This window comes from Mercenaria mercenaria, chromosome 6 (genome assembly GCF_021730395.1).
Source record: "Mercenaria mercenaria strain notata chromosome 6, MADL_Memer_1, whole genome shotgun sequence".
In the NCBI taxonomy this organism is placed as follows: Eukaryota; Metazoa; Mollusca; class Bivalvia; order Venerida; family Veneridae; genus Mercenaria; species Mercenaria mercenaria.
Window position 1 is genome coordinate 89625596 of NC_069366.1, and position 72089 is coordinate 89697684.

The 72089-nt window shown below is 36.1% G+C and overlaps 2 protein-coding genes across 2 annotated transcripts; both read left to right on the plus strand.

The window, feature by feature from the left end:
• Positions 1-26705: 26705 nt before the first annotated feature.
• On the plus strand, positions 26706-28243 carry LOC123563026 (uncharacterized). The gene is made up of 3 exons (XM_053547022.1): positions 26706-26963; positions 27352-27600; positions 28145-28243. Exons 1-3 carry the CDS (start codon positions 26859-26861, stop codon positions 28241-28243), a joined length of 453 nt encoding a protein of 150 aa, XP_053402997.1. The 5' UTR covers positions 26706-26858.
• Positions 28244-28522: 279 nt separating this feature from the next.
• LOC128558112 (uncharacterized) lies at positions 28523-34048 on the plus strand. Its single transcript, XM_053546958.1, has 8 exons — positions 28523-28606; positions 30024-30116; positions 30436-30492; positions 31359-31421; positions 31810-31935; positions 32485-32586; positions 32899-33034; positions 33355-34048. Exons 1-8 carry the CDS (start codon positions 28523-28525, stop codon positions 33429-33431), a joined length of 738 nt encoding a protein of 245 aa, XP_053402933.1. The 3' UTR covers positions 33432-34048.
• Positions 34049-72089: the final 38041 nt, after the last annotated feature.

Sequence of the window (72089 nt, forward strand, 5' to 3'; positions counted from 1 at the left end):
ACCTGCATGTTTTAAAATAACAAAATTATAGCATTTTTTGTACAATAACTCCACATCGCAAACTTGCATTTTTTGTTTAATAATAATGACAAATACTAAAATCATTTACTTTTATCATATATTTTAATTTCATATTTTGCCATCAATATCAAAAGTATATAACATGATTAGCACAGTTGATAATGGCTTCTTGCTATAAATATGCTATTTTATATTAAAAAAAAATTGTCACAATTTATGTTTCCATAGCAACAAAATACAAGAATTGCTTTAAATGTCAATTTAACAGACATTTTAGCCTACATTTGATACAAAAAATGTATATTTATAAAATATATATTAGTTCTCTAGAAGAACTAGAATTTGTGATTTTTTCTGATTTATATTCATCTCAAAAATAGCTAAAAGCAATTCCATAAATATCTTAGAATAATATTTGTAATGTGTCATTCAACTTCAAATTTACTTAAGATGCATTGCTCAATGACAGTGTAAAGTGAAAATTAAAAGTATCAGAGATGATTATATAACATTACATTGTTTACATAATTATAATTAAAAGTCATATTACTCTGGTATGAAAGCAGATGAACTTAATACTCAAGTTCTGTTTCCATGGTAACAACATTTTTTTGTAAAATAAAGAATTCATTTTAACATCTATTTTCTACATTTTTCACATAAATTTTCAATTAAAAGTATCATTTCAAAATATTCTTCCTGGAGTGTAGCTTTTTTCAACTTATATAGTTGCATAAAATATATCTTCACTAAAATATTTAATATTCAGGTAATTACTTCAAATGTAGAGAGTCATCAACAAATATATTTAACTTTGCTTAACGTATACATCAACTGTGTATGTAGAGCTACATTCATGATTTTATGTCATGCAGTACTAAACAGTAGACTGTTGAAAAATCTTCCAGTGTTTTTAAAGGATTTTCACATTTATACTGTGTTCAGCCTTACATACATACAGTGTGTCTATATTTAACCATAGTATGTGTACAGTACTTGTTGAGCATAGTCAAAACTGCATTCCTACATTTATATCTCATACTGCTGGAGGTTGTCCTGAAAAATATGAACAAAGATTTTTTTCATTTATTTAGTAGCCTACCAGTATGCTGTCTGCCAGTACTGACAGTAGTACGAATGAACAAATGTAGTTTTTTTTGAAAATTGCATGTAGATTTTTTTTTTTGAAATTTTCAGGAGGTCTATTTTAGTTGCTATTACAACAAAAAGTGACAATTTAAAACACCACTTTTCCTGTGTTATTGTACTTTTCCTTTCCAATTGTCATAGATTCTACTATTTGTGCATAATGACCATGTAATTATTCACCAGTTTACATCTGTGGCAGTTAAAAATGTAGGATCTACAATATTCCTGTTTATTTACAATTTCTAGATAGCCAGAAATGTATACGGTAGCGGATAGCCAAAAGGAATGTCCGTAAATTTCATACAGAATGTACTTAATATAGTAGATGCCTGACTGTCTTGGCTACAAGTATATTCTGCCATCATGAAAATTTACAATATACAGAAAAACTATTAAAAGTACTTGACAGCAGACAGTCAAATCGAAATGCCAACACGGCCATTTTTCGCTTGGCGAGGATGTTTCTTTGATACATCAACAAAAGAAGCGGTCTGTTCATTCTTTTTTTTTCCTTAAGTTACAAATAAATTTATGATGAAAATAAACACTTACCATAACAACCAATAAATCCGCCATGAACTTTAAATATCCGCGTATATTCAGAGCAATAACTGCATGTTTCCTTTGACCCAGTTTCACACATGTATACACCGTTAAGGCATACAGACACTAAATAGCCTGAGCACCTATGAAAAAGTGGTAGTCGCATAATGGCGGATTCAAATAGTTTTCAGTTTTTTTTGCTGTAAGAAGGATTTTCCTTGAAATCATTGCTATATATTGGTTGAAATCATATTGCATGCCTATACTTGACATACTGGTAGCATTTGCATGTTGAAAAAAGACTCCAAACTGATTTAACATGTGAAATTTATTCATACACCCCTACCCTAAATTGTGATTGTCATTTCAGTGTAAAAATTACGGTGTGTCCGTTTGACCAGAAATATTTTTCTTGCATCAAACATGACCCCTACCTTTCTTTGGATATTTTTACAGTATTAATGTTGATCTACAAGAAAATGTAAGCTAAAGAAATTTAAAATGGGTCTAGGTGTGTATTGCAGCATTGTGAAAACTTGTCATTTTATATAGAATATATAGTGGTGGCTATTTAGTGTGTTATAACCTATAAGAATTGTCACCCGGTAGAATTACTAAAATTTTCTGTCGTCTGCAAATAAAAAAAAAAATTGTAAACATTGCACATCAACCCAGACAATTGATTTTTGAAAGAATTAAGCAAAAAATAAATGATAATTCTATACCGGTGGGGGAAAAAGGGTGTCAGAAATGGCTTGGTTGTACGACAGTAAATAAAAATCCTAGCTATGGAAAAATAACCACAAAACTGCCTGGAGAAACTGTCAGAAAACTATATTATGTGCACAGACTTATGTGTCAGGCCACTAGAAATATTTTAAAAATACCCGAAGGCCTACACGTGTCGCATATATGCCATTTTTCTCTGAGTGTGAACCCGGAACATTTGAGCAGAAATGTGGGGACCAATGCTCAGGCCATAAGTTTAGGGAGTTTTCTTTCAAGGACTGTATTCTATGGTATACAGTAGTTTACTATTTTTGTATAATATTTTTGATAAATATAGCACTATTATATACACAACTTATACAAGGCTTATTTACATTTGTGCGGTTAATATAACTTGTTATATGTGTGCAGTGCCGGCTCAGCTGGCCACAAGGCAGCACAATAATTTTACTTATAACCATCTTTATTTCATCCTAATATCACACTCTATGCATAAGCATGATCTTTTAGGTGTGGGGTGCTAGAAAAGTCAGGCTTGGGGTCAGTGAGACCCTTTGAATAGTGTAAATCTGTATGTAATTTGTACCTATACTGGCGTGATGCAAAACGACTGCGTCTTGCTCGCGATATGTTCTAGTAGTTTTACGCAACTTGTCGTAGTACTCTGTTCTTAAAAGGTGTCTGATAACAGAAGAGCCATGTGACAGTTTTACACCATTTACCCTAGCTTTAAGGATAACAGTGTCAGCAAGCCCATGATTTAGTCTTAGAATCTGGCCATGGATACGGCCATGGCAGTTGCGGAGAAATGTAACATTTTTGGGCAAGCATGCATTATAGGATCTGTTCACTGCTTCACATTTCTGTGTAGATGTTAAAAATTTAGTTTTTTCTATGCTTTCTGGACCAAGGAGAATTTCAATACATTTCCTGAGTAAAGTCTCATCATCATCAGTCATTTTAAGCCTGACATTGTCTAGCATATAGTTTTTTGCTTTTCTGTAATTGCCAGAACAAACCAAGCTGTATTTAGAACATGAGGTACCACAGTAACCTTTGAAACATAGTACTATTTCTGAAATTATATTAGGCATTTTGTGTTTTATTACTTTCAAATTGCTTTTGTACTTCTTATGTGCACTTGATAGCTCTGAAACACACCTAGATTTAATAGATAGAGCAAATCTGTTTTTAGATTAGACTTCTGTTTACCACGGAACATTTTGTCACTAAATGGTGCCCGGTTAATTGGCCTTTTTAGAGAATTTGCTAGGTGCCTCACATCTTTCAAGTGCACAGTTTTAGTTCCTTGACCTTTGTCTACATCAGAATGACCTTTAGAATCTCCATCACCTGTGTGGTGTGAAATCTGAAGATCTTTAGTAATATCCTTAGATACCATTTCATTCCATTTGAGCAGAGACCAGGTGTGCAGTATCAACACCTTTTTAGTTACATTTTGACATGAATAGTTGGAGAGAACTTGAATACCATGGCCATGAGATATGACTTTAGCTATAGAATGCAAAAAATATGCAGTATTGTTGCATTTGAGATGAAAAAAAAGACAATTTTCCCATTTTTTACTGAAAAATAAGCTTTTTTTTAACAAAAAAAAATTCACTAAACACTAATTTTGTTCTATATTTTATCACAGTTGCATAATTATAAGTTTTTTTCAGTGTGGTTGTCTATTCCGCACTTGTTGGTGGTATATTTGATGTAATATCTTACGGGTTTTTTGAAAAAACAGCGTTTAATGACTATATGTGATTCAGCCAAATTTAACGGCTTAAACCGCAGTCTTTGGACAAAATGATGGCTGTACAAAAATAGTGATTTTGAGAAAACTACTGGTTTGTTTGGGCTGAAACTTGTTTTATAAGCTGAATATAGATGAAACTTCACATAGAGAGCAAAAAAGCTGAAAAAAAAATAATTCATATTTCCTTATAGGCATACAGACACTAAATAGCCTGAGCACCTATGAAAAAATGGTAGTCGCATAATGGCGGATTCAAATAGTTCTCAGTTTTTTTCGCTGTAAGAAGGATTTTCCTTGAAATCATTGCTATATATTGGTTGAAATCATATTGCATGCCTATACTTGACATACTGGTAGCATTTGCATGTTGAAAAAAGACTCCAAACTGATTTAACATGTGAAATTTATTCATACACCCCTACCCTAAATTGTGATTGTCATTTCAGTGTAAAAATTACGGTGTATCCGTTTGACCAGAAATATTTTTCTTGCATCAAACATGACCCCTACTTTTCTTTGGATATTTTTACAGTATTAATGTTGATCTACAAGAAAATGTAAGCTAAAGAAATTTAAAATGGGTCTAGGTGTGTATTGCAGCATTGTGAAAACTTGTCATTTTATATAGAATATATAGTGGTGGCTATTTAGTGTGTTATAACCTTAATGGCGTGTAGATTTCAAAGGGAAACAATTCGCTAATTCAATCATTATTTGTGATATTTCACTAAGTACTAGAATCTAGTGCGATAACTAAATCTTGAAACGTTTTTAAAAACTTATCGTCCGATATTATTGATTTTAACACTAATGGCTGTTGCTTTAAAAACAAATTAATGAAAACAATTATCTAATTAAGTGACGTCAACTTCAACGTCATTTTACCGATATCGAGGCTTGTGTCATTTGGGATAAAAATGTCATGGCGGGACACAAATGCGTGATGTTGTACACGAACACTTGTTGGTGTAGACAAATGCGTGTTTTTGTACACGAACACTGGTTGGTGTAGACGAATGCGTGTTTTTGTACACGAACACTGGTTGGTGTAGACGAATGCGTGATGTTGTACACGAACATTTGTTAGTGTAGACAAATGCGTCATGTTGTACACGAACACTGGTTGGTGTAGACGAATGCGTGATGTTGTACACGAACACTAGTTAATGTAGACGAATGCGTGATATGGTACACGAACACTTGTTGGTGTAGACAAATGCGTGATGTTGTACACGAACACTTGTTGGTGTAGACAAATGCGTGTTTTTGTACACGAACACTGGTTGGTGTAGACGAATGCGTGTTTTTGTACACGAACACTGGTTGGTGTAGACGAATGCGTGATGTTGTACACGAACATTTGTTAGTGTAGACAAATGCGTGATGTTGTACACGAACACTGGTTGGTGTAGACGAATGCGTGATGTTGTACACGAACACTGGTTGGTGTAGACGAATGCGTGATGTTGTACACGAACACTGGTTGGTGTAGACGAATGCGTGATGTTGTACACGAACATTTGTTAGTGTAGACAAATGCGTGTTTTTGTACACGAACACTGGTTGGTGTAGACGAATGCGTGTTTTTGTACACGAACACTGGTTGGTGTAGACGAATGCGTGATGTTGTACACGAACATTTGTTAGTGTAGACAAATGCATGATGTTGTACACGAACACTGGTTGGTGTAGACGAATGCGTGATGTTGTACACGAACGCTGGTTGGTGTAGACGAATGCGTGATGTTGTACACGAACACTGGTTGGTGTAGACGAATGCGTGATGTTGTACACGAACACTGGTTGGTGTAGACGAATGCGTGTTGTTGTACACGAACACTGGTTGGTGTAGACGAATGCGTGATGTTGTACACGAACATTTGTTAGTGTAGACAAATGCATGATGTTGTACACAAACACTGGTTGGTGTAGACGAATGTGTGATGTTGTACACGGACACTGGTTGGTGTAGACAAATGCGTGATGTTGTACATGAACACTGGTTGGTGTAGACGAATGCGTGTTGTTGTACATGAACACTGGTTGGTGTAGACGAATGCGTGATGCTGTACACGAACACTAGTACAGTTTAAGGTAAAAATGATAAAATATAGCAAGGAAAAGTGGTCATAAGGTATGCCCCGTGCTAGCAGTCGCTACTGAAAAAAAAAAAAAAAAAAAAAAAAAAAACCCAAAAAAAACAAAAACGTAAAAGCATCATTCCAGTTTTTGTTTTAGAAAATCAGTTTTCAAGCTTTTACGTTTTTGTGTTTTTTTTAATTTTTTTTTATGTTTTTTTTTTCAGTAGCGACTGCTAGCACGCGGCATACCTTATATATATAACGTAAAAGCTTGAAAACTGATTTTCTAAAACTAAAACTGGAATGTTTTCATGCATCTAGGTTACAGCTACAATTAAATTGCAAATAACACTTTTATAATACAGAAAACCTTTCTTAAATGATCTCCTTGATCTCAGTGACGCTCTGTGCACGTGCTGGAAGTACACATTTCTTAATTCGACATCATCTATCTCATACGGTATATCGCATTTTACCGTAGAGGGATCGATCCCGATTTTCTTCGCTTCCCGAATATGTGCCAAAACATAATTGTAAGAATACTATTCTATTTAACAGAAGAAGGAAGACGTCAAAAATGGATGATGAGACGTTAAGGTTTTATACGTTAGAAGAGGTCACATATACAACGAAAAGAACAGAAAACTGATAGAGGGTTTGTTCAACTCTATACCATTACACGTTTTCTTTTAAATTAGCAGTTAAAGCAACTTAAAGCAAACTGAACAATTCCCGCCTTTGACTTAAATTTTATCCACGTAGTCAGACTGACGGTCGACAATGAATTGACTTTACCCTCTTTAATTTTTGGACTCAGTTAGCTTCAATATTTACTAAATTAATCGTCGTTGGGGTTGATATGCGTTAAAGAGCCCATCCACTGTGCCGCCTATGCATTTGATCGCTCGAGCTATTTAATAACGTCATAAATTGTATGACATAATTCGAATTTAGCGTATGAAAAGTTTATTGTGTCATGGCGAGCTTGTTAAATGTGTAGAAGGCTGTATTCTAAGAAGCCGAAGCAGCTGACGACTTTGTATCGTACAGGTTCTTCCTGGATTATGCATTTAAAAAATACTGTGATTAATGATATTGTTTCAAATGCATCGTTCAGTTATTTGCCTGAAATTCTTTGAAACACCGCTGCAGATTGACAGGATCAGTTTTCGGATGATGGATTTTCTGTGTAAAACTTCTGACTTTGAACATTTTGCATTGAACTGGACATCGATTGAAAGGATTTAAGGGTAAATGGAATTATGATTAAAGGAATTTATAACTGAATACTTAATGGCAGGATTCTTTCGTGCAAAGTAAGTTCTTTTTCTATTATTCATTTTTACATTTTTTTAAAATATCGTTTGTACGCGGAAAGCCGAACGAGGGCTTGGAGCGCTTTTAGATAACATGTATGACGTATGTGAAATTTATGAAACAATAATGAAAACAAATGAGAAAAATATTTCCTATACCATGCAAATAGAATTTCGTCTCCAGCTGTCATGGGGCCGCCATTTTGAAGTCTTGATTATTTAGGCGCTTATTGGTCAAAGTTAGACGCAATCGCTCATTGATTAAGACCGGAAAAGTTAATTTTTGGAAAATTTAATTACGACAATATTGTAGTGAATAGTAGCCTGTGATCAGCGATGGAAGGGGTCGCCGACCTGCAGAAGTGACGTCACCGAAGCAGCACGCGGGGATTCCAGCCAACCAGCGTCAGTTGAGTCCCAGCATTCATATTGATCACACGTATTTCTGCATTGTTCTTCATCAGTCTGCTGCAGCCTCGAGAATATCGGTTGTAAGTAGTTGTTTCTGTGTATGTACTGTCCATCCTTGTCGTCTGTTAAGCTAAGCAGCCAGATAACATTGTATTTCTTGTAATTCGGCTCCTGTATAGTGAAAAATCACTATATTAGTGTCAGAGTTGTTTTCGGGCCCACGTCAGTCAAGTCTAAAGTTTTTGGGAGGGAGTAGGGGGATAGCGGCTTGAAAAACATCGCCGCTAATTATCCGAAAGTGCCCAATTCCCAAGGAATTGTCGTGTCTGTGAGTTTTTGACCACTCGTAGGTTATGCCCCCGGACCTTACGGGCCCGGGGCACTAAGCAGCTATAAACTTATAGCGTACCTGGAGGCTAACCCGACGTGGGGAATTCCATAGGGGAGATCTAAATAAGATTTTAATATATTTTGGATTTATTATTTCTGGCCTATTTTGATAATTAGTGAATAAATTTCTGCGAGGGAACCGCTGCGCAAAACTGCTGCGCGCAGGCAGCGGCGTGGTTCCAACTTCCGTTTGCCTTTGTGCAGATATACTGCGCAGACACAGTGCGCAAGAACACTCTTGCGTAAATTTATTTTACATGTTATTTTATCATTCTGAAATAATATTATTGTTACTTGTATAATAAAGTAGGTCCTTTAAGTTGTATTTAGTATGGACCCTAAAAATAATAACCAGGATATCCCCGACCCGATCTTCATAAATTTCATTGAAATATTTGATATGCGGTCAGTAATCCCGGGTCTATCCCGGGAGGGGGCAAAGGCAATCGCCGTGCACAGAAAAATGTATGGCAACATAGAGTATGGTATGTTCATGCAGTTGCCTAACATTAGTACTGGGGAGGATATTATCAAGAGGATAAATGTTCACTGACAATTATGATTTGGGTGGTTCATTTGAGTGGGAAGATGAGGAATTTGATATTGAGGGGGAAGAGGAAAGGTTACAGATTTTAGACAGTGGTGAAGACACTACAATCAAAGACAAACACTTACAAAACTCTGCCCTTGTAATTAGGGCTACACCCTTCCCCAGGGAGCAAACAAATAAGAACGCCCCTTGTAAAACGCCATGGGAGGTGAAGGCTCAATGTCCTCTTGTCAAGATTAAGTGTTCCAATCATGAAAATCCCTGTCCACCTGGGTATACTCAAAGGGTTTATGGTGCTGAAGCGTCCAATCCCCAGGGGCTACGTCCAACCACTGTTGGCCAGGATGTCCTTCCTACATATGAGGAGGACATTGGCACTTGCCAACCCTTGTTTACTAGACCTGGTACCTACCCAGGTACCTCGGGACACAGCGGTCATGTCCTGTCTGGAGCACCAGTATATAAATTGGTGGGTACAACACCCACTACACCCCCACCTTGGATGCCCCAGACCGGGTACCGCCCACGGTGTCAACTGAAACTACTGCACCAGGGTACCCACCATCTATGGCACCGCCCGTTTCCGTATCTAAGTTCAATGCCATCAGTTGGCGGTCCATTTAGGACTACTCAAAATGCATGGTGTTTATCTCCAGTGACAGCCGTGCATGGAGGCTTACCCTCTGGTACTGCTCCTCCTTGGCACCCTCCAACTGCAGCACAAACTGTGGAGGACGCTCCCCACACTACCCACGCACACTGGTATCCTTTACCTTTGAATCAGGCTAGTGGGGATCCACCCCAGGTAATCCAATCCAGTGTGGGACAACCCCCGGGATGTCGGGGGTAACCGCCCATGTAGATAACCAATACCACCCAAGCCCTCATACACCATGTCAATTAGGTCCTGTTTGGGATCCTACCAGGTGGTATATGCCACTTGTGTGTGGGGACTACCCCCATAAACAGCGTCACTTCGATTCTTCTGGGGTTCCTCACACAGGGACTCTGTCCCCGAGGTCCGAGGGCAGCTCCAATACAACAAACCATTTAGGCCCAGATGGGAACAGTTTAATGTGGACTATGTCACCCGGAAATGGGGACAACGCCAATTCACACAGTTACGTAGTCCAAGATCAGAATCCTAGCATCTGTGATGTTTCAGAGCAGAGTGGGGAAAACCCCCATTTGCAAAGTAACTCTGATTCATATATACCCCAGGCCGTTGATACCTCATGGTCTAATTCGTCACAGCTTTTGCAGGACAGTGACTGGGTCTGGGAACTAATTTTAGATCAGGGGGCAGTAGCTGATTTTGGAGACCCCAATCCATCTCATAGTTTGTATGATCCCAAGCAACCAATGTCACCATCCCAACATCAGCCTTCCCTTGAGAAATGCTATTCCCAGCAACAAACAGTTACCTATAATCAGTCATGCCCTATGACCTCAACCCCTAAAAAAACGGCGACAATCAGTCCATTAAGCAAGGCGGCCAAACTATTAAGCTCTGTAAAACAGAGCAAAAGATTGTGTAAGAAAGATTATGATAATTTACACAAGGTACTTATCGAACCTGGTCAGCATGCTGTACCGAGGCCTATTAAAAATCAGTCCCAAGATAAATCTGAAGATTCCTTATTGGAAGCCTTGGTAGAAAGTGCGTTATATACTGAATGTCAAACCCAAAAGGTAGAGGCCGAGAGCAACTACCCTCGTACCCGAGTCGAGGGAATTATTGCTCAACAGTCCCTCTATACTGAGGTAAGGTGTCAGACCAGTAACGCAGAGTCCCTTGACCCGTTTCCTAATGCTGAAGTTGAAGGTCAAACCCCTTGTACCGAGGTAAAGGGTCAGACCATACATAACCAGGCTAAGGGTCAGTCCCCAAATACAGAGGTCGAGGGTCAGCCTTGTACTGAGGTAGAGGATCAGAGTGCCTTTACTGAGGCAGAGGGTCAGCCCTATTGCTGTAATGAGTTTCAGTTCACTAACTGTGAGGGCGAGCCCTTGTATAACAGCAAGGGCCAGAACATTAAAAGTGAGGTTGATCCCTCGTATACTGTTGAAAGTCAGTACATTAAAACTGAGGTGGAGCCCTTGTATCACATGGAGGGTCAGTATGATAAAACTGAGGTTGAACCCTTTTATAATGTTGAGGGTCGGTCCATTATTACTGAGGCTGAGGGCCAGTCTAATAAAACTGTGGTCAGTGGTCAGTCCCCGATAAGATTGGTCATAGATCTATCCCGAGAGACTGAGGGCGAAGAGGAACAGTGTCAAGATAGGAATGGTTACCGGCTGGATAAACCTATTCTTTCGAATGATGACCTAGAACAGTTTTCTCAGTATCTGGATGATAAACATCTGGACCTCTCACAAGAGGCTAATAATGCATCACCCAAATGTTCACCCTGTGGAACTAAGACCCACAGGGAGGAAAATACCCTGCATGTAATGGGGGTTACCGGCTGGATAAACCTATTCTTTCGAATGATGACCTAGAACAGTTTTTTCAGTACCTGGATGATAAACATCTGGAACTCTCACAAGAGGCTAATAATGCATCACCCAGATGTTCACCCTGTGGAACTGTGACCCACAGGGAGGAAAATACCTTGCATGTAATGGGGGGTGGAGTAAGTCCCCAACTTAATTTACCGCAGGGTACCGGGCCTACCACCTACTCCGAAAGCACGAGGTGCTCAGATATTCAGTACAATCAAGGTGGAGAAAGTTTTGTAAATTAGGTAAGGGAGAGGATAGTGCTGTTAAATGGCCGGATTGTCAAGGTGACATTGCCTTATTTGACTCATTTCTTGTGACAGGATCACACTACGAATCTGTGACCAATAGGGAGGGGGTATTCTGCTGACAGAATCACCCTGTGGAACTGTGACCCACAGGGTGGGGAATATTATATTGACAGAATCTCACTGTGAAACATTGACCAATAGGGAGGGGGATATTCTGCTGACAGAATCACCCTGCGGAACTGTGACCCACAGGGTGGGGCATATTCTATTGACAGAATCACACTGTGAAACTGTGACCAATAGGGAGGGGGAGTTTCTATTGACAGAATCACCCTGCAGAACTGTGACCCACAGGGAGTGGAATGCCCCATTGACCGAATCACCCTGAATAACAGTTACCCGCAGGGAGAGATATGGTCTGGCCATTTCCTCAGCAGTCGTTCTGGGGACTCTAACAGCACCTTGTGGTACTGTGACCCACAGGGAGAGGAATGTCCCATTGACAGAATCACCCTGTGGAACTGTGACCCACAGGGAGGGGAATATTCTTTTGAAAGAATCACCCTGTGAATCAATGACACACAGGGAGGGGAAGGCCCTATTGACAGAATCACCCTGTGGAACTGTGACACACAGGGAGGAGAATGCCCTACTGACAGAATCACCCTGTGTAACTGTGACACACAGGGCGGGGAATGCCCTAATGACAGAATCGTCCTGTATGAGAGTGACCTGCAGGGAGGGAAATGTTATCACCATTTCTTTAGCAGATGTTATGGAAACACTAACATCATGGGCAGTACTTCTGGCAGGGAGTACAGGGGCAATACCCCCAGCGGATGTAGCAGAGTCCCCTTTAGAACTGCCCTGTGGAAGTGTGACCCACAGGGCGGGGAGTATTTCAGCCATTTCCTTAGAAAAGGTTATGGGGATACCATTAGCCTCTGGAATAGTGGCTGACGGAGGAGGAAACATACCTGCAACACCTTTGGCAGAGGTAGTGGGGCCATATGTGGATTCACTCTGTGGAACTGTGACCCAGAGGGAGGGGAATATATTGACAATACCTCTGGCAGCTTTGGTGGAATCTGGGGAATCATCCTTCAAAGCTATCCAGGCCAGGCCAGTTTCCCAAGCGGATCATGGTCATGTGGACACGCCTAGGGCTGTTGTGGGGAGTAAGGTGAGGGAGACCTGTGACACTGAAAGCCAAGTGGTACGACAGCGCTCGTATCAAGTAGTTGTGGGTCATTTTCCCTTATGTTCAAATCCAGGTTCCTACCAGGGTTTTGTTGGCCGGGATGATCTACCTGGTTACAAGGAAACCTCACTTGTCTCACCCATGCCCGAATATCATGTAGGGCCAAACCTACGGTTGTCTAGGTTAGTGGCCTTTCACAGCTGGAGGCCTCCAGCTGTTGAGGCTATATAGGAGTGTTCTGTAGGACTGGAGCCTAGTACAACGCTAGATGGGCAGAACCGGGTACCAGAACCTGCAAACCAGTCCCGGTTGTCTTGTAAGTAGGGCTGGGTTGGTACCAGCGATTTGGGTGGGGGGAAGTCAGGGATCACCCTGATATATATAAGATGGTTACTCTGGTTGTCGGGGATCACCCCCGATATAATGTATGTGGACAAATGGACATACTATATGCATTCTGTTTAATAGGTAAATCAGGGATCACCCTGATACATATATATAAAATGGTTACACTTGGTATCTGGGATCATCCTGATATAAATCAGGGATCACCCTGGTACATATAAAATGGTTACTCTGGTTGTCCCAATGTATTATATATAAAATATATATGCAGTCTATCTAAAAGAGGTACTCCAGCCAGTGTAGAATGTTACAGCTGGATTTGCAAGTCGTTAGAGTAATTAAGTACGGTGTCAAAGCCAAATATTTCTTACTCTGGTATAGACGTACAAGGATGTACTTTAAGATTGAAGTTGAAATCTTTCCATAATTATGAGGAAGGGTCAGTAGAACCCAGTTTTGACCAAGGTTAGTAATTTGCCCTGTAGAACACTGGGACTTCATCTCCGTTGGAAGAGTAGGTCTCAGACTTTGGCCAGTTTATTTGGGCTAATGGTTTTCCCTTTAACCCAATGTCAGACCTTGGCCCCATGCATTCTCCAATGATGCAGTGTAGATTGCTACCGACAGCTCGCCAGGATTAATAAATTCCAGTCGAGGTTTGGATGGTACCCTCCTAGGGAATTTGGGTCCTGTATGCCCGGGGTGCCCCCCCCCCCCCCCCCCCGGGACAAGTTACATATGAAATGCAGCTTAAGATTACTGGCAATATGCTAGAGAGCTAGTATTTCTCATATCATAAATATATATCTGTCTGCACTACTTTCAGGGACCCACTGATCTCGTTAGCCATGCAGCGGCTGCATGCTTACCCACACCACTCTTTTAGCGTAAACAATGAGGCAGGAAATTACGACACCGACCAGTTAGACTGGTTAGTCTATAGAGTATTCCACGGGTCGTTACTGTGTGAATCAAACCTTTCACATTTGCCCTTCGTGGAATACTTGTTTAATGTCTCATCCCTTTGGCATCATTGTTGTTGATGCCACACCTCCCAGGGTTCCCCCCAGGATCCCTAATGACCAAAAGTTGTGAAAATGCTAACAGGCTGTTTTCCCGAAATGAAACAAACAAAGTCAGATCATGGTGCTATACCTTTAAGTTATTTAATTATTATGTCACCCGTTTTATTTATGTTGTTCAAGAAGTCATTACACTTCTTGGGGGTTGCTTTATCTTATTCTCGTATGCAGGCTGGGCCAAACACTTTAAATATGCAGGAATTGTGACTACTCTAGAAACCTAACACCGTTGGATTGATAAAGATTAATTACAGAGTTGTCTCCGTTGTTTTAATTGATTTCTACCCATGTTTTCTTTGGGACGCTGGTTACTTTATGTAGACCCTTCTTTTTTCCACCAGGGCAATAGATACCCCTGGGGGTTAATCTTAATGAGGCAGTTAATACATTCTCGCCTGGAGGCCAAACTTGACTTGAATTTTTGGTTAGCTAGGCTCTTGCCTTCATTTAGGTTAGCAGGTCACAGTGCTTCACTAGACCAAACTTATAAGCCAGGGTTAGTCCCTGACATCAGCCTTACCCCCGGGGAGTCACTAATATTCTACCCCGGGAACCTGGTTTATAAGAAAGGGAGGGGTGTAGTGAATAGTGGCCTGTGATCAGCGATGGAAGGGGTCGCCGACCTGCAGAAGTGACGTCACCGAAGCAGCACGCGGGGATTCCAGCCAACCAGCGTCAGTTGAGTCCCAGCATTCATATTGATCACACGTATTTCTGCATTGTTCTTCATCAGTCTGCTGCAGTCTCGAGAATATCGGTTGTAAGTAGTTGGTTCTGTGTATGTACTGTCCATCCTTGTTGTCTGTTAAGCTAAGCAGCCAGATAACATTGTATTTCTTGTAATTCGGCTCCTGTATAGTGAAAAATCACTATAATATTTACGACAAATTAAATGTGTGTATATTTATTTTTAAGGACAACTTTATCAATCTGTCACCGGTCTGATTTTATATGGTGAAATTTTACTTGAAAAATGAGCGAACTACGACGTGAACGCTACAAAACAAATTTACCGCTATATGACGTCATCGGCGTCAAACAGGCTCCGGATTTAGTTTGCAAATCCGGAATTTTCGCAAACTCAGCTACCTTTTCCCCTCGAGTTTTTGATTAATTTATTAATTCATACAATACTTCGGACCGACTAGAGCAATTATTGGTTATTTATCTGTAAAAATCTCAAAAAACGAGCACATGAGAGATGATCAAAGTTGGGTCTCCCATGGGTTTTTTTTTTCCTCCAGTGGGGTTTTAGCCCTCCCGCGGGAGGTCCAGTGGGTTTTTTCTCCAGCTTTGTCGATTGTGGGAGTAACATCCAGTCGGTTTTTCAAAAAATATTATATTTCGTTTTTTTGCAGCGATTTATCTCTATAATGTTTCATACTTCATGTTACGTCCCTTTAGAAATGGTTTTGACGAAATTTGTTTTTCTCCCACGGGTGAATATCTCCCACTTTAGATACTGGCGGATTCTCCCACAGGTGAATTATTCTGTGGGATATTTTCGTCCATTTTCAAAACGGGAGTTTTCTCCCAGAAACAAAATGGGTTTAAACACCAGTTTTGGATTAAGTAATCTTAATTTCATTGTAAACGAGATGGCAACTCATGGACTGCACCTCAAACATTAACCCGTCTCATTTAGAATCATTTTGAAGTTTTTTCTTGACTTCTTATTTTCTTTACTTTGTGTTCTTTTTAATGATACCCTAGAAAAATATACGTTTAATTAAAATAATTATTTTTGAAAATGGCTAGTTATTAATAGCTAGAACCTGAAATAACATCTTATACTTAGAACTACAACCTCCCGTTAGAGAAGAACCCCGCTCTTGAAACGGGCGATTTTTTTCAATGGGGGAATCCTCCCATTTTAAAAACGGGAGAAAATATTTTTATTACGTTATTTTATATATGTGTGATGACGACGATGATATACATTCGCAAATGTTTAAAACAACAACAACAACAAAAGACATTACGCGTTTCGGACGAGGCAGATCATTTTCTTTGTAACATATATAGTAAGCGATGCATAGTAAGCGATGCAGCTTATAGTTTTACTACAGTAATCTGTGATATGTCGAGCTAAATGTCTTTCCCTCGATATACCATGTCATTCTTATGCAACAGAAATGGAAGTGGCTATGAGTCCGGTAACCGGACCTGTGACTGTGTAGACCCGGAGACTACAGATCCGGTAATTAATATACATGTAGTATATGTACTGTGTTTCCAGTGTATGAGGCATAATTGTGGGTAAAGTTATGATAATTTGTCATTACGTTGCTGTTATTACGTCTTTTTGTAAATAGGCACTGGCTAGGTAGCCCGTTCCGGTATCTATTATTATATAAAGGATTATAAGGATCATTATATTAGTTAAATAAATTACATTTCTTGTAACTTATTATTTGTGTTTTACAAGTAGTAAATAATAAGTCACAAAAAAATGTAATTTATTTAACTAATATAATGATCCTTTATAACAAAGTTTATCAAAGCCGGCTACCTTGACTTACGTGTTCATGTATGATACGTATATATATATAGAGCCGGTTACCTAGACCTTTAGTCTAGGTAGCCGGAACCGGCAAAGTAGACCTTTGGTCTAGGTAGCCGGAACCTAGCCACTTCCTTGTAAATATGTTATTCATAATTAGCTTTCACTCAGGTGCGGGGCATATTGAATAATGAAAAAAATATAAGACATTTAAAAGGCCAATTTAAACAGCGATATCCGATAGTCACTGTAATTTATTTACATGTTGTTTTATCTACCAACAAGAAATAAATACTGACTTAACTTGACTATTTACTCAAGCAGTTAACCGAATTCAAGAAATGAGTATATAATCCATAGTATAAATACTAAAGAAAACATTAAGTTTATTATTTATTAGTCCAGAGAAAAAAAAAAATCTGAATACTGCGTACAAATTGCTCTTTATCAGAATTTGTATCGAATTTGTATTTTTCCTGGGAAACAGAATTATGAATACTTCTGTAGCCTGTCACTTAAAACATATTTAAAACGACAAGAAATAATGCGAAATCGATCTTTTGAAATCATATCCTCTTTGTAAATACTTTGCAGTATTCATATTAATTACCGGACCTCTAGCCTGTGCTGTACCGGTTGTCAATAGGTCCGCAAGCATCATGATCATCTTGAAATTGTTAGGTGAAGTTAATGTTTAATTCATTTATAACGCGTTCGCTTAGCCCCAAGTCATTTTGTGTAATTTCATAGAATTGACATTATATGTGTGCATTTGCTAGGGGTCCAGTAACCAGATCGACTTAAAGACACGGTGTCTACAGGTCCGGTTACCACATTAACACAACACTGTACAACTGGGTTGTCTGGATATCAGTACTGAAAAAAGTATTTTTATCAGAAATCTACGAAAGCCCGGTGGTTACTTCCCGCTTCATACTTCTCAGTTCATACTTCAAATTTCACACTTCATAGCTCACAGTTTACACTTCACTGTTCAGACTTCATAGTTCACCCTTCATAGTTCACAGTTCATACTTCACAGTACACACTTCAGAGTTCATACTTCACACTTCAGAGTTCGCATTTATAGTTCATACTTCACAGTTTATACTTCTTAGTTCATACTTCACAATTCATAGTTCATTCTTCACGGCTCATACTTCAGTTCATATTTAACAGAAGTTCGGTGTGAAATATGAACTATAAAGTATGAAGTGCGAACTGAGAAGTATGAACCATGAAGTGTGATGTTTGAATTGTGAAGTCTGAATTGTAAAATGTGAACTGTGAACTGAAGTGTGAGGTGTAAACTATGAAGTGTGAACTATGAAATGTGAACTGAAAACTGATGTTTCTATATAATGTATATATAGCATTATGTGTGAAGTATGAACTACAAAGTCCCCGCAGCTTTCGTAGAAATCACCGATGAAATTTCATGTTCAATTTGTCTCTGGCTGTTTATATCTATGCTGTAATGGCAACTTTATAACATAAAATGATAGCTTTTCTCTGGCATTTATCATATACACTAGTAACACAGTGCTTAACAGTACAAATATATTGAACACAGGTCCATTAGACTCTGGTTCTACTGGACCCATAGCCTATTCCTGATTTATTACCTGTCAAAGCTTAAAAGTAAAACATTTTTCTGTAGTGTATGGCCGTTAAATTGACTGATGCCAGACTTTTTTGTAAAATGGTATCTATGTATAAATCAAACAAAAAATGCTGATTGCCACTGTAAAGAAATAGACTTCTAAGTATACCTCAGCAGACAGTATGGAACGAAACACTAATGGCTTTCAGTTTGTTAATTGACCTTGTCATAGGTGGCCATTTGTCCAACTGGTAGCCTTGCTAGCATTTCTTCATTTTTTGTCACCACTGAATTCACATTTTAAAGATGGAAATGGAGACAGAGTGACTGGGCATTTGTTTTGAGCCAAGAGTTGTTTTCGGCTGTTATTTATTTAGCCTGAACATTTTTTTGGTTTGTACCTGAATGCTCAATTTGCACCATGGAGTAGGAACACAGACTGATATTAAGACCATATTTAAGGTAAGTTTATTTTAAATAATTGTTTAACAGAAAAATTGGGGGCAGGGAAATACATGTATGTAGATGTTACTTTACTTGGACCAGCTTGCCAGTTATGAAAGAGGTGAAGTTAACCTTCTACTTCTGGCCCATATCAAGCATGCCTGTTATAAAATGGATACCAAAAGACAGTAACCTGTTACTATTCTTTCACTATATGTAAATGTACAGTCTCTGGCATAAAAGGACAATAATTTGAGCAATTATGGTAGTCAAACCCTGATATCACATGCCAAATACCAAGGCTCTAGCTATAATTACGGATTCAGATAATATATTTGAAGTTTATTTTGTATTAGGTCATAGTATATGCTTGCTTGGCCAACTTTCACCCTGTGGTAATAATTTGAACAATTATGGTAGACAGTCAAACCCTGATATTACAAGCCAAAAGGCAAGGCTCTTTAAAGAAGAAAGTATTAAGTATCTTTTGTATAAGGCTGTATTATATGCATGTGTGGCCAATTTTGAACCTACAGCAATATTTTGAGCAAGTTTTGTACTAGACAGTCATGCCAAAAATCAAGGTTCTAGCTAATATGGATTCTGAGAAGAAAATATATAAATTATTCTTTATATCAGGCTATATAGTATGCATGCATGGCCATATTTGAACCTAGGGCAACAGTTACGGTAGAGAGCCATGGTAAAACTATAACATGCATAAAATTATAACTCTGATGTCACAAGCCACATGTCAAGGCTGGAGCTATTATTGCATCAGATAAGATTATTAAAAACCTTTTCTAAACCATTGAACCTCATGTTCAATGAAATAAAATTAATGGAACAACTTTGAAAGAGGGCCAGCATATGTGGGAATCTTTAGTAAATAAAACAAGAGGGTCAGGATGACCCTGGAGCGTTTACCTGAGTAATATGAGCTACATGTTTCAAATGTCAAACTGATGATTTTTAGAAATTTTTTTGGAAGATTTCCAATGTACAATCAAGTAACACCTAGGGCGTGGCCAATTTTACCCCGGGGTCATGATTTGAACAAAGTTTGTAGAAGTCTACTAGGCAATATTACATATCAAATATCTAAGATCTAGGCCTTCTGATTTATTTTTAGCAAATTTATGAAGATTTCTCTGTGTACATTCAAGTAACCCCTGGGCTGGGTCAATTTGACCCTGGGGGGTCAAGATTTGAACAAATTTTGTAGAGGTCCACTAGGCAATGCTACATGTCAAATATATAAGCTCTAGGCCTTCTGGTTTATTTTTAGAAAATTCTGAAGATTTTTCTATGTACAATCAAGTAACCCCATGGATGGGGTCAATTTGACCCCGGGGGTCATGATTTGAAAAAATTTTTGTAGAAGTCCACTAGGCAATGCTACATGTCAAATATCTAAGATCTAGACTTTCTGGTTTATTTTTTGAAGATTTTCCTATGTAAAATCAAGTGACCCCTGGGGCGGGGTCAAATTGACCCCGGGTCATGATTTGAACAGCTTTAGTAGAGGTCCACTAGGCAATGCTACATGTCAAATATCTAAGCTCTAGGGTTTCTGGTTTTATGAGAAGAAGATATTTTAAGATTTTCCTATGTAAAATCAAGTGACCCCTGGAGCGGGGTCAATTTTGACCCCGGGGATCATGACTTGAACAAATTTTGTAGAGGTCCACTAGGCAATGCTACATGTGAAATATCTAAGCTCTAGGCCTTCTGGTTTATTTTAAGAAAATTTTTGAAGATTTTCCTATGTAAAATTAAGTGACCTCTGGGGCGGGGTCAATTTTGACCCCGGGATCATGATTTGAACAAACTTGGTAGAGGTCCACTAGGCAATGCTTCACACCAAATATCTAAGCTCTAGGGCTTCTGGTTTTTGAGAAGACGATTTTTTTAAAGATTTTCCCCTGTAAAATCAAGTGACCCCTGGGGTCTTGATTTGAACAAACTTGGTAGAGGTCCACTAGGCAGTGCTTCACACCAAATATCTAAGCTCTAGGGCTTCTGGTTTTTGAGAAGATTTTTAAAGTTTTTCCTTTCAGTTGCCATGGCAACCAGAGTTCTGCATGGAATTCAATTATTTGAACAATTTTGAAAGGGGGCTACCCAAGGATCATTCCTGTGAAGTTTGGTGTAATTCTGCCTAGTGGTTTTCAAGAAGAAGATTTTTTTTACAAATTGTTGACGCACGACGGACATCAAGCAGTCACAATAGCTCACCTTGTCACTTGGTGACAGGTGAGCTAAAAAGTTCACAGAAAGTTTTTTTCTCCTTTGGAACCTGAGAGCAAATTATACTATATACAAACCTCCTTTCCCCAATGCTGTAAAGAGCTTTCCAACCACTTTCACACATTTCTCTGCCAAGAATTAGCATCTTATGACTTCCGGCATCTCTGAGGCATGAGAACAGGTACAGTCTCTGTTGCTGCATTGTTTTTGACCAGTAGTCGATCCTGCATTGTTGGATCTCTTCATATGTAAACTGTCTGCAGCACTCAGCTTCACAGCATCTTTTGATAAATACATCTTTTACTGCATCAAATGTTGTCTTCTTATTAAACCTTGTTCCATTCCCTGAAACCAAGAAAATAACAGCACTTGATCAAACTTGATTTTCATTAATTATATACACAAAAGATCAAAATAACATTGCTTTATTTTAAAATAATTTTCTAATCATGCAGCAATAGTCCATTTCGTGATCTGAGTCATGCGACGTGATCAAAAGACCACACTATGCACCCGGATAATCCTAACTCTGTTCAGCGACCCTAACTCAGTGCCAACATGGCGGATGTAAAGCCGATACAACTTTGTTTTCTGTGTAATTACGATGTATAAAGGAATGTTTCGGTTGTTATATCTATCTCCATTGATCAAGTGTATATTTATTTCAAAATGTATCATGTTAAATATATCAACCCTTGTGTTTTTAGGTGGAAAAACAACGGACAAGGCAAATTTTTCAATGAAAACTTACAAAAAATCTTTAAAAATACATAAATTTGCTTTTGATGCCTTGACTATTTTGTTGTTTGAAAGCAAAAATATACTGCTTTATAGGCCCGTTTACGCTATGTTGTTAACCCACTACATGTTGACACAATACATGTTAAAATGTGAGAAAAAGGATAAAAACCTAACTTTGAGTTGGTAAAAACCGAACTCAGTTTACATGAGGAATGGATAAAAATCTAACTTACACGATAAAGGATAAACATCTAACTGACTAGTAAAAAAAATATTCTATAAAAATGAATGAGTTGACACGTACATGGTCCGATTATTGTAAACATTACTTTATAAGCGGTATTGTCTTCAAACTTTGTCATTAATTTTACAAGATGTTATATGTATGCCCACTACAGTCAAATATTTTTTCATAATTTTAATATTATGCAAATAGCAATGTTTGCAAAAATCTGGATAAACCCTCGAAAATTAACTCAGTATAAAAGTCAAAATTATTATACAATTGTATAAGAAATTATTTAATACCGCCGATGTTCAAAGTTCTGTAACCCACAACCCTCTCTCCCTCCATCTCTCTCACACACACACTGTTTCAGAAGAATTGTGTTTGTTTTAAATCTTGTATTTTGTATAGTGTAAGAGATTCTAATATAGAGGTGCTAATGGAATATTTTTGATATTGTTCAAATGGGATTAGATTTATGATTAATTATTAAATATGATATTTTTCAAACGGTAAATAGGGAAGAAAAGTGTGTGTGTGTGTGTGTGTGTGGTGGTTGTGGGTGGGGGGAGTGATGCATGGACTGACAGGACAGGGGAGTGGGTATCCTTACATTTTTCACTTGTCCACGGACACTTAAAAATCCACTTGTCCATAGTCAAATTTCACTTGCTCTGATTTGTAATATTAAACCTTCATGAAACTGCAAATAGACTGGAGATCGAGTTCTTTATTTAGGATAATGAAAAGAAAAGCATATCACAGTAAGTGTGGTAAAAATAAGCTGTTAAAATATTTGCCTTTTAATGTTTATAAAAGTCTGAAATTGCGTAAGCAGGGTTCGGGATCTTTTGATGTCATGCCCGAAACACTGCCCACGCAATGGTGCAAAGCCAGATGAATTCAGAGAAAGACTCTTATAACGTTCCATCTTGTTTTTAGTCTTACTTGCGATCTCTGTGTGCTTTTGATTTTAATTTGGCTGACTGTTAGGTAGCTAGACCTAACTAAAACCAATTTAACTTTTGTTCAATATACATGATATGTGTCAATGAAACATAAAATAGTTATTGTCCGATTAAAATGGTTTATGAGACAAAAGACAATCGCAAAGAACTGAGATTACATAGTTCCAGTTTCAGTGCATGTTGCGAACTTCTGCAATAGTCCTAATTTGTATGCTACGGTGATTCTCACAAGTGAAACATTTACCAATGATTTATCACAAAATATACTCCAACTACTTTGAAACGACCCTAGGAAATATTGAGATATTATTCTTATACCTTCACTAGCGTCAAACACTTGAAAGACCAAAATAGTGGAGGAAATTTCTGATGAATTCGGCCTTATTTGGGTTTAAAAGCTGACTTTGTTGCTATTGCTTATATCTTACTGTTACTTGACATAAATATTGTCCAGCGTACAAACAAAGTATGTGCAAGGACTTGGCCCATAATACTTTTTTTTTTTTTTTTTTTTTTTTTTTTTTTTTTTTTTTTTTTTTTTTTTTTTTTTTTTTTTTTTTTTTTTTTTTTTTTTTTTTTTTTTTTTTTGGTCAAGGGCACATAGGTGTTATATTTCAGGTTATTTTTAATGTTTAATTTTTTGGGCTAGTTGTGTTTTTTGTCATAGTCCTTGTTACTATTGCTTATATCTTATTGTAACAGTCCAGCATACAAAATAAGTGCAGGGTGTGGGCTCTATAGCCAAGGACAAGTTACCAATCTTCACGTTCGGATATTACTTTAGTACAATATAAGATAATGACTTGAAACTTAAAATGTATCTTTATCATGATCATCTGCTATAATAATGATAATAAAATAAATGAATTAAATATAAATTAGATAAATTTAAAGAAAAGTTACCAACTGACCTACCCTGATGTTTTTTTGCATTGTTACTCGAAAGAAGATGTTTTAGGCCTAAATACTGGTAAACTCAATTGTGGCATGTTATCTTTTACTCTCCAGAAGTGTTAAAAAGTTGTTTTCTGTAAATATTATAAACGAGTCCATTTGATCAATGTCTACAGTCTCCTAGTCCTATATTGTAGATGATGTCGAAGTCAAAGTGTAGTATCGTTTTTTTAGGTAATTTCTTTATTACACATGCAACGTCAAACTTTTTCTCATTTAAGTGCATGCAGCCTAATTTGTAATATTTCAGGTCTCCAAGTTCTGCAGAAGCTGCCAGGGTTGTGTCAGTTATTCCAGAGGACAATGACAAGATTATTGTCACAGTTGTAAATGAGGTATTCATTTAAAGTAACTTCATAACCTTGTCATGATAATTGGATTACATAGTTTCTGTTAATCTACTGCATTTAGTTTCTTTAAAACTTTAGAAAATATTTCAGTCCCAAAAGGCAACTGGTGAGGTCATTGAATCTAGAGAGTTTGTTATCCACTGACAAAGGCAGGCGGTTATAAATCTGCTGTTTCCGGTCGATATCGTGTCATCTTTCACCTGTCCAGAACCAGGTGTAAGGACACAGTTTGAAGGGTTTTAATAAAGACTTAGTACCATAAGTAGAATGAGTGCTTGAGGAAGAGCCCCATCTTTAAAGTTTGCTATTTTGTGAAGAGTGCATTTTGGCAGCTTCCAATGGCTTTTAGTTTTATGTTACAAATCAGTTAAAAGCAGTTGTCAAATAGCGAATGCAAATAATTAAATTAATCTTGAAGAAGGTATTATAAATACTGAAACAGGTAGTTGAATTAAATTTCTGTCTTAAACTTGTCTTGGTGTTCAGGCATGTTATTCTCAACATCCATTGTTAACTTTGTTAGATAATGAAAAAGTGGTTAAAGAAAAACATCTTTTCAAAATATAACAATTCGCTTTTGAAGATGAGCAATAAAGTAGGAATCAGATGAGTCAGGGTCTAATGGTTAGTATTTTAAACTGATTGATAAATAGTTTAGAATAACATTATTAAAAAAGAAATTAACAAGAAAATAATTAATATTATGTCAGAACAAAGGTTATATTAATACGCAACTTGTACACTGTCAGAATGTTGTACACTGGCAAATAGGTTTTCAGTTTAGTTGTTCATTTCAAATCTATTTTGAGGCTAACTAGACATATCTATTTTCAGAATGAAGAATGTGGCCAGGAAGTCGTGAGTATTCGTGACTTTGTTGGAGTCGAGTTGACGTTTCAAGTGTTAGAGGATGCTGTGGACAGCGTAGCATTTTGCAGGACTTTAGTTGCGATCATGAGGGGAAAGGGCTTTGACTTCTTTGTACAAGGTTTGTATATATATGTTAATCCTATATAATACCATATTGTTAACGAAAATGTGTGTTTATGGTTAACAGTTTGTACCAGCAGTTTTGTCAGGTAAGTAAATTGCAATCAGCTCTTGAATTCCTTGCAGCTTAGTCCTTGGTGGATATGGTGGATAGTAAATGGAGCATAGTAGCTATTATATATAAAATATTGTTCTGCATTAGACAAAATGTTTTTGCAAACCGGACAGGCATCTCCCGTGATTTTACCAATGCTGGCAAAAAACAACTGACACCCTCGAGTCAGATGACTTTGGTGCTGTTAATGACAATTAACTATTCATGTCATTATATTACAGGTGATTAAATAAGTTTATACTTTAAAAACTCATTTCTTTCCATTTACCAAATCATTTGTTGCTTTCATTGTGTGCCTTGTAAAAAATGAAGGTGGTGAATATTAGTCCATACAAAGCTAAGTATGAAATTAAGTGAGTAGTGTCAGATCAGAATTTTCAGTTAACTGTCCATATTGATTTACTAAATACTTGTGAATGTCATATCATTGATAAAAGTTGGACTCAACTTTGGCGTATTCTGCATGAACTTATTTCAAGACTTAAAAAAGAACTTTTTTGCTTCAATTGCAAAACCTGGTAGTTGAAAAGGCAGTTCTCTAACATAGCTGTAATCAGCTAAATTTTAGAGCTAAATGTCTGGTGATTATTTATATCAGGTCAGGTACATTTTCTGAATTAATTTTATAAGTCGACATGAGTTGCACATTTTAGGAATACACAAACCTATAAACTTTAGTGCATATTAATTGATTGTTAAAATTTGTTAACAGGACAGCACTCTTGCGATCCTATTGCTCACCTCGATTGCAGTGGAGGAATATGAATACAAGTTGTCCTTACCCCCCCCTTTCCGGGGCAATTTGTAGGTAACATTTATATTATTTTAAATAACAGTTTAGTCATGCTATCAGTCCATTATAGTTTTGCTTAGGGTATAATTTTCATTTGTTTTGATTAGCTAAAAGAATAGGTAGAGCTAATAGATTGTCAGTGCCTGCGTCCGAATTCAGTTTAGCTTTTGTTTCTATTAATATAAGCTGGTTTCTTAATTTTCACTAATGGGACTGCATTGAAACTCCAGACACTTGTCCACTGTGATAAACTGACATGCATATGTATATGTTCCGTAGACAAATGTTGTAATTTTACAAAATTACACCCCTTTAATCGCCTTTTGTTTTCAGTATTTGACAAGGCTTTGAATAATTGAGCATTGCTTTCATTTGACAGTTCTCGTTTGTTCTGACAAGTGTCTTCTGAAATTAACAACATACATTAACTTGTCACAGAGGACATTTTACTATTATAGTGAATAGACTATGATGATAGAAACAAAAATGCAATGATTTTTTGAGAAAGCAGAAATAAATTTTATAAGTATATAAAAGAGATTGTTGAAAGAGGGAAATTCTTTTTTTTTTTTTTTTCAGATAATGCGGCACCTCCACCCGTTTTGTCAGTCAGCAGGGGACAGTGAGTTGTTAGACTCAAGAAATAGGGTATGGCGACTGGCAGCTAAGAAGGCAATGCATTTCAAGGTTTGTTTTGATAATAAATGAATAATTTTATATGTAGCTAAGCTGCCTTGCTGGCAAGAAATGTTTTGGATAAAAGCAAAAGATTTTTTAGCAGCTAGGAGGCAAAGCAAGTGTTTCATATGATATTGTTCATATTGTTCACCTGTTGGCTGAGGTAGCAATATGCCTTATTGTCATATATTGTCAACAGATTATGAATAGCAAACAGAATCAGTGATTTCTGTTGAGTACTTATATTACACTTATTTGGATAAAAAAAAAACAGTAGTTACGAGATTGAAGTCAATAATACTCATTTGGATAGAGGCAAAAAAAAATAACAATGTTACACTATACTTAAAAATGATTCCTGATGTATGCCTTGAGAGATTGTATCATTAATTTTTAGGGTACTGCTTCCTCGTGGGGTGGCCACTTCAAAGAGGCCATTGTGGTTAGCTGTTTGTCAAGAAGGTGTTACACACTGGTAAGATCCATCATCACAACAAGAAGAACTATGTTTATGAAAGTCACTGGTTTTCTGTTTCGTGGGTTTTGTGGTTGCAAAGACGAAGGTCTGATGTATGCCCTCTTGAAGAGATGGGACCAGGGGGATATCAGTTCAAATGATGTTAATGAACGCCTTAAGGAAGAAAAGGTTTGATTTTTTTTGTAAACATTCTTCAAAAGTATATGCACAAATATTGATAACATGAACTAATAGCATTAGTTTTCAGTAAAACTTGGTTATGAGAAACTTGGGGTCACAAAAAGTATTTGTTACACCAGTGGAACTATATATATACATACAGCGAACAAAGTTTGCTTTAAATGTAATGTGTAATGGGTACATACTTGTTCTGCTTAATATAGAAAATAGAATTAAGCCTAGAGTAATCTCTTGAATGTTGACTTTCATTTTGAAAGTTTATGCAGAATAGATGGTCATTAATGTGACTCCTAAAAATGCGTCTTATAAGCGAATATGGACAGTAGTAACAGATGATGAAGATGAAGAAGATGGAAAACTGTACCATAATTTGACAAATTCTAAGAAGCAAAAAACAATGTATATTACTGAGGCTTAACATATGATTTTTTCACTGGTAATAGGCCTCTTGAAGGTTAAACCACTAATTTAAAATACATTATATTTAGCTTTTTATCCCTTATAAGTGATTTTGAAATGAACATCTTTACAGGCTTCAAGTCGGCCAGTAACGGAAGTGGAGACATTAAAAACAGAAAACGCCCGCTTGGAGGCCATGGTTTCGCAACTGCAAGCCGAAGTACGTACTTGAAAACGCAGCTGGTTAGTCCTTTTCTTTTTGATTTATTTCATATTGTAAATTTATTCCACAAGGGTGAGTCCAGATCTGGGGTTGTGAGCTATGAGTCAGATGACTGCGGAATCTCGTTGACATTGCATTTGATTTTCGTCTTTATAGAATTATTATCTGATACTGTCCTGTTGTGTGCCTCACTTACACCAGATAGAGGTTTTGCTTCTGGGAAAGGTTAGCACACTCACATAGTCACATCCTACAATCATTTTAAGAGCTAACAGATTTTATAAAAGGATGAATGTGGAGAGTACAACAAGAAATGAATTGTTACTAATATTGAGCAAAACGTGTAACAGTTCACCAATTCACATTACCATTGTAAAGTTAAGACTCATCGCAATAGATTAAATTTTCTAAAGTTTCGGATGTTTTGGATTTAAGATAAGTATATTTGGACAGGCAGAAATGACTGCACATAAATTTATATGTTTCTTGCATTTCCAGTTGAGCTAGAAAGGCCTGCAGCAACTACAACAACAGCACACACTATTACACAGCAAGCCACTTCCAAATCCCAGATCAGTTGTGCCAAGTTGTAAGATCCGTCCCCAGTCTTGTTTGTACTTTATTTTTTGGAATTCGTGTTAAATTCATTATATAGAAAAAAAAGAGATGGAATATGCCCAGTCTGCATCATAACTCCAGCACTACTATATCAACTCATTGCAGCATATAGCTTTTACACAGAGGATATTACACGAGTGGCCCTCTGTCAACTTCATTAAAGTTTAATAAATTCAGTGAGGCAAGTCAATGTAATATTCTTTATATAACATGTTAACTTTTCCTGCAGAAACTTCAAAAATTCTACTTTCTTTTACTGTATAAACAAGTCAATTTTACCAATGTCTCCTATAGCATGAACGACATTGACGTCAAAGCTTTATTGCACTAGTGTATTATCATTTTTATGCAATGACTTTATTACACTCCCATGACGTCAAACATGTGATTATAAGTCGTTTTTAATTTATTAGGACAATTTTCAGCTTTGTGAATTACAAATGTGTACTGATTACTTGTATTGAAAATTAGTTGTGCAGCGACATTTCCAGAAATTTTACACCTTTCATACTTTTTTCTGTGAATGTGGGAAGCTTAAACTTTAGCAAGCAATTTATTAAGCTTGCTGTAATGTTCTTTCACAAAGATGATCCAAGAAATTTTACTTTTTGCTTGATGTTCCCTTGAACAGACAGGATTCAAAGATATTGAATGTACAAGTATGGATGATATATTTCAATGATATATTTTATCACTTTGTCACTATAACTTCAATAAATATAGTCTATTCTAACACGATCTGATTCATTTTCTTATTAAACAAAGAAGGCAGAAAAACAGTGAAAATTATAATACAACAAATCACTGTTCTGAAGGGTCACAGTTAATCTACGTCATGGGCGTCAAAACGCATTTACGGGCCACTAGAAAAGAACACGAGTGAAAACGGGGCAATATTTAAATGAATGTCGTCATGGAGGTACCTTAAAAATCCCTGTTAACGTGTTAGAATCGAAATAATAATTCCATTCCAGTGATTTGCTCTTGAATAATCATTGTTTGTCATTCAGATGCGTATTTATTTTATCACTCGGGCTGCCACAACTTACCCCACACGCCTCGTGATATAATTCCTTGCATGCTGAACTCCAAAAACAAGATTTATTCAAACGTCAAAAATCACTGGATAGTTTATATTATTCTTATTTAGAATTATCTTTTTCAATTTTAGACGACAGCTTCAGGGGTTAAACAAATAATTTACTTTATTTTACAGTCTGCCAGTCAGGTCTATACATTCGATGAGTTGGATGCAGAAGAAGAGGTATGTATAAAGAATATTTAATTTTAGTGAAAAAGAAATTGTAGTCTAATACTGTTGGCATGAATGTCAGCGAGAGACAGAGTTTGTTTGAATATTAATGATTAAATGCTGACCCCCATTTTGCAGATGCTATATGTGTAAGAAAAATATATGTTTAATGAGAGAAAAGATATGGTCTATTGTAAAGGTTCATTCTATCATGCTTCATTTAAACAAAAAGAAAAACATATAATTGTGCTGTGAAGAAACCAGTTGGCATTTTATTCAGTTCATTCATTTCTGTCTTAACATTTTAGTGTTTCATTGTTATTTATTTCAGTCTGTATTGCCTGTGGAACCAGTAATGAAGAGGCCTAGATATACAGTATGTTACAAGGTATGTTATAAAATCTGTAAGATCCTCCAGAAACATAGAGTGCAACCAAGCAAAATAATAGCCAAGTTGAATCGGTTTGAGTCAGTTCTTGAGAGGTAATGGAAAGTGCACCCAATAAGCACAAAGCACCTGCTTAAGTAGAACTCGTATCAAATGTATTGAATGCAATCCATGATCCCAAAGGACCTGAAAATATAACACTGAATCCAGCATAGCTTATGGCATACCAGTTGAACTTGTTCTTTTTCTTCGTGGAATAGTTTTGACTATCTGCTGGCAAGCCATTCAGTTATTGTTTTTCTTCAGTTTTAAATAAGTCCTGTAAAATAGCTTCAGTGTTGAAATATAGACAAGCACACTGTGTATGGAGCAACAGTTTATTTAAATAGTCACCTGATAATACACACAAATTAAATGGTCTTGAACTTGTGCTGAGAGTATGTTTTAAATAAAATTTAAAATGAACCAGTCAATTAATTAAAAAAAATGATTTTACAAGTAACATCATCATAGAAGAATGCTTAAACCAAAAGTTTTATTCTTAAGTAAGCATACTGTAAAGATAATCGATGACCGTTGTTGGCTAAAATATTTATCTTTCTATGTATTCAAACATAGCTGAAAATCCTCATCAAATACATTTAACTTTACTAAGACATTAATTGTCTGGCAGTTACAGTTATTAGTTAAAAGACTTTCAGGTTACTTGTGGCTGTGCATATGTACAGTATGAACTATTCTAAACCTAATGTTATACACTTCAAGTTGTAAACTCAATGTTACATCAACGTTATAACATGAAGTAGCAGTTCAGATAATTTTGGGAATTATGTACCTTAAATTGCTTATTTACTATATTTTTACAGCCGAGTAGTGAGAGTGACCTTGATTTAGATGACAGTAGAGAAGATCCAGACTGGAAAGAGGAGGTAATAAATTCCTACTGTATTCATTATCATATATGAAATGGCATATTTATATCATTTCAAAAATGATATAGGGCTATAAGTGAATGTCTGCTTGGCATTATTGACATTACATCATGAGGAGTGAAATAACTAAAAATGTAAAGTTGGTGTTATTCAATTTATTCTAAATGAATTTGTTTAAGTATTTAATTTACAATAGTTCCAATATAAATTTAGTTTCAAATTGGTGAATTTTAAGTGTTCACTGGGAGATGTGCCCATTTATTTACTGATCAAGTAATTATATACAATAGACATTTAATTTACTTGTTAATCAGTTTCATCTAGTTCAAAAATCCTAGGTTTGACTTGTTATTGAATTTTGTTCATGAAAAACTTTGTTCTTCAGAAAGAGGAGGTAACAGATGATGAAGATGAAGCCGATGGTGATGACAACGAATTAAACCAGGCGTTCATTTCTGTGAAGGATTGGAACCCGATGAATGTTCAACTTAAGATTGAAATTCCAGAAAAGGTACATTAATTGACATAAATATACTGATTAATATATTATTTAAATTGATAATGACGTTCAATAAAAGCCGGTATTCTTCACTTTTGTGTGTCAGTAACTAATAGTTTTAATTCAATGTCCAACCTAAATCAATTATCATTAGTTCTAATTCAATGTCCAACCAAAGCCAAAACTATTTCAAGGGCACATGCTAAAACAAAAGATATGAAAATTGAAGTATTTCACTTAAATGGCTTAATGTTCAGTTATATTTTCCCTCTATCTTTGATATAAGTGAACACATTAATATTCATGTCCAATAATCTAGTCAACATGCTGCAGTGATAGCTCTAGCTTCCTCACATATGACCTATTACACTATCGGGCTTCGAAATAGCTAAAGGTTGCTATCTCCTGTTTAAAGTTCTTGTGATATTACTGTTGAATGTCAATAAGCTTGATCAAGTGAAAATGGATTATTTAAAACTTAAATGAAGCTGCAACACACAGGTTCTGTTTTTCTTAATTCTCATGCACTATTATTTAATAAAGTAGTATCTTTTGTTTTAGCTTCAGGGTAATGACCAGCCCCCTGCAGAGAGTTTCATGGAAAGTGAACATCAAGAGAGAGAACTTGAGAGTGTAGAAGAGAATCAATCCGAGATCAATAAGGTATGTTCGCACTTTAAATACAAACTTAAAGGAGACATTTTTAATGCTCACCAAGAGTTTTCAAGTCAACCCAAAACAAGTTTTTTTAACGAATGTCCATTGGAAAATCAGAAGTGTTTTTAGGTTAAGGGCGTTGTTTAATTACAAGTTTACGTGCATTGTGAATCAGTAATTTGTAGAAAAGAACTCTGTTAGCATCAGAAGAATGACATATAGTAAATTAAGGCCATGCTTAGTGTAAAAATATATAAAAAAATCATACATTGCTATCAGCATGGTAAAGTAATTCCACAATTTTTATTCTTATTATAGAGTAGACCGAGAAGAAGTGCTTCAGCCAAAACAGATCTCATGCCAGGAAGTGAAGTGATTGGACTGTTTAGGAATGGAGGAAGAAACAAATGGGAGGAATGGTGCGAGTGTAAGGTTGTGGATGTATTGATGAATGGTATGTTTTAGATGTAAAACTTTATCATTTATTTATGAAATGGAAAGAAATAATCATTACAGACGGACTCATATGCTTGTTTTAAACAGCTAAATTATGAAAGTAGAATTTCTCTTGTCAAGCAGCTATTAAAGCTGATGTCCTTTACACTTATTTAGTTAATATTCATTACTGGCACAGTCATATGATTATTAAATTAACATACTGCTATTAACATGTGTGCCGTAATAATTAACTTCTGGGTTGCTGTTCATTTAGTCTCGTATTTTATATCTATTACTAATGGCATATCGAACTATGAATGCTGATTTTTTTTTCAGGAGAGCTATACAATGTTGTCTTTACTGACGGAGCGAAACGATTCCTGAAGAAAACACAGATAAAGAAGAAAGACTAGTTTGTAACTTTGCTCGTGTTGAAAGTACATGTTCATATTGACAATTTAATGTACCAATACTATTGTTTCAGTGACTGGATGAGTAACAGATGTATTTAATGCAATCTATAGTTTTAAATCCTGGAATCTCACTTTGTATGACTTGTGTAAATTCATAAACTAGAAAAAGTTTTAGATCCCCTAAATATTCAAATGCATATTGTCTGAAACATGTTTTTTGATTTAAGATAGTTCTGCACCGATCTTCACCAAACTTGAACAAAATGTGTTTGCTCCAAGTTAAATAACTTATCGGCCGAAGCACTTGAGAATTATGGTCCTTGAAACTCGTTTATTGATAGTCAAAGCACCCAAAGTCTGATAAGGCAGTTGAGGTCTTGGTTCATGGTTGACTTGTATACTACTATTCAGATGATTAGGCAGTTGTGGGAGACATGCACTTTTCTAAAAGGCAGCTCTAGTTCATAAAAGATTTTCATTTCTGTATGCTGAATCCAGGCTTTATTCTATGTTATCCGCATTAATGATGTTACTTCTGGTTTATCCAATGTGCAGAACTACTTTAAGCTTTAACTTTTCAGAGAATTTAAGATGAATTTCTACAACTTTTAAGATTTGAAACCTTACATGAACAGTCTGTATATATAATTTTTTTTCTTACATGAAAATTTCAGTTTTTCCCAGCAAATATTAATTAGGATTTCTTTGAAACTGATAACTCCTCTGTTGGATTTCAGCTACTCAGGCATATTGAAAATATGAATGAAATCCTACAGTATAATATCTCAACTTCTTGATTTTGTATATTTATTATGTATATATGTTAATTGTTTTATAGCTTAATTGTGTTTATTAATGTATTAAATTATAGCTTAATTGTGTTATGATTCACAGTTACTGTAGGTTTTTTTTTTAAGAAAATTGTACTTTTGTTTACATGTCAGCATGTTGTCAGATAAACTTATATAATTGCAATTTTTTTCTTGGTAACAAATTATTGTTTGTCTTTTTAATTGCCTATATCAGTGTAACAAATATATCTTAAAATGAAAAACATCTTGATTTTGATTAAATAAACTTGTTGTGCTTAAAAATATCTAAAAAAATTTGCTAAACTCATTTTCTGGCAGGATGTTAATGAAAATATTTTTTCATTGTTTTGGGCGGTGTTATTTTCTTTTACTTTACACAGATTAAAAATCCAGTGTCACTGATGGACACTTAATGGTAAAGTAGAAGATATTTTCGATTAAAATATAAAATTTTGCTTATTATATTTTATATATATTTAAAGGCTTTTGACAGAGTGTACACTTTTTCTTCACAGTTTTTCGTTATATTTGTAAACTTTATGCAGATGTTTCTACCAATTTTGGTAATGATGAAAGGAAGCAAAAAAGTTAACACATAGCGTAATGTTATAAATTTTGAAACTTCTTCATAATAAATTCATTTTAATTATAGATAGCACAGATTGCTTGCTCTTATTTTGAACAGGATTGTGTTCCTTTTATTTTGTTTATATAATAGTGTTCTGAATGTTGAATTGTGCTGTGCTTGAAATGTGATAATTAAAATTAAATTTTTGAACAAAAAATTTTTACTTTTTAATTTGGCCAATGCATGAATGACCTCTTTGTATTAGCTATTAGCTTTGTACTTAGATATGTCCAAAACTGCTCTAGCATAGTGGACTGCTAATAACGCTTGGTAGATTCCATGTTAGACATTGTTACAAAGTGCTAATGGTGAACTATTGTGATTGCGCTGTGTCTGTTGTGTGTTAGATCATATATCAGTCATCAACAGTTATGTAAACAATATCTCTAAAAGCATTGAATGAATTTTGATGAAACATAGCTGCTTTTCCTTTGGCTGTCCTTTACTGAAGTTGTTCATATGGTTAATGACTGAAAAAATTGTTGAAAAAGACATTAAACCCCCCCCCCCCCCCCCCTCCCACCACCCCAAACACACATAGTTGTTGTTTGAAACTGCTAGCCAAATTTTAAGCTCACCTGTGACGAAGTGACAAGGTGAGCTATTGTGACTGCTTAATGTCCGTCATCTGTTGTGCGTCAACAGTTTTTAAAAAATCTTCTTGAAAAACACTGGGCAGAAATTACATCATAACTTCCATAAAGGATTAATCCTGGGCGTAAAATAATTGAATTCCATGCAGAACTCGGTTGCCATGTCAACGAAATGAACAACTTTAAAAATCTTCTTGCCCAAAACACTGGCTTAGGGCTTTGATATCTGGTGTGTAGCATCATCTAGTGGTCCTCTACCGAAACATAGTATCCGCAAACATTTCTAGGTTTAAAGTAATACAGGCTAGTAAAAAAGAATGTTTGAATATATTTTTCTCTGAATCCATATAATAGCTAGAACTTAGGCTTCCACGTTCACAAAATCTTGTAAACGTTTACAGTCACTGTCTTCCATACCTGAAATGATAAAATTTAAACAGTCTTCAGTCAACTATTTTCTTCAGTCATAACTCAGGTGAGCGATACAGGGCCTTCATGGCCCATTTGTTCAACTGGCTAAAAGTATTGTAAACGTTTAGCTGTCAGACAGGACGCAGACATATTTAAATGTGTGAACGAAGGAGCCTTAGCTAGAACCATGATATTTATATAAAGCCCTGTGCTTGTACCACTTGCACGAGCAATGACACCCGCAGGCCATGCTCTTGTTTATCTGTCGGACTTTTTCATGTAGTAACTTATACTGGCTACAGAACTTTAGACATCTGGAGCATATTTATGGTCTTCTAAAGTTGCACATTTAAGTCCTGAAAACTAGTTGAATGTTCTGGGGCCATCATGGCCCTCTTGTCGTAACAAAAAAATAGTTGGTAACAATCTGTGATTTTAAGTTAGTATGTCATAAATATATTGTTTCATCTATAGTTAAAAAGTTGTGTTCATGAGAAAGCCTTGGGGCCACTATGACCTTGTTAAGTATAATGGTTAACTGTTTTTATGCTTATTTAATTCAGATTATGGGAGATAAAGAAACTTCTGGCGAGAAAGGCAAGTACTCCATATGGCAGTTTACCTCGTCTTAAGAAACCTTCAGCTGAATTCCTACAGGCAAAGACGTGGCTACAATCATATGCAAAGCAGTTTTCAGAGAGACTTCCGGACAGAGAAGAATACAGGCTTCCTTCTTGTATTACAAAACAAGGTTGTATGTTCTGTATAGAGACGAATGATGAATGAAAAGCTAGTCATGGTCCTTGGAAGGTCGGCATTTCATGTAATGTGGCAGAGAGCATTACCGGATGTTAAAAATTTCAAAGTGTAAGTAAATGGTTAAGTGAACATTGGAAAAACATTGTTAATTAGGACTAGCTTTGTATGCGTTTTCAGTAAAATCTTTTGTTCATTTAAATTCTTATTTGGACTGTAACTCAGCCATCCATAAAGGGATCTTAACATAAATTGCCAAATTGGTATAAATTTTCATCATAATGAGACAACAAGTCTTGAGCAAGACCCAGACCCCTAACTCCAAGGTCACTGTCACACAAGACAGGTGTCCAGTTCATACCAGTCATTCATAAAGAGATTTTGAATTTATTTTTATCATATAATGTTCCCAACAATTAGATGAAATTATAAAACTTTTGTCAGAAAGCATTTTAGGCATATTGTTGCAATTAAAGAAGTGTATAGAAATAGATACAAATTTTGAAGTCTGCTACATACCCAGTTCAACTGGAAGACTGTCATTAAAGGCAGATCTTCTGTTGACTTTTGCCATTATAGATCTTTATCCTCATTTTTAGGAGCAAAGGTGGACAAGCAGATGCACCACCATGTATCAATATTGCGGACTGTTCTGCTCGGGCATGCAGTTGTAGAAGAAGGAGTTTGAAAAGAATTAGAGGGAAGAGGAACAATTCAATTAAACCTCCAGTCGTATGTATAAATGATTTATTTTATATATATTTGTCGAGACAGTCTATTTTATGAAATTTTTTATTGTAAAATATATGGGTTCCTTAGGGCTGGTAACGGTTTCAGTGACGCTGTTTACTAAGGATAATGTCTACCCAAATGAAACTTATGGTCAGAATTGCTACAAACTTGTCATAGATTCATGCCATAATTCCCTATAGGTCAGGTGGTGTTAAAATGGTTTTGCTTGACCCCTTTAGGGGCACTCAGAGTTGAAATTAAAAAAATATATTCTTGATGTTTCCTTTTCATGAACTGCTTGGTGGATCTTGAACAACTATGTTTGTGGTATCATTGGAAGGTAATTCCTGTATTTTTTATCAACAAGAAAAGTTGACACCCCAAGATTTATGTTTTAGATAATTACATTATGATATTGAATACTTTTAGCACTTTTGATTGTGTTCCTGTTAGGGATTGGCGCTCGAAAGTTCTACAAAACATATAAAGGAAAGCAAGTGAAGACCCTGAGAAGTATGTGAGCCTTATCATAGACAACATGGATCAAGCCAAGACAAGACTGCCAACATTTTCATCTTTTTCCAAGGTATTAGAACACTGTAAAATATCTTAAATGATAACAAAGTTTTGCAAATTGAATAGTTCACTTTGATAACTGTAATTTGCTTTTAAACTATAAATTTTTACTTGTGATATTTGTATACATTAAGTTGGTTACAAATGGTCAAAGGTTCTATCAAGGTGGTGCAGGGGGTGCATACAATGACTAGTAGTAATAGTGCTTTAATTTTGTATAACAAGGGCACAATAAATCCACTTGTTGCTTGTAAATTTCAGTAGAAACTCAGCAACAGGCAAGTTAAAATTTCTGTAGGGCTCCATTTACAGAACAAGTGCCTGTTTTAGGTAAAAACATATATAAAAACCAATTAAAAATGATTGGTTCAGAAATTAGGATAGCTGAAATTGTTTTTTTTTTTTTTTTTTTTTGCAACTCGAAAAATCATTCCTGATCCATCATGGTTACTGATGTTGATGATAATAACATTTTTATTGCAGATGCCCGAGTCTAGAACAAGTTTCAGTATGAAGCATTTATAAGGACAGTCCCTGATTTGTTAAAGTTAAATTGCAGGGACATGTGTATACTGTTACAGCAGGATGAGTGAATACTCTAGGCAGCTGGTCCTATAGGATGATTTAATTCATTCTGAATTTTAATTTCCTTTTTATTTTCAAAACGGGTCGTATTATGGGAACGCCTCTGGCGGGTAGGCGGCTTAACTGACATTGTCCGGAGCATATCTTCTTCTTGCTGGAGGGATAGGGATTTTAGATGAATCTTGGCCACAGTTGTTCCCATCATGAGTTGGTGTGCATGCGCAAGAATCAGGCCCCTAGGCTCTAAGGTCAAGGTCACACTTTGAGGTCAAAGGTCAAATTCAAGATGACTTGTCTGGAGCATATCTTCTTCATGCATGAGGGATTTTGATGAAAAAAACTTGGCACCAATTGTTCCACCATCATGAGAATTGGAGTGTCTTGCGCAAGAACCAGGTCCCTAGGTCTAAGGGTCAGGTCACAATTGGAGATCCAAAGGTCAATTCAAGGATTGACTTTGTCCGGGCATATCTTCTTCATGCTTGGAGGGATTTTGATGTAACTTAGCATAATTGTGTTCCACCATCATGAGACTGAGGGTTCTTTGCGCCAGAAGAACCAGGTCCCTGGGTCATTAAGTTCATGGTCACACTTTGAGGTCAAAGGTCAGATACAAGAATGACTTTGTCTGAAGCATATTCTTCTTCATTGCATGGAGAGATTTTGATGTAACTTGGCCACCAATTGTACACCATAATGAGACGAAGTGTCATGCGCAGTTCCCTTCTTTAGTAATACTTCCCTTTGTTGTTACTTTAATAGCTTATATGCAACTTTTTCATTACTAGTAGTAGGGAAAATTCGAGACCACTTTTCTGTAGTACAGCATGCATATTACATCCCAATGTTAGGTGTATTTTGATCCTATCTCTACAGGGTAAGGATTTTTTGTGTGGACTAACAAATTTTATTTGGATTGGATTTTTTTTTTTTTAAGATTAACTGCCCCTTAGTTGTTACTATAAATATACTATACAGTACTTTTTGTATAATTGACCGTAGGAAAATAAAAAACCAAGATCCACTTTTTGTGGTACAACATAGGGGATGTTACTTTCCAAATTTTAGGTGTATTTTAAGGTAATTCTTTACTTGGTAAAGGAGTTTTTTTGTGGACACAGAGTAACAAATGAATTACAATAATTACTAAACAACCACAAAGTTAAGATTCCATTTGCAAACACAGCTGCTATTTGCTGCGTCGGGCGTATATTGTGACATCTTGGCACTCGTTATTGCATAATAACATTCCACGAAGGGAGGGGCTTAGATTGATGAAACTGAATAATTTGATTAAATGCCTGTTTTTATACAGTGACATATTCAGTGACTTGTACATAATATAATCATGATAATAATAACTATGTTAGAATGACAAAAAAGTAACAGTCATGACTGAACCCCTCCCCTGAGTTCCTTTACCACCATTGCGAATTACATGTGCTTAAAGCCATGTACATGGTAGGATTTCCATTTATGATTGTAAAACGCTGACTTTTTAAAAAAATAATTTCAAACATTGTTCATTGCTTTTTAAGGTATATAAAAGGAATCATAGCAAATCATAACACTGTTCATTTGCTTATAGAGGGTACACAAAAAGACAATCATAGCAACTTTATGGAATCCAATTTTTCTTTCAGTTGAAGCACATCTAACAAGATTCAACACCATTTAACAGGCTTGAAAGCTTCATCACTTGGAGAAAACTTTATTCAGACTTGGACTGACAGTTCTTCCCCAGACTGTAATATCACCATCAATTCCTTAGTGTATTACTTCATGTAATTAGCAAGTAGAAATTACTTTTTTAATTTACATGTGGCTATACTAGAGTTTCCAATTGTCACACCTTGGTTTTTTGTAAAAAGGCTATGCAACTCGGTGATGATTTCATTAATGATATTATAGAATTTCTCAATTTGTGTATGGAGCATAACTTTAAAAAACATTAAAAATATTTACTTTAAATATTATGGCATATTAAGTAGCTTGCAGTGAGAGGATTTTGAGTCTACTTGAACAGATCAGTAGGTAAGGTCAAGGTCCAAAATTGAGCTTAAAAGTCATAACTGTCCATTCATTTTGTGTCAGAGTATTACTGAATAACCATGCAAGTATTGACTTCAAACTTGGCATGTAGGTAGGTAGTGATGTTGTGCAGGATAATATGAACCTGATATGTAGGTTTAAGGCCAAAGTCATAAAATGACCTCAAATGTCAAATTGTCCATCACGTTAGTGTCTGGATTCATAATTTAGTAAATGAACTGTGCAAAAGGCTTCATTCAAATACTTCGTATGTGTTTTGTATGACATCACCTATTGTGATGGATTTTGTATCACTCACTGTTTATTTGTTTCTTTCAGAGAAATGAGGAATGCTTCACCAACTCTCTATTTCCAAGCAGACAATTCGGGTAAAGACAACAAAAATGCCTTTGTTTTGACATTCCTGGCTTGGCTAGTGAAGAAGGGAATATTCAAAAAGGTAATTATCACTACTTTACTATCAAGTCGCTTAAAAAGGAATTTTGTAAACCCCCGACACAAAGTTGTAAGGGGGGTGTATACTGGTTTCAGGTTGTCGTCTGTCCGTAGCGCAATCTTGTGCGCTCCTTGTCCCCTTGACAGAATTTAATGAACTTACACAAAGTGATCAGTACCAACAGTAGTTGTGATTGGGGCCGTTAGGTTCTTTTAGAAAAAAAATTTGCAGAGTTAGGGACTTTGTTTTTTTTGTTGCTATACTATTATACATAGACACAATCATGTGAGCACCATCTCTCCTCATCCCCTTGACACAATTTAATGAAACTTCACACAAGTGATCAGTAACAACAGTAGTTGTGCATGGGGCATGTTAGGTTCTTTCAGCGACAAAAATTGCAGTTATAGGACTTTGTTTCTTGTTAACATACTATGTACATACAGTCTGCATATGCATCTTGTGCGTAGCCTAATTACAAACCCTTACACACAATTAATGAAACTTCACACAAGGGTTCAGTACCAACCCTAGTTGTGTATGGTGCATAGTTACATTCTTTTAGATAAATATTCTGCATAGTTATGGGACTTTGTTTTTTGTTACTATACGGTATACAATACTGTCTATTTACATACAGTCCACATAATTATGCAATCTTGTGTGCTGTCAAATTGCAATGTTCTGGTAGGTACTGTGTCAGTGCATGCGGGGGGTACATTAATCCCTTTAGTGATAGCTCTAGTTTCTGACAGTTCTGATTGTAGTTAAAAGTGGGCAAAATGCTTTTTACAAGTTCACATCTTGAGCACTCCATTTGTGTAGGACATGTTTAGAAGAATTATACCAGTATTATTCCAGATATATTGATGAATTCTATAAAGTACTAGAATTCAATCTGGTATTGCTTGCAACTTGCTTAAACCTCATCCTAATTGGTGTTAGTTAGTTTTGTCACTAATATGTACAAGGACTTAAATCTTGGTCATGTTTTTCAAAGATGGGTTTCTTAGTGATAGCCCCTGAAAGGGCCAGAATTAGCTTATTTTGACCTTGTCTGCCACAATAGGCTGCTTCATTTATGATTTGTATGTAATCAACTTGCACATATCTTGTGTCACCTTTTTAGTCGTGGTTCTTTCTGAATGGTCAGATTCATAATGGGTTCCAGAGCAAAAATTGCTAACAACGTGTATCTCCATTAGATCCTTGATTCTTTATATACCCCGAACGGACGTATGTTATCACCTTGGTTGTCCCCTAGTGCAAACCAAAATAATTTTTCTGATCTTTCTGGCAGTTACTGTATGATTGAGGGGGGAAATTTCTTGTTCTGCAAGCTCGTTTGAATCAGAACGAGTCAATTAGTGTGATTCTTTATGACAGGTACTGGTTAAAACTTTGCTATGTTGTACAAAGACAATTTTTATTGTAATTTTTTGAATTATAATTGCAGGTGAAACTATGCTTCCTGATGGTGGGCACACGCAGTAGACATAGATCAGGTTTTCAAGAATTAGCACACATATGTAGACATGTTGATGCCCCCACCTTTGCCTGCCCTTTTACATGGCAACACAGAGGTCAACATACTCAACTCCAGAGGTATTGGAAGTCAAAGGGATTTATGACATTACAAGTCACTGTTTTGAAAGATGTAAGAGTATGATTTGAAGGGCATCTTGGGCCCCACAGTTCATGCTAAAGGAGAAAAGGAAAGTAATCTTACTTTACAAGGATGGCCTACAGATGACTGTATACAAGGACATTGGACTTCAGTGACCGCATTCCTGATGGACTTAAATCTGATGCAAGTTGCTGTCAATCCAAAGATGGAAAGTGGAGTCCGGAAAAAAAATGAGAAATGATTTACCAAAGGTTTGAACCAGAGCTGGAAGATTATCCGAAGAAATGTGGAATGGTGGAATCGAGTATCTGTTAATTCATGAACATGAGCCAATCAGCCTCATGTTCATCAGTTCCTGCTATACAGAAACTGAACAATCTAGAAATTCAGGAGCAGTACATTTAGTGGGATGCCATTTCGGCCATCAGTTGAAGACATAATATACAATCGTGCTAAGAGTAAAAGGAAACGTATGGCTGGATCAGCTAACATGAATAAGTGTGGTTTCAGTTGGCACCTTGACTCATTTTGGACTTAGGTTGCCTTTGTTAGGACAAGGATGCCACAGGGGGGGCACATCAAGAGTTTATGAATGCAGCTATTTCTTTTTGTTTAGGGTCCATGTGTGTGTATGTTATCAGAACTATAGCTTTGCAACTTTGTTTAATATCATTCAGATGAGTTCATTGAGCCAATAGCCTAAGTCTGATATATGTATTAGTGATGAATTATGGCCCTTTATTTATTTATCTGTAGTATTGAAACTTTGTACACTTGTTATTGTCATGAGATTAGTAATTAGGTCAGAACCACAACCCTGTTTGATTTGTTCACCTTTAACTTGGAAAATGAGTATTTCCTAGGTGGGTCTATTTGTTTAAGTATACTTGCTGTAGCCTTGAAACTTTATCATACAGGCGATGCTCTTGTTTCATTAAGTTGTTTATCTATTTAGAATTTACTTTTTTTATGTATTATTCATATTTAAGACATAAAAAAAGATAATGTTAATTTGTCATAATTTAAACATTTAGAAAAAAATTAAAGTTAATTTTCAAAAACATATCTGGCATTATCAGTGGTATTTGTTGAATAAGATGCAAGAATATCTGTCCAGAGCATTTATTTTTCATGCATGAGGGATTTTGATGTATTTTGGCACAGTTGTTCACCATCATGAGACCAGAGTGTCATGTGCATGAACCTAGAATTATTTTGCTTTGTTGTTATATAAATTACTTATATTGTGACTTTTTATATGGTTGTAGGGAAAATCAAGAAACTCTTTTCTGTGTACAATATGCATGTTACATCCATTTTTTAGGTGTAATTTGACCTATCTCTACTGGCTAGGATTGTTGTGTGGGCTTAGGTTTTTTTTTTTTTAAAGAATTACTCTGCTTTCTTCTTGTTACTTTAAATAACTTATATTGTAACTTTTTGCAATCATTTTTATTTGGCATAAAATGTTTGCCTTCAATGAGACGGGGTGTCATGTGCATTCCTCTTAGTCACTTTTAATAGCTGGCAGGCTCGACATGTGCCCATGGGCATCTAGTTGTTAAATAATACGCTGTTTATCCATTTCCATTTCCATGTACTTGACACCGGAGAACAACAAATACACGATGCGCATAATAATCACATGACGTGAAAACTGAAACTTAAACATTTCGTACTCAATAAAATTTATACGTCATGTGCAATGTGCTATTTATGCAAATTAAGGAATTTTCCAGCGATTTGAGGCTCAGCAATTAACCACAAAACCACAGGGAATTTCTAGCTTTGTTGATCGCATGTGTCGATCTGTCAGTTCACAATTTTCTGTGAACATCGATAGGTACCACATTAGGCATTAATTTTTAATCAAAACTTGCACACTATTGTATTGGCATAATACCTTGGTTCCTTTTGAAAACTGGCAGGATCCCAACATGGGTTCTACAGTTAAGGACCTTAAAGGGTCAGATCTGAAAGTTGTCATTTTTGGCTTGTGAACAGGATAGGGACCACATTTGCTGTCAACTTTAATAGACTTGCTACACACTTGTTTTTTGGCACAATATCTCAGATTATTCTGGAAAACTGGTCAGATGCATCAGGGTTTTAGAGTTATGGCCTCTTAAAGGGCCAAAATTTTTGAACTTGTAAACACCATAGAGACCACATTAGCAGTTGATTTTAATTAAAACTTGCACGCAAACTTGTATTGGCATATTATCTCAGTTCTTCTTGAAAACTGACCAGATATCATCATGAGTTCCTGAGTTATGGCCCTTAAAGGGCCAGATTATGCTATTTTGGCTATTGCAGCCATATAGAGACTTCGTTTATTGTTTGATTTGATACAACTTGCTTAATGTTCTTAACAACAATAACTTCTTTCTTGGTTCTTAAAGATTTATAAAGATACGGCCTTGAAATTTGGAAATGAATTCGTTGTATACAATTTTTGACACACAATCTTAAAACTTGTCAGTGAGTGACCATGTTTATTTTAGCATCAGTTTGACATTTGAAACATGTAGCTCATTATAACCTGGTGAACAATCCTGGGTCATGATGACACTCTGGTAATTAGTTAGAAGATTTACAATAATTTGATTCAGTTAATTAGGTGTAACTGTATATGTAACTATCTTTAAATTGTGTAAAATAGGCAACACATTCTTAATACCTCAATGAGGAACTAGATAAAATATTGTATGAAATATTGATTTGATTGATGATTATGTGATCAAATGAAATGTTTTGCGTACATTATATAACTTGTTTGTATTTATATAAAAATTTTAAGTTACAAACAATTGTCAGTGTCTTAATGCTTCCCAAAAATATTCTTGTGTGATTGTCTCTCCCTCCCCCCACCCATAGTGGGGATATACATATTGTTTTGTCCTGTCCTTCTGGCACACTTTGTTTCAGATTAACAACTGGAGAACTGTTTGAACTAGAACCTTCATAGGAATAGATGGCCCTATTGTTATGGGGGATTGAGATAGGTCAGGGGCACAGGGGCCTGAACATGGAAAGCCATTTTCGATCAATAACTGGAGAACTGCTTTACCCAGAATGTTTAGATTTCATAGGAATATTGGACATGCAGAGTACATGACTTTTTAAATTTTGGGTTCACTCCAGCAAAGGTCAAGGTCTGAGTGGCCAGAACCTGGAAAATTGTTTCCACTCAAAAACCTAACTATTTGACTATATTTTTCAAACTTCATGGGATGATAGGAATTGCAGAGTAGATGATCCCTTTAGTTTTTGAAGTCACTTCTTAAAGGGCAAGGTCACAGGGGCCTGAACATGGAACACTGTTCTCGATCAATAACTGGTGAACCATTTGACATAGAACCTTCAATCTTAGATTTTGAGTTCACTTGATCAAAGGTCATGGGCTTGAACATTGAAAACTGTTTTCAATCCATAACTTGAGAACCACTGACCTAGAACAATGAAACTTCACATGATGAATTGATGATTAGACATGTTTAGGAGACGGTTCCTATTGCAATTCAGTCATTAAACCAACCATCAGTCTCTCTTGTCGCCTATGGGCGTGTGGGCCATACACTTTTCTACAAAAGCATCTTAAGTTTGTTTGGGCTCATATGGTAACAGCTTTGTCTGAAAATTTGAGACAGGACCTTGCCAAATCAGGTGTAGTTCTGACCACTACTTTCAGATAGAAAGAAGAACTTTACTTTCGAATGAAAAGATGTTTATGCAAATTGTTGAGAACTGACACCAGACCTGATCCGCCTATATTATTAGCTCAGACCTGAAATGGGCATATCAGGTATTGAAATGTCTATTTGCATATTTGTCACTTTTCAACTCTGAATTATAAGAGCTTTCAGAGAAAACATGCTCAACTGCTTAGTTGCTGCATAGCAAGATAGGCTAATATAAGGAAACTACGGCTATCACTCGTGCTATTAAATGCCCCCCCCATGTGAATGATGATCTTGGATGAAAGATAAAGTTTGAGTCAAATCCATTTATTTAAATATGAGAAGAGTGAAAGTACTTCTAAACAGTACCCTTAATTTCTAAACATGTGAGAACATAATTCATTTAAGATTTCTGGCAGAGTAATGCACCTTGAACCATCTGATCTGGATGATGATGGTGTTTTTAGGCTGTCAAACTTGACGTGTATTTTATGATTTTACACCAGTGTAAATATATATTTAAACTGTCAAGCCTTTCACAAGTTATTGTCAAGAAACCACAACTTTCCTCGTGAGATTTTCTAGCTATCCGTTAATAGATTTCCTAATGAATAAGTAAATTAAATGATACCTGTTAATTACTAAAGATATCGATACTTATCTGCAAAAAAAACTTTATGTGAGTAAATATTAAAGATTTACTCTAGTCTCGAATAAATCAATGCATCATTCAGCTGATAAAACAAATGTTTGCCAAAATCAATAATGGCGAGATCCTCCTGACGTCACTCATTAAAATCTGTTCATCTGGTGGGCAATCAAAACAATGTTTTTATAGGATCAAAATTTTTAAGTTTTAACAACTTTTTCACTGGATTTTCAAAATTATAATGGTTTTGAAATACTTGCAATTTTTCATAGTTTAGTATTCATTTTTTTAAATTAGAGCTGCATTTGAGAAAAGTATATGTCTCCCACAACTGCCTTATCAGACTTTTAGTGTTTTGATTATCAAAAACAAGTTTCAAGGGCCATAATTCCATAGTACCTAGGCCAATTTGGCTAGTTATCAACTTGGCTGAGGATTTAATGGCAAACGCAGTTTGTTCAAGTTTAAGTTTGGTGAAGGTTAGACACACACAGACAGGAGTATAAAATCAATATGACTGTCTTAACACCAATGTGTGGCTGGAGCCATAATTAATGAACTGCTGGTTTTACAAGTTTTCCATTTGCATACCTGTCAAGTTTCCAAAATATGAATGAGTGAGATCTGTGCGAGTCGTCGCGCGTGACAAATGGAGGTGGGGACAGGAGGGGTCTTTCCATCCCCCACCCCCAAAGAAATTTTTTTTCAAGTATATAATATTTATGAAAATATGCATTCTGGTGCTTTCTGAGATCATTAATATGAATTCTGTGTCCACTTTTTTTTGCCTTGCTTTAACACAGTCTATATGGAAAACACATGAAACCTGATTTTTTTGGGTATTTTTTATTTCATGATAGATCTACAAGAAACTTTATTTTTCTAAAAAAACAAATAAAATTGATAATGCAAATTTTATAACTGATTTTGTCAGTAAAACTGTTTTGAGTTTTTATTACAGCCGTGATATCTATGGACCTAAATGTTTAATACAAACAAAACGTCTCACTGATCTACATATTCTACTTTCGATTTGAAATGTACTTTTGGTTTGAACCTGCACTGGAAAAACGGTTGTGCATACAACGTACTTCCTGCATAGCTTGCAGAAAGCAAAACTAGGTCAATTGTTTGTTTTTAATTCTAAGCCAAGGAAATTCCAGTTCCCCACGCGTTGTTTTTTTCTGATGAATAATTCTTTGTTGTTTTTTTTGGCATCTTCATGTTTTTTTTTAGTGTCGGTCAAGGTCAAGTGCGCGAATGGTTCTAATACTTTTCCGACAATGCAATGTCCACGAATAGCACAAATAGTAACCATTCGGTCAATATCGATGATTTACGTAACTGGCTCGTAGTCATTCGGAAATTAACGCATCAATTTGATTGGTACAATCTTTCTCGGGAAGCTTCGGTTAAAGCAAAAACTGGCCAGAACCAGTTTCGGCAGGTCTGTTACGTAATCAGTACATTAAAAATGACACTTGACATGTGTTTTCTGTTTACTGTTGTCTCATCCTGTCTTAAAATAACGATGCCAGATGGCAAATTAGAGAAAATAAGTGGTCCACAATGTTTTTTGTCTGATTTTTTTTAGAAAACGTGAGAAAATGCTCCAAATTCGTTAAATCGTGATCAAACTTTGAATTCGTGTGAATCACGATTCAAGCGTCAGACTTTACAGGTATGTATTTGTGTTTTAAGAATTAAAGTTCAGGCCGTTAGAAAAACATCACCTTTTACAAAATAACATGGACGTTCGGTGTTCAGTGTTTTATTATGATTTCTAAAAATAGAACATAAACGGATTTTTATACAAACACGATCTCAATCGTTTTATCGACTGAAAAATCAGTATTCTATTCGATGAAAATATACGTTGATTTGTATTCACACAATATTTTTTTTCCGGACGTGTATAATAATTGATATCTTAAGTAAATACAGTAAAAATCATTACTTATCACACTTATCCATAAAGAAATCAATTACAGGACGGCTAGAAAATCCGCTGAGGAGTTGCTAGCTGTCCGTTAACAGATGGCTAGAATACAGGCTAGGCATCTGGTTACCGGACGGTAAGACACTTCCATTTTTCTGGCAATCCAAGGTTTTCCTAGGTATGCGGTAATAAATTTTAATAAAAAATATTTAAACTTTATTCTCTAAAAATCAGGCCGATTACTGGACACCTACAATATCCCTAGACGATAATCTAGCCATTACCAGACAGCTACAACACAACTATTTAAAGCGTCCTGTTATCAGCTAAGCCTTATCAGATCTATTAATTTTAACAAACATGTTGATTTATTGGAATGTAAAAATCGACAATAGAGTCTAGTGGTCCACAATACCTTTAATATCACACATAAAATATTTTTCAGGGCTATCCACAAAAGTGTATTTTAATTACATGTGTTCCATATCCTTTGAACTCTACACTCATACTACAATAAATAAGCTTATAAGCGACACAATGCATCTATTAAGTTTCAAGTTTTATTGATAAAATCAAGACCCTTTAAGGCCATCTGACGACAAGAACATACACAGTAACAAAATAATGAAAATGACACAAACGACAATAATAGCACGTATGGTATTCAAGTGTGACAGCATGAAACATTAGTTAGTTCTGATGACTGTAAAATAATTCTCGTCCATTTTGAACATAACGCCTAAGACGTTTTGTGTGATGAGATGTGATTGGTCAATATGCTTGTAAAAAAAAAAAGAAAAATGGTTTCACGCTGCTAAATTTTAGAAGGTCCCCCATTTGTATTTACGGGAGGTATCTCCCGTGGGTGTGTGCTCCTGTTTACAAAATGGGAGAATACCTCCGGTGGGGTTATTTCATTTCCTTAAAATGCATACTCCAAAAGCTTTTTAATTATAATAATCTTTACATAGCTTGAAAAGTGAACCAGACCGCGTGAACATTTTATGTGTTTATTTTTAGATAACCTCCCGTCGGAGTGATCTCCCATTTAACAAGTAGGAGTTTTTCTCCCGTGGGGTTAGATGTTTTTTTTTATTTGCCGTATTATTACATAAATATCATAAAAAATAAGTATAAATTATGGAGAAATTAGTAAAATAAACAAACAAAGACCATAAAAGATGTTTTGAAATTTTACCAATACTCCCGCGGGCGCTTTTCTCCCATACTGAATATGGGAGATTTTTTAAAAAAGAGATAGCTATTGTGGAATATAATCTAATATTATAATAAAATCTGTAAAAGTAAAAAATCCGTATTGTGCTGTCTTGATGTATATTTTGGTTGGTATTTATAAAAAAGCAGAAAATTATGAAAATGTTGAAAAATCGCTGGCAGTGTCAGCAACAGTGGGTGTGTTCAAAACAATTTTTCACAAAAACAAGCCTGGTGACCTACTGTTTTTATTTGTTCATTGTTTTCAGCACAAATTTTCCTATCATATGTGTGAATTTAAAAGGAAAAAAACTATAGGAATTCTCTTTAATTTAACTTGTGACGGGCTTTCCGCGTTATAGGTAGCACCTAATTTCATATTATACTAAATTGTATATTCTATTTCAAACCCATTATGTTTGTTACGGGAGGAAAAATAGCTAAGTGTAAAAGATAAGTCTGAAACGACCCCGAGGATTAACATGTGAAATTTCCCGAAAATCTCCAAAATAGAGAATATTTGGCAATGGCGACCAGAAATAAACAACAGCGAAATGGAAATTTAGCCGCATGGGAAAACCAGACGATTGTTGCAAAAATCCTTGAAATTCTCGAGGGTGACTTTTTTTATTCACAAAAGCATGTTCTATTATCTTTGATCCCGTTTCATTTCTTCATATCAGCCCAAAGTTGAGGTTCAAATTTAGGTGGGACAGACTATAGTTACTTAGAAATTTCAGGTTAAAGTTTTGGTGCATTTTCACTCTATCTCAACTTAAAATAGTTGTATCACATCATCACCCGCATCATACGACACATAGGTCATACCTCTGGCACCAAATTCTTGTGAATTATTACCCCTTTTTACATAAAATTTCAGTTAAAGTTTTATGCATTTTCACTCTTTATCTGTTATAATTTCCAAACAGATTTGATTCAGACTTAAAATACTTGTAACACATCATCATCCACGTCATATGACACAAGGGCCGTAGCTCCTGCACCAATATTTCATGAATTACAGTGCAACCTCTACAGAGCGGCCCTCTGTACAGCTAAAACCTCTTCACAACAGCATCATCAAAATTTCCCATAGCTGAAATTTACTATCAATTTAACCTCTGTAGAGCAACAACCTCTCGACAGAGGTCAATGTCTACATCTCCCAAAGGGTGTTGCTCTGCAGAGGTTGCACTGTATGTCACCTTTTTACTTAAAATTTCAGGTTAATGTTGGTGCAATGTCACTGTGTTACTATTTAAGGTTTAGGAGTATATCACCGAAGCACAGACATTTTTGATAAACGAACAACATCGTTACCAATATTTTACCTGACACCAATGGGACAGAAATACAACTTTATAACATATGTAAATTGAAATTAATTCCAGCTGTGTATTGCCCTTTCATATATAGAAAGGGGAAAGGCTGGAATACAGTTAGTGCCTTTAACTATAATTTAACCGAAAATAAGTTATCTAGATACATATTTATCAGATATACATTAAATATACATGTGGATACCTTCCGAAACAAAACAAAGACACCAACGTAATTACAGTATGATGGCTAATAAATCACTGAAAAATGCAGGCGAAACTTTTCAGATTTTGACGCAAGGACATTTCACTGGTTACTAGTGTGCGAAGGTAAACTCACGCAAGGAAGTAGATACTTCAGAAATGTTCATATATGTTGCTTAAAACTTGCTTTGTATTAATTTAACTTATTGTTTTGATTTAACTGAAGAGTATGTTTTAATTAACTAGACTAAAATCCAGATCCAGGAATATAAATCCTTTTGCTTAACTCTGGTACAACAGATCTTATTCCAAAAATGTTTTCAGGAACGTTTTAGCTCACGTGAGCCGAAGGCTCATGGTGAGCTATTAGGATTGATGAATGTCCGTCGTCCGTTCGTCCTTCCGTTCACATTTAGTTTGTTTACACTCTAGCATCCACAGTTTTAGATCGGATCAGTATGTCAAGAGTTATGTGCTCTTGATTGACAAAATTTGTTATATTTCACTGTGTTTACAATATAGCATCTTCATTTCTTCACCAATCCTAAACATATTTATACAGAATGTGTATGACCTATAGATCTTGGAAGACTGCGATTTTGAGCAGAATCTGGAAAGTAGGACCAGAGTTATGTGCCCTTGATTTACCACAATTACTATATTTTACGTTGTTTACACTCTACCATCTTCATTTCTTCACCAATCTAAAACATATTTACATAATATATGTATTGCCATAAGATCTTGGATGAGTTCAATTTCGAACAAATTTAGGTAAGTAGGACCAGAGTTATTGGCCCTTGATTTTGCAAAAATCCCTGTTGTTTTCTTTTTCCTTGTTTACACTACAACACCTCCTTTCTTTTAACAATCCAAATCATATTGATAAAGAATGTGTATGAGCATAAAATCTCAGATGAGTTCAATTATGAGTGAAATCTGACCATTAGGACTAAAGTTACTTGCCCTTGATTTTACATAAATTGCTATATTTTCACTTATTTACACCAATTCAAACCATATTTACACAGAATGTATATGATTGAAAGATCTTGGATGTGTTCCAAGAGCTGAATTAGTTTAATATTAGTTGTAAAACGTTGATAACACTGTACTCACCATAGGTCACAGGTTAGCAAAATATTCTAAATAGATTGTATGTATCCTATACATGGTCTGTATAGAAATTGAGTCATGTTGTTTGAAAACAATCAATGCTAAAGCCAGTTACATTAATTCCTTGATGACAGGTCATATTTTTTGAAAAAAAAAAAAAATACACAATACATTAGAACAGTCCAATCAGTTCATTAGAGTGATACAAGCTTGTTTACGCCCTATGGACCACATTTCTGGTTCAGTCTTCATAAAATTTGGTCAGAATGTCTGTTATCGTAAAGTCTTTGACGATCTTGAATCTGTGTTATGTGGGATGAAAAACTAGGTCACTAGGTCAAATCAAAGGAAAAGCTTGTTTACACTCTTGAGGCCCCTCTTTTTGCTCCGGTCTTCACGAAACTTTGTCAGAAAGTTTATTTTCATGAAATTTTGGACAGTTTCTAATCTGGGTCAAAAACTAGTTCACTATGTCAAATCATAGAAAAATCTTGATTACATCCAAGAGTCCACATTTTTGTCCATATCTTAATGTAAAATTGGTCTCCATGAAATCTTGGACGGGATAAATATTTGGTCAAGGTGGGTTAAAAACTAGATCACTAGGCCAAATCGAAGAAAAATCTTGTTTACAAGGCCACATTATTGCTCCAATTGTCACGAAACTTGGTCAGAATGTTTATCTCTTTGAAAACTAGGATGAGGTTGAAACTGGGTCATGTGGTGTCAAAAACTGGGCCACTAGGGCAAACATGTTTACCCTGTTATGGTGTGTTACTCAGGTGAGCAACCTAGGGCCATATTGTCCCTCTTGTTATATATATGTAATTAGTTATTACTTATTCTACTTTTAGCTTGACGACAGCAGTAGCAAGTAAGAATGGTGTTCATTTGTTTCAGGGTATGAGCCCTCCTTGAGAGTTAACGAAGAGTAAGTCACTGAGAAAGACTTTCTGAATGAGGTAAAGTAATAGAATTTATGAAGATAAAACTGAAAGTAAATGTTTGATGTCATTTACAAAAACCACTTATTAAATGGATTACCAGTCAATAACCGAAACAATAGGCCTTTGGGTCTTTGGTAATTGTTTTAACTAATCCAATGATGTGGACTAGAACTGAATTTATATATTCAGTGAACATATATCCCCTTGTGTATGACATACATTTAATCTAAATGACAAATAGCATCTGTTGGCATTAACCTTTGGTAGTTCTATAATTATGCCCCGCCCCCCACCTTTCGAAGAAGGAGGAGTATATTATTTTGCAGATGTCGGTCGGTCGGTCAGAATGTAGACCAATCCGTTTCCGGATGATAACTCAAGAAGGCTCAGGCCTAGCATCATGAAAGTTGATAGTGAGGTTCGTCATGACCAGCAGATGACCCCTATTGATTCTGAGGTCATTAGGTCAAAAGTCAAGGTCACATAGGCCAGAAACAGTTAAACGGTGTCTGATCTTCTTGTCCAAAACCACAGGGCCTAGGGCTTTGATATTTGGTATGTAGCAAAATCTAGTGGTCCTCTACCAAGATTGCTCAGATTATTAGCTCACCTGTCACGAAGTGACAATGTGAGCTATTGTGACGCTATTGCTTGATGTCCGTCGTACGTCGTCCGTCGTGCGTCAACAATTTGTTAAAAACATTTCTTCTTGAAAACCACAGGAATGATCCTTGGGTGGCCCCCTTTCAAAATTATTCAAAGAATTGAATTCCAAGCAGAACTCTGGTTGCCATGTTAACCGAAAGGAAAATTTTTTAAAAATCTTCTTCTCAAAAACCAGAAGCTCTAGAGCTTAGATGTTTGGTGTGAAGCATTGCCTAGTAGACCTCTACCAAATTTGTTCAAATCATGACCCGGGGTCAAAATTGACCCCGCCCCAGGGGTCACTTCATTTTACATAAGAAAATCTTAAAAAATCTTCTTCTGAAAAACCGGGAGCCCTAGAGCTTAGATATTTGACATGTAGCATTGCCTAGTAGACCTCTACTAAACTTATTCAAATCATGACCCCGGGCTAAAAATTGACCCCGCCCCAGGGGTCACTTGATTTAACATAAGAAAATCTTCAAAGATTTTCTAAAAATAAACCAGAAGGCCTAGAGCTTAGATATTTCATATGTAGCATTGCCTAGTGGACCTCTACAAAATCTGTTCAAACTTGATCCCCGGGATCAAAATTGACCCCGGCCCAGGGGTCACTTGATTTTACATATAATAGGAATCCGAAAATATTAAAAAATCTTCTTCTCAAAAACCAGAAGCCCTAGAGCTTAAATATTTGACATGTAGCATTGCCTAGTAGACTTCTACTAAAGTTGTTCAAATTAAGATCCGGGGGTTAAAATTGAAGGCCTAGAACTTAGATATTTCAAAAGTAGCATTGCGTAGTAGACTTCTACAACATTTGTTCAAATCATGACCCCCGGGGTCAAAATTGACCCCGCCCCAGGGGTCACTTGATTTTACATAGGAAAATCTTCAAAAAATTTCTAAAAATAAACCTGAAGGCCTAGAGCTTAGATATTTCACTTGTGGCATTGCCTAGTAGATCTCTACAAAATTTGTTCAAATCATGTCCGCCGGGGTTAAAATTGACCCCGCCCCAGGGGGTCACTTGATTTTACATAGGAAAATCTTAATAAAAATCTAAAAATAAACCAGAAGGCCTAGATCTTAGATATTTGACATGTAGCATTGCCTAGCAGACTTCTACATAATTTGTTCAAATTATGACCCCCGGGGTCAAATTGACCCCGCCCCATGGGGTTACTTGATTGTACATAGAAAAATCTTCAAAGTTTTCTAAAGATAAACCAGAAGAGCTTAGATATTTGACATGCAGCATTGCCTAGTTGACCTCTACAAAAAAAATCAAATCTTGACCCCGCAGGGTCAAATTGACACAGCCCCAGGGGTTACTTTATTTTATGTTACTATAAATAGCTTAATTAGTAACTTCTTTATTATTGGCCGCAGGGAAAAACCGAGACCTCTTTTCTGTGGTACAACATGGATGGTACCTCCAATTTTTAGGTGTATTTTGACATATCTGTACCTTTAAGAAAATTTCAACTATATTTACTTGTGATTCTTTTGATTGATCTTGATTACGATTTTTTGACCTTCTTTTCCTAAAGTGCAATGATAACAGGTGAGCGATATAGGGCCATTATGGCCCTCTTGTTTCTCTGGGGTCAAGTATGGCCCCACCCCGGGGGTCACATGGTTTATATAGACTTATATAGGAAAAATTTGAAAAAACCTCTTGTCCAAAACCACAGGGCCTAGGGCTTTGATATTTTGTACATGACATCATCTTGTGGTCCTCTACTGAGATTGTTCAAATTATTCCCCTAGGGTCAAACTGACCTGGCTCCTCTGGGGATCACATGGTGTACATAGACTTATATAGGTAAAAACTTTTAAAATCTTCTTGTCCAAACCACAAAGACTAGGGTTTTGATATTTGTAATGTTGCATCATCTAATGGTTCTCTACCAAGCTGGTTCAAATTATCCCTCTAGGGTCAAATATGGACCCGCCCCGGGGGTCACATGGTTCATATAGACTTACATAGGGAAAAACTTAAAATCTTCATGTCCGTAACCAGTATTTTTCAAATTTGGACCACATGTATAGTTTTGAGTGGCAAGATGAACCTTGACACGAGTTAATCTTGATCTTTACCTAGTGACCTACTTCCACATTTCTGCTGCCTTCAAATTTGGACAACATGCTTAGGTTTATGTACCGAAACAAACTTTGACCTTGTTATTGACCTAGTGACCTACTACCACATTTTTGAAGGTACAGACTTCAAATTTGGACCACATGCATAGTTTTTTGTTCCAAAATGAAATTTGACCTAGTGACCTACTTTCACATTTCTCAAGCTACATCCTTCAAATTTGAACCACAAGCATAGTTTTGTGTACCAAAATGAACTTTGATCTTGAGATTGACCTAGTGACCTACTTTCACATTTCTGAAGGTACAGGCTTCAAATTTGGACAACATGATAGTTTTGTGTTCTGAAATAAAATTTGATCTTGATTTTGACCTAGTGATCTACTTTCCCATTTCTCAAGCTACAGCCTTCAAATTTGAACCACAAGCATAGTTTTGTGTACCAAAATGAACTTTGATCTTGAGATTGACCTAGTGACCTACTTTCACATTTCTGAAAGTACAGGCTTCAAATTTGGACAACATGATAGTTTTGTGTTCTGAAATAAAATTTGATCTTGATTTTGACCTAGTGACCTACTTTCCCATTTCTCAAGCTACAGCCTTCAAATTTGAACCACAGGCATAGTTTTATGTACCGAAATGAACTTTGACCTTGAAATTGATCTAGTGACCTACTTTCACATTTCCGAACTACAGCTTTCAGATTTGAACCACATGCATAGTTTTATGTACCGAGATGAACTTTGACCTTGAAATTGATCTAGTGACCTACTTTCACATTTCTGAACCACAGCTTTCAAATTTGGACCACATGCACAGTGTTTTGTACCGAAATTAAATTTGACCTTGAGCTAGTCTTGAAATTTGAAACATTCAAAAATGGCTCATGGTGGGCGCCAAGATCACTCTGTCATCTCTTGTTAGGTTAATAGGTTAAAGGTCAAGGTCAGATTGGACCAGAACAGTAGAAATTTTGTTTACAGTGAGCATACAATTTCTGTTCCTTGTGCAATTACTGAATGCAACAAGGGGTGGGGGTGCATTTCGTGTTCGACGAGCTCTTGATATTTGTAAGATATAAAATGCGTCCTTTAATTGCTAGTTAATACCTGATTGATTGTTTATTTTGTTAACTGTTTTTAGTCTATAGAAAGTTTCTACCTTACATGTGGCATAATTTCCTATTCTCTTTGAAAGTTGTACTTTCATCTGTCCTGTCCATAGTATATTAAGTGGGTGAGACATGATAATGCATATATAGCTATTGACAGCGCTTCAAGGGGAAAGTTTATTGTTTAATATAGGTAGTTAATGTGGGTAGTTGACGAAAGTCCCTCATCTGTAATCAGTGGAAAACTAATTTAAAGCCAAGCCAACGGCAGGTGTCATATTTACTTCCCCAGTATCTAGTCTAGGCCGATACTGTGGGAAACAGTACCAATTTAAGTAAATTATCAAGAACTGAACACTATTTGGGATATCAGCCACGGCCAGGAATTGAACCAGGACCGCTGGCGTTGTAGTCCGACCTGCTAACGGTTACCACAGCTCTATTTAACTGTGTTATAGTTGATTTAATCCTGATACCTGATTATACTGCATAACAACAAGCTGTCATTTCCCGAAAGGTTTTATAGGAACAACTGTTTTATAAAATACTTTAAGTAACAGTTTTGTATAAAGTTTATTATATAATGTGGTAATATTAACTGGACTTATTATTTAATAATCACCATGTAATTTAATGCATTCTTTCATTTACAGAAATGTGAAGAGCTGACAGGAAAGGTAAAGAAAAAAGGTACTTTTTCATTTATTTTTGTACTTTATTATCTTACTAAGTTCACACATATATTTTTGCAATAAATCTGCTCTTAATTAAGGTATAGGCATATCAGTATTATTTTTCAGAAGAAATAAAGTACTTATAAAATCATGATGGAAGACATACAAAGGAAATATAAGGAATTTTATATTCATGTATTTAAGCTGTACTGTAGACATTTGTAAATTTGCAAACACTTTCAGATGTCTCATATCTTTAGTCTGAATATAATCTGTTGAGGTTAGCTCAAATTGTATTTCAATAAAACCTTTTTTTTAGATTGAATAACAGTCAGCAGCAGTGGCAGCGGCAGCAGCAGCAGCAACAGTTCTGCCTAACAGGATGTCATCAGATGTAATACCTTTTACTTGAAATTAAATTTTTCAATGTAACTAATGCATATATATATGTGTGTGTAAAAAGAAGATTTTTATTTATATCTGAAAGTTTTACAAGGCCGGTATTGTTGCTCTTGTATCCTCTGGAAATGAGGTAAGAAAGTTTTACGAGGCGGGTATTGTTGCTCTTGTATCCTCTGGTAATGAGGTAAGAAAGTTTTACAAGGCCGGTATTGTTGCTCTTGTATCCTCTGGTAATGAGGTAAGAAAGTTTTACGAGGCGGGTATTGTTGCTCTTGTATCCTCTGGTAATGAGGTAAGAAAGTTTTACAAGGCCAGTATTTTTGCTCTTGTATCCTCTGGTAATGAGGTAAGAAAGTTTTACAAGGTGGGTATTGTTGCTCTTGTATCCTCTGGTAATGAGGTAAGAACGTTTTACAAGGCCGGTATTTTTGCTCTTGTATCCCCTGGTAATGAGGTAAGAACGTTTTACAAGGCCAGTATTTTTGCTCTTTTATCCTCTGGTAATGAGGTAAGAACGTTTTACAAGGCCGGTATTGTTGCTCTTGTATCCTCTGGTAATGAGGTAAGAACGTTTTACAAGGCCGGTATTGTTGCTCTTGTATCCTCTGGTATTAAGGTAAGAAAGTTTTACAAGGCGAGTATTGTTGCTCTTGTATCCTCTGGTAATAAGGTAAGAAAGTTTTACAAGGCCGGTATTGTTGCTCTTGTATCCTCTGGTAATAAGGTAAGAAAGTTTTACAAGGCGAGTATTGTTGCTCTTGTATCCTCTGGTAATAAGGTAAGAAAGTTTTACAAGGCCGGTATTGTTGCTCTTGTATCCTCTGGTAATGAGGTAAGAAAGTTTTACAAGGCGAGTATTGTTGCTCTTGTATCCTCTGGTAATGAGGTAAGAACGTTTTACAAGGCCGGTATTGTTGCTCTTGTATCCTCTGGTAATGAGGTAAGAACGTTTTACAAGGCCGGTATTGTTGCACTTGTATCCTCTGGTAATGAGGTAAGAACGTTTTACAAGGCCGGTATTGTTGCTCTTGTATCCTCTGGTAATGAGGTAAGAACGTTTTACAAGGCCGGTATTGTTGCTCTTGTATCCTCTGGTAATGAGGTAAGAAAGTTTTACAAGGCCGGTATTGTTGCTCTTGTATCCTCTGGCAATGAGGTAAGAAAGTTTTACAAGGCGGGTATTGTTGCTCTTGTATCCTCTGGTAATGAGGTAAGAAAGTTTTACAAGACCGGTATTGTTGCTCTTGTATCCTCTGGTAATGAGGTAAGAAAGTTTTACAAGGCGGGTATTGTTGCTCTTGTATCCTCTGGTAATGAGGTAAGAAAGTTTTACAAGGCGGGTATTGTTGCTCTTGTTTCCTCTGGTAATAAGGTAAGAAAGTTTTACAAGGCGGGTATTGTTGCTCTTGTATCCTCTGGTAATAAGGTAAGAAAGTTCTACAAGGCCAGTATTGTTGCTCTTGTATCCTCTGGCAATAAGGTAAGAAAGTTCTACAAGGCCAGTATTGTTGCTCTTGTATCCTCTGGTAATAAGGTAAGAAAGTTCTACAAGGCCAGTATTGTTGCTCTTGAATCCTCTGGTAATAAGGTAAGAAAGTTTTACAAGGCGAGTATTGTTGCTCTTGTATCCTCTGGTAATAAGGTAAGAAAGTTTAAAAGGCGGGTATTGTTGCTCTTTTATCCTCTGGTAATAAGGTAAGAAAGTTTTACAAGGAGGTAAGAAAGTTTTACAAGGCGGGTATTGTTGCTCTTGTATCCTCTGGTAATGAGGTAAGAAAGTTTTACAAAGCGGGTATTGTTGCTCTTGTATCCTCTGGTAATGAGGTAAGAAAGTTTTGCAAGGCGGGTATTGTTGCTCTTGTATCCTCTGGACATAAGGTAAGAAAGTTTTACAAGGCGGGTATTGTTCCTCTTGTATCCTCTGGTAATCAGGTAAGAAAGTTTTACGAGGCCGGTATTGTTGCTCTTGTAACCTCTGGTAATGAGGTAAGAAAGTTTTACAAGGCGGGTATTGTTGCTCTTGTAACCTCTGGTAATAAGGTAAGAAAGTTTTACAAGGCGGGTATTGTTGCTCTTGTATCCTCTGGTAATAAAGTAAGAAAGTTTTACAAGGCCGGTATTGTTGCTCTTGTATCCTCTGGTAATGAGGTAAGAAAGTTTTACAAGACCGGTATTGTTGCTCTTGTATCCTCTGGTAATGAGGTAAGAAAGTTTTACAAGGCGGGTACTGTTGCTCTTGTATCCTCTGGAAATGAGGTAAGAAAGTTTTACAAGGCGGGTACTGTTGCTCTTGTATCCACTGGTAATGAGGTAAGAAAGTTTTACAAGGCCGGTATTGTTGCTCTTGTATCCTCTCGTAATGAGGTAAGAAAGTTTTACAAGGCGGGTATTGTTGCTCTTGTATCCTCTGGTAATGAGGTAAGAAAGTTTTACAAGGCGGGTATTGTTGCTCTTGTATCCTCTGGTAATGAGGTAAGAAAGTTTTACAAGGCGGGTATTGTTGCTCTTGTATCCTCTGGTAATGAGGTAAGAAAGTTTTACAAGGCCGGTATTGTTGCTCTTGTATCCTCTGGTAATGAGGTAAGAAAGTTTTACAAGGCCGGTATTGTTGCTCTTTTAACCTCTGGTAATGAGGTAAGAAAGTTTTACAAGGCCGGTATTGTTGCTCTTTTAACCTCTGGTAATGAGGTAAGAAAGTTTTACAAGGCGGGTATTGTTGCTCTTGTATCCTCTGGTAAAGAGGTAAGAAAGTTTTACAAGGCGGGTATTGTTGCTCTTGTATCCTCTGGTAAAGAGGTAAGAAAGTTTTACAAGGCGGGTATTGTTGCTCTTGTATCCTCTGGTAATGAGGTAAGAAAGTTTTACAAGGCGGGTATTGTTGCTCTTGTATCCTCTGGTAATGAGGTAAGAAAGTTTTACAAGGCGGGTATTGTTGCTCTTGTATCCTCTGGTAATGAGGTAAGAAAGTTTTACAAGGCGGGTATTGTTGCTCTTGTATCCTCTGGTAATGAGGTAAGAAAGTTTTACAAGGCCGGTATTGTTGCTCTTGTATCCTCTGGTAATGAGGTAAGAAAGTTTTACAAGGCCGGTATTGTTGCTCTTGTATCCTCTGGTAATGAGGTAAGAAAGTTTTACAAGGCCGGTATTGTTGCTCTTGTATCCTCTGGTAATGAGGTAAGAAAGTTTTACAAGACCGGTATTGTTGCTCTTGTATCCTCTGGTAATGCGGTAAGAAAGTTTTACAAGGCGGGTATTGTTGCTCTTGTTTCCTCTGGTAATGAGGTAGGAAAATTTTACAAGGCGGGTATTGTTGCTCTTGTATCCTCTGGTAATGAGGTAAGAAAGTTTTACAAGGCGGGTATTGTTGCTCTTGTATCCTCTGGTAATGAGGTAAGAAAGTTTTACAAGGCCGGTATTGTTGCTCTTGTATCCTCTGGTAATGAGGTAAGAAAGTTTTACAAGGCCGGTATTGTTGCTCTTGTATCCTCTGGTAATGAGGTAAGAAAGTTTTACAAGACCGGTATTGTTGCTCTTGTATCCTCTGGTAATGAGGTAAGAAAGTTTTACAAGGCGGGTGTTGTTGCTCTTGTATCCTCTGGTAATAAGGTAAGAAAGTTTTACAAGGCGGGTATTGTTGCTCTTGTATCCTCTGGTAATGAGGTAAGAAAATTTTACAAGGCCGGTATTGTTGCTCTTGTATCCTCTGGTAATGAGGTAAGAAAATTTTACAAGGCGGGTATTGTTGCTCTTGTATCCTCTGGTAATGAGGTAAGAACGTTTTACAAGGCGGGTATTGTTGCTCTTGTATCCTCTGGTAATGAGGTAAGAACGTTTTACAAGGCGGGTATTGTTGCTCTTGTATCCTCTGGTAATGAGGTAAGAAAGTTTTACAAGGCCAGTATTTTTGCTCTTGTATCCTCTGGTAATGTGGTAAGAACGTTTTACGAGGCCAGTATTGTTGCTCTTGTATCCTCTGGTAATAAGGTAAGAAAGTTTTACAAGGCCGGTATTGTTGCTTTTGTATCCTCTGGTAATGAGGTAAGAAAGTTTTACGAGGCCAGTATTGTTGCTCTTGTAACCTCTGGTAATGAGGTAAGAAAGTTTTACAAGGCCGGTATTGTTGCTCTTGTATCCTCTGGTAATAAAGTAAGAAAGTTTTACGAGGCCAGTATTGTTGCTCTTGTAACCTCTGGTAATAAGGTAAGAAAGTTTTACAAGGCGGGTATTGTTGCTCTTGTATCCTCTGGTAATGAGGTAAGAAAGTTTTACAAGGCGGGTATTGTTGCTCTTGTAACCTCTGGTAATAAGGTAAGAAGGTTTTACAAGGCCGGTATTGTTGCTCTTGTATGCTCTGGTAATAAGGTAAGAAAGTTTTACAAGGCGGGTATTGTTGCTCTTGTAACCTCTGGTAATAAGGTAAGAAAGTTTTACGAGGCCAGTATTGTTGCTCTTGTATCCTCTGGTAATAAGGTAAGAAAGTTTTACAAGGCGAGTATTGTTGCTCTTGTATCCTCTGGTAATGAGGTAAGAAAGTTTTACAAGGCGGGTATTGTTGCTCTTGTAACCTCTGGTAATAAGGTAAGAAAGTTTTACAAGGCGGATATTGTTGCTCTTGTATCCTCTGGTAATAAGGTAAGAAAGTTTTACAAGGCCGGTATTGTTGCTCTTGTATCCTCTGGTAATAAGGTAAGAAAGTTTTACAAGGCCGGTATTGTTGCTCTTGTATCCTCTGGTAATGAGGTAAGAAAGTTTTACAAGGCCGGTATTGTTGCTCTTGTAACCTCTGGTAATAAGGTAAGAAAGTTTTACAAGGCCGGTATTGTTGCTCTTGTATCCTCTGGTAATAAGGTAAGAAAGTTTTACAAGGCCGGTATTGTAGCTCTTGTAACCTCTGGTAATAAGGTAAGAAAGTTTTACGAGGCCAGTATTGTTGCTCTTGTATCCTCTGGTAATAAGGTAAGAAAGTTTTACAAGGCGAGTATTGTTGCTCTTGTATCCTCTGGTAATGAGGTAAGAAAATTTTACAAGGCGGGTATTGTTGCTCTTGTAACCTCTGGTAATAAGGTAAGAAAGTTTTACAAGGCGGGTATTGTTGCTCTTGTATCCTCTGGTAATGAGGTAAGAAAGTTTTACAAGGCGAGTATTGTTGCTCTTTTATCCTCTGGTAATGAGGTAAGAAAGTTTTACAAGGCCGGTATTGTTGCTCTTGTATCCTCTGGTAATGAGGTAAGAAAGTTTTACAAGGCCGGTATTGTTGCTCTTTTATCCTCTGGTAATAAGGTAAGAAAGTTTTACAAGGCGGGTATTGTTGCTCTTGTATCCTCTGGTAATGAGGTAAGAAAGTTTTACAAGGCCAGTATTGTTGCTCTTGTATCCTCTGGTAAGAAAAGAAACATCTACTTTCTTAGTAAGCAGTGGGGATGTGATTGGTAGACAGATTAATGTTTATTAAGAAAAACTAGAAAAACATGGTTAATTTGATTAAAATTATGCTACATTGCTGAAAAACTTTCTTCATATATTTTAGTGTTGTTTTGACTAGACAAGGAATCAGTGAGTTGATATTAAGTGACTGAACAATTCACTTTGGTTGGACTTTGAACTATTTATCAAGTTAAAAATATCTGGCTTGTATAAAGTTAGGTTTCTAGATGTATTATACAAGTGGTTTCTTTTGCAGGCTTGTATAAAGTTTGGTTTCCAGATGTATTATACGAGTGGTTTAGTTTGCAGGCTTGTATAAAGTTTGGTTTCCAGATGTATTATACGAGTGGTTTAGTTTGCAGGCTTGTATAAAGTTAGGTTTCCAGATGTATTATAAAAGTGGTTTCTTTTGCAGGCTTGTATAAAGTTAGGTTTCCAGGTATATTGTACGAATGGTTTCGTTTTCAGGCTTGTATAAAGTTAGGTTTCCAGATGTATTATCCGAGTGGTTTCGTTTTCAGGCTTGTATAAAGTTAGGTTTCCAGATTATTGTACGAGTGATTTCGTTTGCAGGCTTATAAAAAGTTAGGTTTCCAGATGTATTATGCAATTGGTTTCATTTTCAGGCTTGTATAAAGTTAGGTTTCCGGATGTATTATACGAGTGGTTTCTTTTTCAGGCTTGTATAAAGTTAGGTTTCCAGATGTATTACCCGAGTGGTTTCGTTTTCAGGCTTGTATAAAGTTCAGTTTCTAGATGTATTATACGAGTGGTTTCTTTTGCAGACTTTTATAAAATTAGGTTTCCAGATATATTATACGAGTGGTTTCTTTTGCAGACTTTCATAAAATTAGGTTTCCAGATGTATGATACCAGCGGTTTCGTTTGCAGACTTGTATAAGTTTGGTTTCCAGATGTATTATATGAGTGGTTTAGTTTGCAGGCTTGTATAAAGTTTGGTTTCCAGATGTATTATATGATGATAATAAATTTATTAGCTTATTAAAAGGGGGAAAAAAAACCCAAAACCAGTCAAGAGTCAACTGAGGTGGAGATCCCCTGATAATAGTCAAAAACAATTAATCGGGCACACCTTTAAATTAGACATAATAGTTATGTTAGCTACAGGCTTATTCCCAGGTGTAAAAATTTTACAGAGTGGGAGTTCAAAATGAAATTTATATAATGTCTGAAATATCCAAACTTATTCCAAAAGTCAGATTTTAAAGATGTTATAAAAACACTTTCACCTTTATACGAAATTGAAATCTATGGCCTGGCCTGGCCTGCCCGGCTCAGTCAAAAATGGGCCATCGGGCCAGGCCAGGCCAGGCCAGAGATTAGAACATGCCCTTTTCAAGAACAAAATGATAAAAATTGAGATATATCATAACTTGAAAAAAATCCCTGCTTTGTAGTGTTATATAAGTATTATTATATAAAATACTAGAAAGTGAGCCCTGAAATAACACTACTAGTGGTCATAATTTTAATATAGATAAGATCAAATACAGGCAATTAATGTGATAAATGTTGGTCAGCACAACTGGTGTTGGAATTTAATGGAAATTAAACAGATTGTTTGTCTAGCTGATAAGCCCCAACTTGATTAAGCAACCCTCTCTGACATTTTGGTAGGCGTCTAGAGGGTTTTTAATCGAAATCCCATGATCATCCTGTGAATTCAGACGAAGATGCAACTGCAGGGTACGGATTTCGGCATATTTAACTGCATTCGTAGGGTTGTATTATAATATAAATAGCTTAATTCCCAATTAAAATCTTCATTCTTGATGAATAGTAAACGTCCAGCCGCAGAATCACTCTCAAGCGAAAGCACTAAAATATAGGCCCATGTTTCCGGCGCAATCATATTAAGCTCGCTTTGATTACCTACCATAATCTTTGCTACGTGACATTATTTGCAAATCTCATTGCTTGATAACGTTTTATATATTGAACTGAGAAGAAAGATTTATTATACGAAAGTGTTGCTGAAGAAAGTGTCATTTTTTCACTCTATCAGACTTTGTTTTGTGAAATGATAAAGCAATAATAATAATAATAGCCTCATTTAAAGCATGGCCTATATCAGGTCTTTACGATACGACATACTACATATTATATCACACTAACAAGTGTGTGAAGTTAGCTTAGAGAGCGGCAATCGACATTCAGCTCGACATTCGATTTTCGAGCTGACTCAAAATTCAGCTCGACATTCAACTTTTATACTGTTTTGAATGTCGATCCAAATGTCAAGCTGGCTCAACATTCAGCTCGACATAGAACGTTTACATCATTTCGTTCCGATATTAAATATTAAATGAAAGTTTACTTACGTTTCCGGTACAAACGGATGTAACCACGTCATAATGACATTCATCCTTGTGGTGAAGATAAATCGCACCGTCAACCTTAGTTCTCCGTTGGCCGGGTTGAAGATGACCCAGTCATAATTATTGCCATATTTTGTGTAGACATAAAAATCTTGCAGCAGCTAAAATCTCCGTGTCTGTTCCCCACACTTGATTTTCCTGCATTTTTGAATCTTGCAAGTAATTTCCATACGGTACAATGTTTTTTCCATGTTTGTCAAAGGACAAGTAAGATACAATAACATTTCTTATATACCCATGATACTCCTCATCTCCACACAAAGATTAAGACAAAGCCCTAAACAGACAATTTCCGTCACCTTTAATCATATGTGTACACGACGGAGGTCCTAAAAACACTCCAGTAATATCAGATTGTTCTGCAACACAAACGAGTCCAAAACTGTCACACAAGATAGTCTTTTCATTACACGAAAGGGGTTAAAGCTCCCTTTTTAAAATCTAACTTTCCCACACTTTAATACATTTTGTTAATATTATATCACGAAAGTTACCTGGTTACAGGATAGATATAAGAATGTTTCGTATACAAATTTCAAATGCTGTATTTAACCATGTCCAATCCTATTGTTTTCTACCAAGACAACTCACCTGAGCGATTTCTTTTCACAACGAACTTTCAGTTCAAAGACTAATAAATCTTTTAACAGGAGCGTGGCACTAATTTTGTGTTTGTTCAGTTACACTGGAAATGATTTCAACGTGAGAAAATTCAACAACGGAAGAGCAGGTCAAATTTATGAAGCTATTCAAACAGAAAGATTTAGAATCTTAAAGATTAATGGGGTAATCAAACAGCATGACTCACGACTTGATGTTTAGACAATAATTGCTATTGTTTTACCCAAGTTTAAATCAACATTAACTTTTTCTGAAATATGAGTAATTCACTGCAAAATGCAAGCTGTTGAAAGAAAATTGCAAATAAATTATTTATATGTTCAAAAATGTACAAGTTACATAATAATAAATGTATTCATGCGTTTAATAATTGAATAACTTAAAAATTATAATAAAGATAAAACGACTGTAGCTAAATAAACTGCAAAGACGTAATATTTCAAATCACATTACAAGTAACATTGATTGTACACGATAGAGGAATGCCTCGTTTTAACTTAGAATTTTTTGTTTAAAGTTTGATGAAGAATTGACTTGCAAAATATTTCAGTCAGGCACTGTGAAAAGCCGAGCGCAATGTCATCAGGCAGCTTTTGTTTCTATTAGAAACTTAATTATTTGTTTTTCATGAAGGGTGTTTAGCAAAAAGGATGAACTTCTCGTATGATTGAATCAGTCTAGGCTCTTTTAACGTACACTTATCAAATGTATAAATTTAACAGATTTATTAAAAAGAGAGAGTAGTTTTTCAGATATTTTATAAATAAAATTCCACTGAATACTTTGCATTCTACAGGGTGCCAAACTGAGATGTTTGCAGTAATTAGGTGTAATATGATCACTACAGATTGTCAATAAATGGTGGTAGTTTGTACCAAAGTATTTGGAAATCTGCCTAAAGCGAGTTATGATCCGGACACAAACGTATATATTACAACAAAATAGCAAAACAAATCTAAGTTCAAAGTTGTGACCTTGATCTTGGATGTAGCAACATGAATCATGATAGCAACAAACCTACTATCCATGCTGATCATTTGTACCAAATAATTTGAATATCTGACTATGCATGGGCAACTTCTACCAAGGACAAAAACCTATATAAAACTGCACAAACTCCGCTATTTAACGGCGGGGTTATAATAAAAGAAGGCCTGTTTCCTTACAAGTGGGCTCAGTGGGGTGAGGAAATTAAAAACAAAGGTATTTCCTAAAATCTCAATAGACAATAGTTCGCACCCATGCAAAAGGGTCGGACCCTCCTAGACTTAAGGCTTACGACCCGTCCATACAACTTGTGACAGTTTGTCCCGGGACAAAGCAACTACCTGTTTGTCACCCAACTTGAAACAGTTCCGGATAACGAAAGATAGCTAAAAATGTATGTCTCCACCGAGTTCGAACAAGTAACCTGAGCATGTAGGTCTACATTTCAGCTAGTCGAGGTAACAGTAGAAGTGGCTGAAGTTGTAATCATATAATAGTGGTAGTGGCAGTGGATGCAGAAATGATAACAAAAAATGAGGCAAGTCCACGGAAAAAATTGGCATTCGGACGATTTTCGTAAATTTCCGAAAAGTCTAAAATTAAAGACTGATCTGTGCATTAATGCATCTAAAATTAGGGTCAGAAAATCTCATATTCAGGTAGAATAAGCCTTCTTTGATACAACAGCGAACAGTGCGGCCATGATCAACTGCCCCGGATGCGCAGGCTGATCAGGGCCCACACTGGTTGCCAAAGCCCCGAAGATTCCCAAAGGGCCCAAATTTTCTCAGGGATGGCGGCTCAAAAAATTTTTAAATGACGTCATTGACGTCGACGACGACGACGCTACCTTGGATATTTTCTTATGGCAGTCATTTAATGAATTTGCGATGACAACCAACTGATTGACCATTTGCAATTTAAAACTCAACATGATACATATGTGCTTCTCATGTCAACCCCCATGTTGGACAAACACATTCGTAACACATTTTACCTGTTACGAATGCGATCGCATACGTACGAAATCTGTTACAAATGCGATCTGTTACGAATGTGGTCATACACACCTCTAAGTATACAACTGTGGGCTCGGAGGGATGCAGGCAAGCACGGACGCGTGCACATACATCGGACAGTCATTTGGGCGACTATGTCTAATTTTCGACAAAAAGGAATTAAGATACTACAAACATTCAATGCATTCATAAAAAACACACACACATTTACACATACTTCAGAATAGTTATTATATAGTGCTTTAAAAACATCCTTATATAGTGGGGTGTATCATTCAATACTTGAACACTTCAAATCCATAACATTGGTTCTAGGAAGCGAGAATTATGTACATGTATGAAATTGAGCGTATGTTATATGAGTTTTTGTTAAAGAACGTATTCGATTTATAAACCATGTATCCGGATACTCTTGACTGTTTAGCGACGCTGACTCAGTGCTTACAAGAGGTAAAGCCGATACTTTGTTTTCTATATTATTTCGATGGATGAATGTATGTTTCGGTTATTTTGTTGTCTGTCTCCAAAATCATCTAGTGTATATTTTTCTCAAAAATGTGTCATGCTAAATAAATTAATTAGTGTTTTCAGGTTGAATACTGACGAACAATGGAGGGCGTCTAGGGAGGGTTCTAGATAATGTTTGTTTGTTTGTTTTGGGTTTAACGCCGTTTTTTAACCTAACCAGTGTTCCTGGATTCTGTACCAGTACCAACCTTTCTCCCCCACGTAATTTTTTGCCAACTTCCCCCCCACAATGAATCCGGGGGGGGGGGGGGGACTAATGATTTTCAGAACACCCATCACAATGTCGAATCAAATGGGTCACGGAGAACATACGCCCCCGCCCGAAAACGAACCGATACATTTTGAGCCCTGCCTTGATTTTGATTATAGTGCGTTTTTTTGTTGTTAAAGCGATACTCCAGCGATTTGCCAAAATAAAAGTTAAAACAAGAATGCATGTGGTGTGCAACTTCCCCTTTAAAAAAAAAACATACATATTCATAATTCATGCATTAGAAAAAAATTGAAATCTTAAAAACCAAAACCGATATGGGAAATTTACGAGTGACACGTACATGTAGTACCATGCTGCTATGAACAGACCAGTCATGATAACAAAGCAGTACCAAGATATCAGCCTGACCGGAAATATCCCTCTAATCAACAAGAGGGTCGTTTATGTAATTTTTGTGAAGTAAAATACTTTCTAGATGTAACATTCGAAATTATTATACTAACTGTTCTTTTGCTTGTCTCTATAAACGTAGTACTAAAATATAACATTTATTTTTTTTCTAACAATAAATACTGAAATTCTTTTCAGTTAAATATTTTCATATCCATCACTCACACTGGGGAAAAATGAAATCTGTTTTTTTTTTCACACTGTGAGAGATAAGTTCCGCCCCCTCATACATTTTTGTATGAATTTTTAAATATTTGCTTAAAACAGGATGAAAACTGTAGTCGCGATTTGTTCTTTTTAGTATATTTCTCGATTCAAATTATTTTACTTATGAGAATTTCATAACGTTATGCAGCAAACAATGAAATAAAATGGAACTTAATTTTGTGTGCGTCTTTAATAACGTCACAACAGGGCTGACGCCCATGTCTGTTACGCCGTTTTTTTTTCCCCCGCGCTGAGATTAAAATATGTTGCAAAATGCACATCTCAACGTAACTGAGCAAAAAATAAAAAGAAAATTTTGTTTGTTTTGAATGAATATAGAATATATCTCACCTCGAAGTGAAAAAATGTTCAAAATTTTCACTCGCGCTACGGCCGTGAAAAATTTTAAAAATTTTCTCACTTCTCAGTGAGATATATTCCATATTCACTCAAAACAAACAAATATCCTCTATGTATTATATAAAAAGATTTGAATTAAGTTATTGACATTTTTCGACTATACAATTTTCAGAATATGTGTGCTGTACTTTCTTCTCTGATATAGTTTGATTTTTGTTTTTGTTTGCAGATTTAAAAGGACTCTTAATAAAGAATAGACTTTTGACTCTCCGCCATAAGATTAACTGTGGTTTGCATTTAATTATTGGGTATTTTAAAATTTGATTGTCTTTCGTCTTAGAGATATTGTCAAGAGCCTCATACAAATGTTTGTATTATATGTTACTCAAATATTCATGTACACCTTGAAGCGAGTAAATGAAAAAATGACTTCACTGGACTTCTTAAACATATTGTCTCCAATTAGTCCAACATAACGCCATTGCACTCCGTGGATACAGACGACGAGTTCTTGCAGGAACCTGCCACAGATTTGTAACCTAGACGGTACCTAAACCAAACTTTTAGCACACTTTGTTGTGTAAAAGACCCTTCCAAACATGACCTGTTTTTTTCGCTTCATGTGAGGTATGGGTTCGAATTTTCAGTCTGTTGTTGCCGTATCACTCTCCAAATTCATATATGCAGCTGTATCTCTGATGTTCCGCTGGAATCAGCAGGGGGTAGGGGTATATTGAATATCTGCCTATAATAAATTTAAAATTCGCGTGAGAGTCGTAAAATACTTTTTGTCGAACCGGGAATCTAGGTCACAACACGATAAAATTCTTTTATTTAAGAATCTTAAGACATACACTAGATCTCTATGTATGAGAAATGTGCGAATTTTTGCCATTAACTGATTTTTTTTAATGTGAATATTGGACAATCATTTATGAAACAAGGATATGCAATAAAAGTCATATGTCACCAGTATTAAGAAAGATTTATTTGTAACGAACGGCGTTGAAAACATGATATGAACTAGTTTTTTTATGTGTAATAAAGCGTTCTTTTGCGTCTACCATATCAAAGTCTGAAGAAATAAATTTTGCCTGGTTTTACTTAAACCGCGATCTTTATTTTACCATTTTTTTAAATTATTGTCTAGCGGGTAAAAATTTACGCATTTTAACTTGAATGCGGTGTTTATTATGAAAAAACTTTGGCTGTCAAGCATATTTTAGCACTATTT

Excerpts from the sequence above, each read along its gene's own strand:
- LOC128558112 (XM_053546958.1), top strand. The coding sequence starts at position 28,523 with ATGAATGTGGAGAGTACAACAAGAAATGAATTGTTACTAATATTGAGC. Across the intron at positions 28,607-30,023 it reads CACCAATTCACATTACCATT|ACGACAGCTTCAGGGGTTAA; the intron begins GTAAAGTTAAGA and ends TTTCAATTTTAG. Across the intron at positions 31,422-31,809 it reads ATCCAGACTGGAAAGAGGAG|AAAGAGGAGGTAACAGATGA; the intron begins GTAATAAATTCC and ends TTTGTTCTTCAG.
- LOC123563026 (XM_053547022.1), top strand. The coding sequence starts at position 26,859 with ATGCGGCACCTCCACCCGTTTTGTCAGTCAGCAGGGGACAGTGAGTTG. Across the intron at positions 26,964-27,351 it reads AGAAGGCAATGCATTTCAAG|GGTACTGCTTCCTCGTGGGG; the intron begins GTTTGTTTTGAT and ends ATTAATTTTTAG. Across the intron at positions 27,601-28,144 it reads AACGCCTTAAGGAAGAAAAG|GCTTCAAGTCGGCCAGTAAC; the intron begins GTTTGATTTTTT and ends ACATCTTTACAG.